Below are 72,089 nucleotides of genomic sequence, written 5' to 3'. Positions count from 1 at the left end.
TAGATACTACTTGATAATTCATGGGCTACATCTCGTAGCGGTGAGTCTACGCCGAATGAAGCATTCGCCTCCACTAGTATCGGTCCTGGGCCAATCGCTTCCAGAAACCCTCAACGTTTAGAGTACTTAGGTCCTCCTCAACTGCACAAAGCCAGCGTGTGCGCGGTTTACCATGAAGCCGACGGCCCCTACCTGGTTCTCTGCTGAATATGGTTTTAGCTTGTCGTTCCTTCGGCATACGAGCTACGTGCTCAGCCCACCGCAGCCTGCCGTGTTTTATTCGCTTCCCTAGGATACTTTTAGGATTCACTAGGATACTTTTATAAAATTGTTTAAGCAATCACTTGTATTTTCTCCAGAATATTGGATTCTCCAAGAAGTTCCTCCAGTATTCTTGTAGGTTACCTTGTACTATGCTGCTTGTTTATCTTTTATAATTTGATAGGGGTCGTCCATAAATGACGTAGGATTTTTTAGGAATTTAACCTAGGTCCTAGTTCATCAATTCATCCAAGAGTTGCTTTGCAGATTCACCAAGATTTTACTTTTGAAAGATAGGAGTTTCTCCGTTTCTTCAAAATATCCTACGGAAATTTTTCCAAGACTGCTCTGAAAACTTTCCAAGGTTTTTTTTCTGATATTTCTCCAGGCGTTCTTTCTGGGATTCCTTTAACAGTTTTTTTTCTAGAATTTTATCAGAAGTTCTATCTTGGATTCCTTAATCATTTTCTTATGATATTTTTTGACTTTGTTTTGGTATTTATGCGCAGTAGAACTACTGGAACTTTCAGAGATTTTCCAATACGATTCTATCTTTCATCTTTGTAATTTCCTCATGATTACTAGATGAACCAGCCTTGGGCTGAAAATTTCGTTAATAAAAATAATATTGCAATAATAATTCTCCCCGATTTCTTACTGCGTTTTCTGGGAATCTCCCAGAAGTTTAGTGCAGTAATCTTACAGGAATTCTTATCTAAAATCCCCCAGAAGTTTCTTCAGAGATGATGTTCTGTATTGAAATCCTCCAGAAGTTCCTTGTGGAAATCCTTGAGAAATTCATTCTAGGAATCCTGTATAAATTCTTTCAGGAAACCAACCAATTGTTCCTCGAGGGATACTTTTATAATTAATGGGATTTCTGCAGGAATCTTTTGTTTCTTCTTGGAATCCTTCAGGAGCTGCTGGAGAAATCGTTTCCAAGATCCTACATAGACTCCTCCTTCTTTGAGAAACAAATTTCTGAAAGATTCAACTCCTAATTCACCTAAAGGAGCTTCTGAATTATTTCCTGACGATTACTCAGAAGAAATCCATTAAGGAATCTGGAGGAATACAAGAATCGCTAGTAGGAATTTCTGAAGAAAATAAAAATTGAATTTTTGGAACAAACGAAAGATGAAATCTCGGAAATCGTAGGAAAAAAATAGCGACCAGGAGAGAAGAATTCAGCACATCGCATAATTTGAAAAAAAAAACGTGTACAAAATCACGTTAAATTTATTTCACTTAAAACAGTCTTGTAAAAAAGATTGTAGTGTAAAAAATCAAGCAAGGACAGGTGAAGAAAGCCCTGAACTGAAGTTTTCGAGGAACACTTAAAGTGGCAGGCCAAGTTCCAGTTCCAGAAGAAGAATAATAATAATAAGAAGAAGAAAGGAGAAGAAGGATCTTCAGAAGAAAGTGTTGATTGGTTTAATTTTTCTCATTTTCAAATAAGAAGTAAAATTATGGTTGAGAGAAAGCATGAATTATCATTATTTATAGCTGATTTTGAAATGTGTTGAAAGCTACTGGGAGTATACGTCTTTTATGTCATCATTGGTAGTTGTTTCAATTTCATTCATCGATGCATTGCCTCAAGATTAATGTTAAGCTTTTAACAACTCGTGTACGAGGGAACAAATTCTACAAACAAATTAGTGTTGACAAAAACGGAATGAAATGTTGACGAAATCGGATAGTGACAAAAACGGATAGTGATTAAAACGGATAGTGACAAAAACGGAACATACCTGTATTTATTTTATGTGAAAAATAGGGTATTTTAGCAGTTTTTTGAGTAAGGTAAATTATCAGTGTACTGTAAAATCACTAATTTTGCATAAACATGTTCACTCCAGCTGTACGCTGTAGCTGTAGCTGTAGAGTCGAAAAAACCATATGTCATCGCTTTAAATTCTGTTTTATTGATCAATGTGCGCAAAAAATGCGCTCTCAAAAATAAACTAGGAAGTGCCTTTTGCTTAATAACTTTGGGTAGACGTATCTATTTTATATTTTGTTTAAATGGACGATGATCTTGAAACCTGTCCGGTTCCATCAAAGTTTTGGAATCGGTTGAAAAACGGCCGAGAAATGCCTTGTCAAAGTTGGACTTCCGACTTTTTTTGGACCCTTGGTAGTTCGCGGGAGTTTTTACCCCCTCGGTAGTTTAAGTGTTAAGGTAGTTCTTGGAGATCCCCAAACAGACATTGAACTGACCACTTCTAAGCACATAGCTGAATAACGCTTTGCAAGCATCAACTTCATTCAAACATACAAGTTATAAGTACTCAACGTCCATGGGAACTGGAAGCGATTGACCCATGACCTAGTCCAGTGGAAAAGGATGCTTCGACGTATCCAAAAAGGTACCGTCAGTGTACCAGTAGCCGCTCATGACCCAATAGCCGCTCACTGTTGCAAAAATTAAGTTTACACGCATAAATACACTTTTTTCGGTGCTGATATTCTTGGACAATATAAATTAGACTAGAGCAAAGCCATTTTATGCAATATTTACCGGATAACATAAATTTTAAAAACAAAACAATGAAATTTTTTGAGCGGCTATTGGGCCCAAAAAAGCTGTAGCTAATTTCATGTGTTCCAATAACCGCTCACGCAAAAAAAATACGTCAAAATCGTAAAATCTGCCGATTTTAGTACACAGTGTGTTTAATCCCTATTATACACTCCTACGGAACAGGAAAAAAATTGTAAAAACATAGAGTTGCAAAAATAATGCACTTTTCCGCAAAAGTCAATTTAAAAGATGGCATAAATTTGTTCGTGAGCGGAATTAGGACCACTTTGGTCTCACACCAAATGTAATAAAATCATACTTTTATGAAAAGTTTCACATAAGTCTTGATTTGTATCTGATTACACTTAGATTGAACTAACATTAAATGGAAAAACATTACAAATTGGCTTAACAGTCATTCAACAGATGATGTTTTTCTGCGAAACTGGCCTTAGATGAGCGGAATCTGGTACCCTGATGGTATCTTATGGAAAACTCATAAGATATGTGAATTATTCTCCGCTATAATGATATGCCATTCAAGTTGTGCCACTTCTGATCAACGACTTGCTAAAGTATCATACAAAGTGTAACCATACAAAATTTGATTTATCGAGTTTGTTCACCCTTCCCCTCTTCAAAAGAAAGGCAAACAAGAATGACCTCCAAAAAATGACAGACTCACTCTCCGAAAGATCCACCCCAGCAGCAGCAGCAGGATGTCTTATTTGATTAGGTACGCACTAATTCGGCTCGTCTCGGAAGGATGAACGATGACAATCTGGGGCGAGCAAAGTGACTCTGCACTCGTGCCAGTCAGCCAAAAGATCTCGTCTCGTTGAGTCTTCCTAGAAGGGGTAGGTATTTGTACCGCACCAACGCAATACAACCATGGAGACACACTTCGCTCGCACAGCTGAGGCAACACAGCCAGCGCGCTTCGGTCGTCAGGATGATGGAAATGCTCACTTCCCGTTCCTGCATCGCATTGCTGGCTGGGATGGTGGAAATTTTCTTCGCAGTAAATGATTAATAACAAATCGTTCACCGTCGTCGTATGCCAGCCAGATCTGCTTGCCTTGCTTTCGTGGAAATATTTCGTCTCGAGATCGCTCGTGGCAGTAGCAGCTCAATGGGATCCAAGATTCGGCGAATCGATTTCCGTTCGCCATCGCCGTTTGTTTGTCGAGAAATTGTTTGCCTTTGGGGGGGGTGCAAAGAACTCCCATAGCAAATTGATTCGTCCGATGTCACGGCCGCACGATTGTGTAAACATTTTTTTTCCAGGGTTACCATAATTCAAATGGGTGGGCTTCCCGAGCAGAAGAAAATAACATGAGAAGATTAAATTTTGACGTTAAAATTGATTGGCTGAATGGTCATATTTGTTAATTTGTTGGGAATAAGAGCGAAACAAACAAATAAATAACTGGCTTTTCACTGGAAAATAATTCAACCATATAGTCATCCACCCGCAATGCATACGGCCGCAGGACACCTGAACAAATGAAAATATATTCCCGCACAAAAAAAAGCACGTGGGTTACCAATCGATCAACATTCCAGCGCAAACCAACATGGCTCTTCAGATTTGAACAATTGAAAAATCAAAGTATGGCTTCGTCATATCTTCACCTGAAATATTTAAGGGTAAATTTGAACTTCCCTTGTTCTTCTTTCTTGCACAAGCAACAATAATGATATCATTGATAATAACTCATCAATGGATGATTTCTCAAATCTATAAGCAAACTAGTGTTTGTATGGTTAGTTGATGCACCGCGAGTGATTGTATTATCGGCTACAATGATCCACTTCATAACATCCTTGCACCCGTGAACCTTGATGATAACTTGCATCCTCTCTGGAGCCACCATGTCGAACACTTTCGGGTTCACTGCCCTTCATGATATCCAGTGGTTTTCCGAATACTCCTGATGTTGTGCGTATATGGACTTGACATACTTGCCCATCTGTCCCGAAGAAAAAGTTTTCTACACGTCCGCAAACCACGCCAGATCACCAACTTTCAGGTCCCGCGTTTCCCCAAACCTCCTCGCTGCAGAATTGGTCCGAATGACATAATCTTCAAGCCGTTAGAGTTGCCCAACAGAAAGCGATTAGGCATGAGCAACCCTTGATCTGCCGACTTAAGAGGGATGTAGGTGAGAGGCCTGGAATTGATGACGAACTCGGCTTCCACCAGAGCGTTCCGGGGGATCCCTTGGTCGTCTAGATGTGGCCGCACTTTGAAGGTTATATGCTGGTATACCTCGATTTAGTGGACCCTCGATTATATAGACCCTCGATTATGTACTTCGATTTTATGTACATTTTACCTCGATTTTATGTACATTTTTTTTTAATGATAAAATTTATAATATTCAATCAGTTTAATACTTGCAGTTTGTATCATGATGACTTATAATGCAGGGGTTTTTAGCCCTTTTGACTCGTGGAGCACTTTATATCAATAAATTATTTTGTGGAGCACCCATATTAGACCCATATGACAAAATGTATGATAAATTATTTCTAGTGCTGTCATGGTAGAATCAGAGCTAGTTAGTTAAGATTCCCCGATTCCAGCGTCCCTACACGTGTACATTTCCAAAGATGAATTCCTGGAGGAATCTCTGAAGGAACCGCTTGAGCAATTCCTGAAGGAACTGCTGGAACAACTTCTGAAAAATCCATGGAAGAGCTTTTGAAGAAATCCCTGCTGAAATTTCTGAAGTAATTCCAGTAATATTCAAGAAGTCTCTAAAGTATCGCTGAAGAAATTTCAGAAGGAATTTAAAAAAATCTGAAGAAAATTCTAAATAAATTTCTGAATGAATTTCTGAAGAAACGAATATTTTTAGAATCCATGGATGGGTTTTTTGAGGATGTTCCGGAAGAAATAACTGGAAACTCCCGGTGGAATACCTAACAAAACCTCTTCAGATATTGTTGAAAAAAAAAATCCTGAAGAAATCCCCAAACAAAAACCCTAAACATTTTTTAATGAATTCCTTGATAAATCCATAGAGAAATTCTTAGAGGTATGTATGCTTGGAGGGAATCCTGGAAGAGTTTCTGAGAAAATACATAGAGGAATACTCGGCGGAATTTCTGATGAAATCTCTGTGCCAATTTTTACAGGAATCTCTGCAATAATGTCTTTCAGCCTTTCCATAGCAATTCTCTGTAGAAGTCTACAAAATCTGTAGGAAATTTTCTTTGAGGGTTTCCAAAGACTTTCTTAAGAAATCCTTGGAGCAATTTCTGGAAGAGAAATGTTTTGAAGGAATACCAAAAGGAATGTGAATAAATTTTGGGAATTTCCTTAATAATCTCTTGTAGAGAATTCCTAAAGCAATCCTTGGAGACAGTTCTTTAGAAAGTTTCTAAGGAAATTTTGAAAGAGTTTTGAGCTTCTGATTCTCAATGTATTCGTGAATCATATTCTAAAATAAAATTATGGAATATTTTAAAGAAACTTCATGAAAGGTTTTCTAGATGTATGCTTTAAAAAAAATCGGGAAGAATCTCTATTAAAGAAATCCGAATAAATTCGTAGATAAATTTCTGGAATAATCTATGCAAAATTTTTTGAACCCATTTTTGGAAGCTTTCCATGCAAGACTTTCTTAAGGTGTTCTTGGTGACATTTCTAAATGGCATTCTAAAGTTTAGAGGAATCTCTAGATGATTTTGTGAAAAAAATCTGACTGAATTTCGTGAGGATTCCCTGGATGATTTTTTGAAGTAAATCTGCGAGCAGTTTCCAAAGAAGTACCTGACAGAATTTCTTTAAAAATCTCTGGAAGATTTTATCAGGAGCTCGTGAAAGATTTTTTAAACGAATCCTAGGATTGATTTCAGCAAGGGTCCATGGAAGATTTATCGAAAAATCTGTAGAAGTTCGTTCAAAGTCATTTTTGGAGAAATTTGTAAAGAAATCCATGGAGGAAAATCTGGAAATATTTTTGAAGAAATTATTGGTCGAATTTATAATAAAAACCATGGGAGATTATCTGAAAGAACCCCTGGAAAAAATGTGAAGGAACTCCCAGAGTAGTTTCTATAGGAATGCCTGGAGAAAATTCCCGAATGGTTCTCACATTTTTTTAGGAAACCCTGGCGAAATTCCTAGAGAAATCCCAGGAAGTGTTTTTTTGACAGAAATTTAGATTTAAAAAAAACTTTGGAGCAATTTCTAAAGCCAACCCCGGGGAAAGTTTTGGAATTAATCTTTTGGGGATCGTTCGAGAGAATGCTTAACCCTCTAATACCCAAATTTTTGATTTTGATCTAAATATCATTTTTCGACATCTAAAATCGATTTAAACATGTTTTGGAAGATGATTCTTTTTAATTCTCGATTTTGTGAATTTCAGTTTTTGATTTTTCTAATTTTTATTTTTGAACATCCCCACAGTTTTATATTTTTCCTGGAAGCCTATTTGGGGTACGGATTTTTTGAGATGAAAACATTTTGAGATTTTATGATTATTGTTGAAATATTTTTATTTTTATTTTTTTTTCATAGAAAATTTTATTTTCCGTGTAATTTTAAGGAAAATAACTTTAGAGTGTATTCGATCCCCTTAAACTATAAAACTAGGATAGAATGATTTGGGAAAAATTTAAAATGTTAATTGTAGCGATTCAATACAAAATAAACAATGACTTCTAAAAGGTGACTAAAACATCAATTTTTCAATGATTTTTAAAAAATACGTTTTAAAATACACCAAAAACCATTTTGAGATATACAAAACAGTCCTAAATATCAGCCAAAAATATAAAAATATTGATTTTCCACGAAACAAAAAATACAAAAATGCTCAAACTATACCCCGTCTAAAGGCGGGGTTGGGTATTAGAGGGTTAAAGGAATTTCCGTAAGATTTTTCGAAAAAAAAACTGAAAAAGTCTCAAAAAAGGTAAAGGAAGAATTTCTACAAAACATCATATACATCTCTTTCTGAAAATTCTGGAGAAATCCATAGAAATTGGAAGTTACTGTGGGAATATTTGGTGAAATCCTTGGAGAAATTTCTGAATAAGTGTTCAAAGATATTTCTGAAGGAATCTCTGAACGCATTTTTGTAAGAATCCCTATAGAGATTCCTCTATAGCGGAATTTCTACTCATATTCATGGATATTTTTTTGGAAAAAAGTGGAAGAATTTTAGAAGTAAATCATAAAAGATGCTTTGAATGATTTTTTTGTGAAATTTCTAAAATAGAAGGAATTTCCAAACAAATCTATGAAGAACGTATTCATGAAAGATCTTTTGAAAGAATCCGTAAAGGATTTTTTGGCGGAATACTTGGACAAGTTTCCGCAAAAAAAAAAAATAGAATAGAAGAATTTCTGATTTTTTTTTTAGATTTTCTAATGAAAGCTCCAAAAGATTCTCGTACGAATGCCTAGAGCAACTTATGAATAAATAACTAAAGGAGTGTCTGAAACAATCCCTGTGTGAATTTCTCAAACAATCTCTGAAATGATTTGTGAAAATTCATGGAGGAATTAGTGAAGCAAATCTTGCCAAATTTCGTTGAATAATTCTTTGTGACTCTTCTGGAGGAACACATGGAAGATTTTCTGAAATATTCTGTAACATGATTTAATGTGGAAAGTTTTATTCGGAGACCGTCGTATAAAAGTTGAACATTCTGGGTTCACTTAATTTAATTTAACACCCCAGAATTGCAACAAAAGGCGACCGAGCAGATAGCGGCACAAACCTACACTACTCGTACAGAAAGATCGGTCGGTAAATACAGCACAACCAGTAATCACGCTCTATCAGGTGCTTGTCATTGTCACGAATCTCTAAATTTCAGAAGGAACCCTTTGAGGAAGTTCAGATAAAGAAACTTTTTCAATTGTTTTGGGACATTTATGCAAGTAACGTTATTGTGTATGTCCATTGCTAAAAATATTGGCTTTTGAATCAACCATACATTGTTTTGCAGACAAAAGATTTCGATCGTAACAAAAAAGCGAGATAGTGGTTTATTCGATATTTAGCGAGAATTACTAATAAATGCCAAAAACTCCGAGCCTTTTATCGAAAACTCAATTATCATGCATTTTTTTTTTATGTTCTGGTACATTTTGCTATAAAATTTACATAAAAATAAAATAAAAAATTTTGCTTTGATTTTATGTAAAATTCGATTTTATAGACATTTCAAAAATTGAAATGTCCACTAAATCGATGTATACCTGTATTTCTTCAGGAAAGCAGTAAGCTTGGGCTACTTTCCACAAGGGTTCTTGTGCACGCTTCAACTAAGTTTAATTGAAATCGTCTAGCTGTAGAGCTTTTCTCTGTTTATGATGAAAATTGTTTACATTTATTTCTAATTTTGGGATGGATACAGTCTTCAGGGGAGCCACTTTAACATCACTTTTCGGTAGTATACAACGCATCAGTATGTTGTTTCGCTAGCGTCAACGAATTCGTGAACCTCTAATCTATTGTCATTGCTGGAAAAAAGCGATGGAGAAGTGAGCCCAGCTGATCTAAACAACTTCGCTGCAACGGTGCCCCTCAACCTGTCCCAGAGGCCCAAGTTCTTGGATGAAGAAGAAAGAGACCAGACCGATTGAACAGACTCATAACGATAAGTATTTCTCGCTTTTTCGGGTAAGCAGTTGTGGTTGGGAATCTATTGGAGGGTTAACAGTGAACCTAAAGGCATTCAACATGGTGACTCCAGAGAGGATCCGGGATTTCATCATGGTTCACGAGTTGGGAGATGTTACGCTATGGATCCCCACAGCGATATCATAGTGGGTGTCCGGACATTTGGCCGAATGTCGTTTGTCATTTGGCCGAACACCATTTGGACGAATGCCATCTGACCGAATGGGACGTTGGACCGAATGCCGTTTGGTCGAATTATAATCAAAAGAACTCAGAAGAACTTTTTGACATTCCGGCTGCCAATCATCAGAAATATTTCTTTCTTTTAATCATAGGCTATTCTTTCTAGTTTCATCATTCAGGGATTACAGGGGGTGTCCAAAATGTTTGGGATAGGCAACTTTTTTTCTCTCACAAAAAAATCAACATGCTGTAACTTTTCGTACAGTGCATCAAAAAATCTCAAATTTTGACTGTTTATCAACCTGTTATATGTGCATCATTGGTACAAATTTGGGCTCGATTGAATAGTTTTTCGCGAAGTTAGAACCGTTCGGGTAAAACACTATTTTTTAGACAACTCATTTGTAAGCTGTCATATCTCGGAAACCAGTGAATCGAATTGAACAATTTGTTTAATGTTTATCGACAATATATTGATACTTAATACAACGTTACAAAATGTAATATTTTCTCACGGCGAATTAAGTTATAATGGGTTGAAATTTTTACCCAAATAGAGGAAATTAAGTGAAATTTACAATACCACACAAAAATTACTAAATGTGTTCTTCCTTCAATCTAAATAGGCCCTAATATATCTGATTAAAGATAATTTGAGAACAGAAGTGAAAATCTTTGGACATCAACACCAAAATTTTTTGACATTGACGTAAAAAAATTCCTTTTTTTTTGAGAAAATCCAAAAAGAGTCAATCCATGATAACTTTTTTCAACGTTCAAAAAGTATCTATGTTTTAATAGTTTGTGAAGCATTTGTATATTGTTAGTGTACGTTTAAAATTTCATTCAATTCGGTTCACTGGTTTCCGAGATATGACTCGAGATAAAAACTCGAACGGTTCTAACTTTGCGAAAAAATAATCAATCGAGCCCAAATATGTACCAATGATGCACATATAGTAGGTTGACAAACAGTCACAATTTGAGTTTTTTTTGATGGACTCTATGAAAAGTTATAGCATGTTGAACTTTTTTGTGAGAGAAAAAAAAGTGGCCTATCCCAAACATTTTGTCCATCCCCTGTAGTTGGCGCTGGAACTGCCAATAATTTATTAGAGATTTTTTCTTCTTTGAATCATATCACAGCTAGTCGCGTTCGGTAATTATTACCGAAATCTCAACTGCTGAGCGTTCGGTAATGGTTTTTTACCGAAATTCTGTAAAAACTATCAAATTTCGGTAAAATGTTATCGCTTATCTGTCAAATTTTAACGAAGTTCGGTAAACGTCACCGATTTTTTCCGGTAAAAAACTTAACGGTTGAGATTTCGGTAAAGTAGGGTATATGTACCATTCCTTGGCCTAATTTGCAAGCAGCCTTGATAATTTTGAACATAACTCATGAATTAATAGCACTAGAAATAATATGTTGACCCTATTACACACTCTAGGCAATGCATGTTCCACCAATTGAGAGTAAACTAACGTAAATATTCAAGAAATAACTTAATTATGTTGAAAAGATTCGATGCGATGGTATGCAACGTCGGTCTATGGTACAAAAATTGGCCTATTAGTGGATACAACGTTGGCCTATTGCTTTCCATGCATTAGAACCACTAATTATCTGATTTTTTCAATATTTCTGCTGAAGTATTATCTCTGTTTGTTCACCAATCTTACTTTTCAATTACATTTTCGGAGCCAAATTTTCAAAAAACTATAAATGAAGTACTTAAACTAAACTTCTTTCTTAATTTAGTAACTAAAACAATGCAACCCTATTATTGTGTTATATTTTTACAGTCACCGCACATAAAATCTTTCTTCCTGTTCGTTCTTTCTGGTTCTTACGCACGCAATGTTGTTGACGTCTTTTTATCGGTGTTTTTGACGTCACTTTACTGATGGGCCAAGACTTGGGTACATAGTGAAAAAAAAATGTCCTCAATATTCGGCCCACATTCAATCTTTAAAATAGTTATTATTCTTTAAAAACAAATACACAAGTTCAAAATAGCATCTTTGACCGTCGCATCAAATGTTCAGTTATTGAAAGGTCAGTTCGAAATGTTTCAGAATCATGCCATTTATGTGCATGTGTATAGACTACCCACTAAGCCGAAGAATCATGGCGTCTACTAAAACTAAACAAAGTGACATTTTCATTCAATTTTAATGTTCCAAAGTGCTAAAATTGAAACGAAATGTTACAGTTGTTTGGCGCATAGCTTTCCCAATATAAAGTTATGCGTGTTTGATTGAGTTTTTGGTTTACGTTGAGATAGGCCGAACGAGGGGACTATGCCAACGAAGCATCCCGATACCCTATTACCGAAGTGGATGATTTTTTCTAAGTGTGTAGACTGTTCGTTCGAGTTATACTGATGTGGAGAACAGTGACTTGATCACTTAAGTTCATTATTCCTTATTCCTTATTCATTATTTTCGTCATATTTCAAAAAAAAAAACTAATATTGCTTACATTTGATTACATTTTTGGAGTATTGTGTTATTTCTTGCTGTGTATGTATCGCTCTTGTAAACAACAGATGCGCGGGTGATTAGTGTTTAGTATTGTGTTATTTCTTGCTGTGTATGCATCGTTCCTGTATGGGGTGAATATCGCAGCATAATCGATCGCGTTCATTATTGTTTCGCGTTCGAAATATAAAACAATAGATGCGCGGGTGTTTAGTATTGTGTCGTACCGTGTTGTGAATGCATATGGTTTGATATATTAATGTGTCCTTTGTTGCGTTCAGTTTATTCCTGCGTGGAATGGGCTTAAAGTTTCTGCTCCCTGATGGGGTGGAGACGCGCGACAGGATTTTTTTTATTAGATATGTTTTCGTATAGAAAAGTGGACGATTGTGCGCGAAAGTTAGTGTTTATTGATCCATTGTCAAATCACATCACCAACCATACTGCCCATATTCGCATAGTCGATGTAACCACCACTGGCAATGCCATCATACAAAAGCTAATATCTAACGCGTGTACATATTTGTGACCAGTTTTATTCAATAGATCACAACATCTAACCCTTAGTTAGATGTCAACGTGGTAATAATCTTGAAATTTATATTTATTCATTGTTGAAATTCCAAAAGCATGTTGAAAAGTACAGTGGCGCTTACATCGACTATGCGAATATGGGCAGCATAGGTGACTCCCAGATTGACAATGTATCCTACCCTAGTAACAAAAACTCCTTCCTGAGACAAACGTGGGGATGCAGCGATTCGCGGTCTTTATAACAACGTTTGTCTCACTAACATTCCCTCCCATCCTCGATGACCGCAAGGACGTGGCCAGCGCTGTTATTGACCTTACTAAAGTTGAGAGCTCTCGAACGATGTACATTGAGAATAGTAGGCTAGTCCCAAGCTCTATTCATTGGTTCCTTGTGCAATTTCGATTGCTCTGGTCAATCACGGAGTAGCAACTACGAATTGTACGGTCATGTATGCTCATGCTCATTTGATTACATTTTTGTTCTTAGAAACTATGTTATTTGATGTTGTTCATGAATAATATAAAAATTATAAAATGATATGACGGCAAAATTTGCGAATATTTTATATTTGGTGTTTTCTGTACCTCTATCTAGATATGTAAGTAGGCAGAAACGCAAACGGAGAATTTTAGATATTTAAATGTTACAGAAAAAATACAAATTGAAGCTTACGATTTTTTGTACCGGTGAGATATTTTGTCCCGAAAATAATACCATACAACTTCAGGCTGCCTTCTTTCGGGTACAATTTCCGGTACCGGACCATACCTATGATGATAAACAAATCGCGCTTCAAGGCCCACGCTGCTTCTGAAGTGTTGGTTGCATGAAGATAAATCTTGGGAACGAGTACCCAACCAACAGGCTAGGCAACACTATACATAGTTTTATTCAAAACTCATTACAGACAAAGTTGGTCCATTTGTCTTGACACTAATAGAAATTGGTGGCATCTGCCACTGCCCACCTATTGTGCTGTTTCTGTGAGTTTAATTAGACCTTTGTTCGCACTATTCTTCGCAAAGTTTTCCGGTTGTGGCAATGGCACACACAATTCATTTCCATTATCTAGTCTCCTCAATAGGGATTCGATTATCCCATGCCAGATTCAGTTTGTTGGAAATTTCAGTTTCTTGCACAGAACGAAACTAACGAAACTGAACGGCTGACTCAAACATCGGATAAGAGAGGATCCGTTGAGTTTTATATGCAAACAAACATGGAACGGAAACCGTTCGTGTGGAAATGCTACTACATATTCCCAAACACGGCCGACACGTACCATCTGCTGGCGGTGAGTCCGTTACTTATTATGTGTCTCATCTTGGTCCCAGTTTTGTCACAATCAAGATTTATTGAGTCTCGTGCGGCAGCAGGAGACTTCCTGTTTGCATCGGCGGCCCCGTTTCGGGCTGTGCTCACAGTTCACTGCTGAGCCCAAGCTTGCTGGCTGCCACAGCATCCAATGGAATATTCTGGTTGATTTGGGAATTGAGGCAGACACAAACAAGCCGAACATCATCGTTCGAATCTTGAAAATAAAGCGGTCGATTGGAGGAAGTTCTTCAAATTGCACCTTCAAAGTGAAATAGGGTAAAGTATTCATTTTTTGATTTCTAGCTTTATTTCCTTAAAACTGAATAAAATCACGCATACCTTGAAGTGTAAATATTGTAATTTTCAGGTGAAAAATTGATGCAATTACCAATAGTAATCCTTATTTGATATTTACCGCGACAATCTTTTTGTATCCGGAACTTGGACTGCTTCTCTTCAAGCTAGGATTCCAGTACACAGGGTTAAAAAGAAACCAATGCTCAACATCTTGTTTGACTCGATCGAATTTCCATTAGTGTCAAACAGATGTTGTTTCTTGAGTTCATTCCTTGTCAAATATTTGACCCTGAGGCCTCAACTTAGTGTTCTTTGAGCACTTCCACAGTTATTAACTGCATTGCCTGCCATTGCATGAATTTGTATGTTGTGAAGGCAAGCACTGTATTATTGTTCTATCAAAAAGAAGGATTTCTCTAGTAATGAATTTAAAGTTTATTCGTCAATTTCTTTGAGAATTTCAAGGAAAAAAATATTTAGAAACTTTTTCGCAAATTCCTACCGAATTCGTCCGTCAATGTTTTTGGGAATTTCATTGCTTCGGATATTGCTTCGGAGGTTTCTTTGAAAATTCCTCCAGCGAAAATATAAGAATTTCTTAAGTCGTTTAATTGAATTTTATTCCAGCAATATCTATTATTTGTTTTTTTTTTCTTTTACATACATTTACATTTATTTGTTCAACATCATTAAGACAAGACATAATCAACAATAGTACGCCACAATACTCGGTTTGTGGCTGCCGCTCTCCATCCTCGGTCGCGCCCAATGCTCGCCAAGTCAAGCTCCACCTGGTCCGCCCATCGTGCTCTCTGCGCTCCACGCCTTCTTGTGCCAACCGGATCCGTTGCAAACACCAGCTTTGCAGGGTTGTTGTCCGGCATTCTTGCAACATGCCCTGCCCAACGTATCCTTCCGGCTTTGGCCACCTTCTGGATGCTGGGTTCGCCGTAAAGTGCAGCGAGCTCGTGGTTCATCCTTCTCCGCCACACACCGTTCTCCTACACACCGCCGAAGATCGTTCTTAGCACGCGTCGCTCGAAAACTCCAAGTGCTTGCAGATCCTCCTCGAGCATGGTCCATGTCTCGTGCCCGTAGAGGATCACCGGTCTTATCAGCGTTTTGTACATGGTGCATTTGGTGCGTGGGTGAATCTTTTTCGACCGCAGTTTCTTCTGGAGCCCGTAGTAGGCCCGACTTCCGCTGATGATGCGCCTCCGAATTTCTCGGCTCACGTTGTTGTCAGCCGTCAGTAAGGATCCGAGGTAGACGAATTCCTCCACCACCTCGAAAGTATCCCCGTCTATCGTAACATTACTACCCAGACGGATCCGGTCGTTTTCGGTTCCGCCTGCCAGCATGTACTTTGTTTTTGAGGCATTCACCACCAGTCCGACCTTTGCTGCTTCGCGTTTCAGGCGGGTGTACAGTTCTGCCACCGTTCCAAATGTTCTAGCGATAATGTTCATGTCGTCCGCAAAGCACACAAATTGACCGGATTTTGTGAAAATCGTTCCCCGGCTGTTGAGCCCGGCTCGTCGCATCACACCTTCCAGCGCGATGTTGAAGAGTAGACATGAGAGTCCATCACCTTGTCGCAGTCCCCAGCGAGATATGAATGAACTGGATAGTTCACCCGAAACCCTTACGCAGTTTTGCACACCGTCCATCGTTGCTTTAATCAGTCTAGTCAGCTTCCCAGGAAAGCCGTTTTCGTCCATGATTCTCCATAGCTCTGCGCGGTCGATACTATCGTATGCCGCTTTGAAGTCGATGAACAGGTGGTGCGTTGGGACCTGGTATTCACGGCATTTCTGGAGGATTTGCCGTACGGTAAATATCTGGTCCGTTGTCGACCGGCCGTCGATGAAGCCGGCTTGATAACTTCCCACGAACTCATTTGTTTTAGGTGACAGACGACGGAAGATGATCTGGGATAGCACTTTGTAGGCAGCATTCAAAATAGTGATCGCCCTGAAGTTCTCACATTCCAAATGGTCGCCTTTCTTGTGAATGGGGCAGATTACTCCTTCCTTCCACTCCTCCGGTAGCTGTTCGGTTTCCCAGATCCTGACTATCAGCCGATGCAGACAGGTGGCCAACTTTTCTGGGCCCATCTTGATGAGTTCAGCTGCGATACCATCCTTACCAGCTGCTTTGTTGGTTTTGAGCTGGTGAATGGCATCCTTAACTTCCCTCAGTGTGGGAGTTGGTTCATTTCCGTCCTCCGCTGCACTGGCGTCGTCGTTCCTTCCGTTGCCGTGGGCTCCCGTGCCTACGTTCTCCACGCCGTTCAGGTGCTGATCGAAGTGCTGCTTCCACCTTTCGATCACCTCACGTCCGTCCGTCAAGAGGCCTCCGTTTTTATCCCTGCATATTTCGGCTCGCGGCACGAAGCCGTTGCGGGATGCGTTGAGCTTCTGATAGAACTTCCGTGTTTCTTGGGAACGGCACAGCAGTTCCATTTCTTCACACCCCGCTTCTTCCAGGCGGCGCTTTTTCTCCCGAAAGAGGCGGGTCTGCTGTTTCCGCTTCTGTTTGTAACGTTCCACGTTCTGTCGAGTCCCTTGCTGCAGCATTACCGCCCTCGCTGCGTTCTTCTCCTCCAAAACCGTTCTGCACTCTTCGTCGAACCATTCGTTACGTCGATTCCGTTCCACGTACCCGATGGTGCTCTCGGCTGCGTCGTTGATGGCTGCTTTCACTGTACTCCAGCAGTCCTCTAGAGGGGCCTCATCGAGCTCGCCCTCGTCTGGCAACGCGGCTTCGAGATTCTGCGCGTATGCTGAGGTGACATCCGGTTGCTTCAGTCGCTCTAGGTTGTACCGTGGCGGTCGCCGGTACCGTACATTGTTGATGACGGAGAGTTTTGGGCGCAGTTTGACCATCACCAGATAGTGGTCGGAGTCGATGTTGGCGCCACGATAGGTCCTGACGTCGATAATGTCGGAGAAGTGCCGTCCGTCAATCAGAACGTGGTCGATTTGAGATTCCGTCTGCTGTGGTGATCTCCAGGTGTAACGATAAGGGAGGCTGTGTTGGAAAAAGGTGCTACGTATGGCCATATTTTTGGAGGCGGCGAAATCAATGAGTCGTAGGCCGTTTTCGTTCGTCTGCTGGTGGGTGCTGAACTTACCAATCGTCGGTCTGAATTCCTCCTCCTGGCCTACCTGAGCGTTCAAATCTCCTATGATGATCTTGACGTCGTGGCTTGGGCAGCGATCGTACTCGCGTTCGAGCTGCGCGTAAAATGCGTCCTTGTCATCATCAGTACTTCCGGAGTGTGGGCTGTGCACGTTTATTATGCTGAAGTTGAAGAATCGGCCTTTAATCCTCAACCTGCACATTCTTTCGTCGATCGGCCACCAACCGATCACGCGCCTCTGCATATCACCCATCACGATGAAAGCTGTTCCCAGCTCGCGTGTGTTGCCGCAGCTCTGGTAAATGGTATGATTACCTCTAAGCGTTCGCACCATGGATCCTGTCCAACACACCTCCTGCAGCGCTACGATGCCGAACCCGCGGTCCTTCAGTAGATCGGCGAGTATGCGGGTGCTCCCAATGAAGTTGAGAGATTGGCAGTTCCACGTACCGAGTTTCCAATCGCAAGTCCTTTTTGTTCGCTAGGGTCGTTGCCGTTGGTCTCGGTTCGTATTATTCTGTTGCTGATTTTCCGCTACAATGTTTTTTACGGCTGGCTCGTAGGGCCTGACACCAACCCCCTACTTTCCGGAGGACCATAGTGCACAGTTGAGCTTAGAGTCCTTCCCTGGCACTCGGACGTAGATCAGCCGCCCCTAACATGGGGATCAGACGCTGTTGTGAGCCGCTCCTCCTGGAGAACAGACGCTCAGGTTTGCCGAAGCAAACCCCCCCTTCCCTGTCAGCCTACGACCAAAGTTCCCACCGGGGTTGGTTACCCGATCTTCCCTAAGGTTGCTCATAGTTTCCGGCCGGTACCGCGTGGAGGTAGGGATAGGAGTTGCTGGTCAGAGGCTAGTGGATCACAATGGGATCTGAATTGCGCAGCATACCCAGCCTTTACCGTGCCTTTTTTTTCTTTTATTGAGCTCAAAAAAAAGAAAGTTTCTCTTCACAAATTAAAAATAAATCAATTTTGAAAATTTCAATGGAAATTTCTTTAAATTTATTTTCAGTAATATCATTGTTTATTTATGTGTCAATCGCTATCGAAATTTCTATTGCAACACCTTGACGAATTTCTTTGGCAGTTTTATTATCTTCGAATGAGTGTAATCAGTTACGTACCTTTTAAATCCGCCCTATGTTGCTTATCGTTTGACAGATACGCGAATTTTAACTACCCCTTGTAATCTTCCTCAGTGTCAGTTATTCAGAGTGGATGGATAACTGACACTGAGGAAGATTACAAGTCAGTAACAAATTTTGAAACCGACGTATAATCAATGGTGTAGCATTGATTATACGTCGTTTTCAAAATTTGTTACTGAAGTGGTAGTCGAAATACGCATATCTGTCAAAGGATAAGCAACATAGGGCGGAATTAAAAGGTACGAATTACACTGATTACACTCGCTCGAAGAGGGTATTCTGCTTCGAACCCTCTAGAAAAGTCGGTACAAGAATTTTATTTATATTTATTCCTCCGAAACTGCTTTGACAATTTAATTTGGGATTCTTTCGGAAATTTCTCTGGATTTTTTTTTTTCAAAAATTTGTTTGTAAATTATTTTAATAACTCTAATATAGTTTATACAGCTAGTCCTTCGGGAATGCCTTTGGCTTTTTTTTTAATCCAACGGTAATTCCTTTCATACTTTTTTCGAAAGTTTCAGAGTCGACTTCTACGATGATTAGAAGTTCTATTCGCCATCTGTGTCGCAATTTCACAGACAATCATGTTAAGAATTCCTTCCAAAATTCTTTCGCAGTTGCTTTGTGAAATTGCTCAATCATGTCCTTTTTTTCTCATAATCAATTTTAAGTCAAATCTCACTACATAAGCTATAAATGCTATTTTTTTTATTCGATGCATTGATTCCAAAGATATAAAAGTTTAAAATTGGCTATCCGATAATTGTGCCCTAGCTTGCCCAAATTTGGACCATTAATAGACAACTAGTTGATCGACCAACAGTGAAAATGTAAGGATTCTGATGCACTTCACGAAAAGTTACAGCCAGTTGAATATTTTCCGATAAGTGTAAATTTTACTGGGATTGAATCGACTGTATGGTACAATTAACTATTTTTGGCTACGCAGTCATAAAATGAACAAACGACGTTATTTATTTGCCCAACGTTTCGACACGGGGTTTGTGTCTTCCTCAGGGGGTAAATTTTTGTGTCGTTATTTGTCCTATGTTTCGTCTAAATATAACTGTCGGATCACGCTGTTTTTGGTACATGACTTGGAAATTTCTGATTTTTCTCGCACAACTTGTACTGGCAATGGCTAGATTGAATGAAAAACATCGTTTTTTCATAGCAATTCTCATACAAACTTTGAAGGGCTTGTACAGTCTCAATTTTCAACCAAATGAGCTCAAATTTGGGGAGAAGGCATAGAATCTAGTTACGAATCGAAAAAGCGGTGTGGAGCCAAAACGATTTTTTGAACAACGCTAATAGGCAGAGCTGGAAAATATCAGATCTCAAAGTTGACTGCGTGGTTACCTTCAATATCATTGAAGGTCGATCAATATCAAGCCGATAATTACAAGCTAGGATATAACTTTTTCACAATCTCTGATCTATTTGCGGTCTTCGACAAAGTTTTTAAAGGCACAACCAAAATTTCGCGCAGTAATTTTAAACGCAAAAGGGAATACTAATCAGGATTATTGATGCCATTACATATTAATTTTCTCATACAACGTTGACCCATCCTACAAAAATATGTACTGAAATGTCTCATGAATCTGAAATAGTGTGATTATATAAGATCGCTTTAGATTTGTGAAGATTTTGTTCTCTTACACATATTTAACGTTTGCATTGATTTCACATTCGTAATTCCTGCGAAGTACCCAACGCTGGCTCTGCAACATTACCGGTAGTTTCAAACATGGCCTGATCCTATTTTCTTGCTAACCGCTCATCAAGTTTTCAAAAAAGCCGCTGTTTGATGTGTGGGTTTGATTCACTTTTACATTCGACTACTTCTGGTGGGACACCCGGAACCGGTAACCCTACCGGTAGTAACGTATGTGGCCTATTTTCTTACTAACCGTTCATCAGGCTATCGAAAAAGCCACAATCTGATGGGTTTGTTTCAATTTAACATTTGACCACTTCTGGCAGGACACCCAGAACCTCCCGGACAATTCCAATTGTCCCAAATATGGTCTGACACTAGTTTCTTACAAACTGTTCATTAGGGTTCCTAATAAGCAATGGATGGAGTTGTTTAGCGAATAAAATGTTTCCGTTTTCTATAGCCTAATGGAAAGAGCTTATTACCCTTCTTACACCCATATGAAGGCATAAATATCGCTCGAAAAACCGACTTTCGATCCGAGGCCCGCTTGGCCGAGTCTCATTATACCTATCAACTCAACTCGATCATCTGAGCAAATGTCTGTATGTGTATATGTGTGTACGTATGTTACAAAAAAAAGTTGTCATATTAAATATCTCAGTCGTCAGTCAACCGATTTAGGTTCTCTTAGTACCACATAAAAGCTACAATGTCCTTGTAAGAGGCCCTATTTTTTTTTTTTTTTTTTATTTGACATTTGGTCTCTGAGATATCATTCGAAGAATAGGTATTTCAATAAATTCCTTTTTTATTTTTATTATTATATTTGCTTTTTTATCTTACATGAGCTTTTGGTTAGTCTGAAGGAAATATTTTTTTTTAATAAATAATGCTTCCTTTTACACCATAACCGTGAATACCAAGTACGTGTATTGTACTAGTACAATAGAGCTAATTTATTCGACTGATTGAGAGATATTACAAAGTGTATCTCGATGTTTTTTTTTGTTATCCATTTGTTAATCGATTCAAGATCTTTTGGCAGTTAACAAAAGATACAATATTCCAGAATATTTAAGCTATGTTTAAGCATTCCATACAAGATACTAGGAGGTGGTCCATTATGCTATTTTGGAAATCAATCCACTAGATACCAAATACACAATATTTTCTAGAATGACCAAAAGGCACAATCACACAAAATATGTCAAATACGAATAATACAACAATAGTTTTAACAAGTGTAAGAAGAGTTCTGTTCACCATAGGTGGGTTAAATTGGGGTTTTAACAGAGTATGTTGATTTTATTGCGTTCCAATGTCTTTATTTTGATGGCCAAATAAACAAAACAGTTTTAATTTCCGTGGATAGAATGATAGTTCAATCGATATAATGACAGATCGTCCCGTACATTTTTTTTCCTATACAAAATTGAAATTAATTTTTACAATAGTTCCCGACCAACAAAAATGTTGGCATTTTGGATTACGATTAATTTTCAGGTGGAGATTCCGATTTAATCTGGATATCCTTAATGAACCAAATTGATGTGTCGCAAGCATGGGTTTGGTTCATTTTCATTTGACCAACTCTGGCGAGACACCCGGAACCGGTTCTTGAACACTATCACTATCTTCAATGTGATCTAACGCTATTTTATTGCAATCTGTTCATCAGGTTATCGAAAACGATTTGATGTGCCGCCTTCAAGGGTTCGGTTCATTTCTATATTAGGCTTCTTCCGGCGGGACACCCTGGACTGGATCCGGAACACTACCGCACCGGTTCACATATGGTCTGAGACTATTTTCCTGCTTATCATTCATCAAGTTCTCGAAAAGACGCTCTTTGATGTGTTGCATTCATGAATTTGGTTTACTTTTATATTACGTTACTTCCGATGGGACACCCGGAATCGGTTCCGTAACACTACCAGTTCGTATATGGTCTGGGACTATTTTCCTGCTTACGGTTCAACCGGATATTGTAAAAGCCGCTATTCAATGTGTCGCATTCAAGGGGTTGGTTCATTTTTATATTTGGCCGCTACCGGCGGAACACCCGGAATCGGTTCCGGGTCACTACCGGTTCAGATATGATCTGGGCCTATTCTCCTGGTTATCGTTCATCAGGTTTTTGAAAATGCCGCTTTTTGATGTGTCATTTATTTATTTAGAACATTTATTTATTTATTTATTTATTTATAAAGATTTTGAAGTCAACAGGTTAAAACACCCCAATGACAAAACTTAAGTTAAAACAAAATAAAACAAACAATAATTTCACATTAAACAGAGAGTACACGCAAAAAATTATCTCTAATCATTACTCTACTTAGATGGAAATCGAAGCTAGAAAAACAATTAACAAATACACGACACATGCTTCTAATGGGTTCGTTCATCCCGTAGTTTGTTCTGGATCTATCAATCCGCAGAAAATCGTTCGAACGTAGAGGGCGCCTCCTGATATTCACGTTCATGTGTGATAGTTTGTAGCATTTTAATACTTAACCCCTGCCTGGGGTACCAACCGAAACACCTAAATCACAGACAAACAGACGTAACACCTGCAAAATTTCCATCGATCACGCTTTTAACGATCATTTTAAATTTTCATAGTTGTGGCTTTCACAACCAGAGGCGCACGCATCGTTTTTCTATGCGTTTGACGTTTCACACTAACGCCTTCTGTTGACGATATTGCACAACACAGTAATTCGTGCAACTTGTCCACCAGGTGATGGTAGTGTGAACTGGGCGATGGATTTCCATGAAAATCGTTCAAGGTGTTACGTCTGTTTGTCTGTGCCTAAATGGTCATAACTCCGGAACGGCTGGACCGATCCTAACCATTTCCAATAGGAAACAATAGGACCAGATTCCCCGTCGAATAAACCGTCGATCATTGAAATCGGTTAAGATTTACTACCAAGAAGTGATGTGAGTTTTTTGTACACACATACATACATACATACATACATACAGGGGATAGACAAAATGATCGGGACGGGCAAAATTTTTACTTTTCAAAAAATGTTCAACTAGCTGTAACTTTTCTAAAAGTGCATCAAATATTCTCAAATTTTCACAGAAAGACGATCAACTGATTACGTCGGACGTCGGGAAAAGGTCGGGCTATCCTGCACGAAGTTATAAAGACTCTTGAAAAAGGCATAATTATTTGATAGCCAATTTTGAGCTGTAATATCTCCGGATTCAATGAACCGAATGCAATGAAATTTCGACAACTTATGACTAACATAATGAACTCTGAAAAACGTTTGACTAAACTTGAAATTTTTACTGAGAGAAAAAGTTGTAGCGATTTCATTTATTTCAAGATGTTTTAGTTAATTGATCTATTTTTAATATGGATCCCATTACTTTGTCAACTTATTGGCGACTGTGTTGTTACTTTCCTTCAAAACACATTTATGTAAAAGTCAATAAGAGGGAAATAAAATGAACTATAATTTGCATCTTGAATTTTGAAACGATGTTGAAGTTTTGAATAATTTGGAATTTTATTAGAAAAATAATCTAAACGTTATAATTTTCTTCCGTGTTAACAATTTTAAGTTAAGTCAAAGGGTTTTGATAGCTGCGTTCTATTAGTTATAAATGGTTAAAATTTCATTGCATTTGGTTCATTGAATCCGGAGATATAAAAACTCAAAGTTGGTTATCGGATAATTATACCTTTTTCAAGAATCTTTATAACTTCGTGGAGAATAGCCCAACCTTTTCTAAGTTTTGACCACCGATACACAACTAGTTAATGAACTTACAGTAAAATGAGAATATTTGATGCACTTTTGGATAATGAAGTGAAGTGAAAATTTTGCCTGTCCCATAATTTTATCTATCCCCTGTACATACATACATATATACACACAGACATCAACTTGTTTCGTCTAGCTGAGTAGACTGGTATATGTGACTCGAAATTCGAGAAATATAGTTAGAACTATTTGACCATCCTGGGCTACCTGGAAAACTTTGAGGCTGTAAGTCAGCCTTCTTTTTACAGGAAAAAAATTGAAGAATAAGGTTTTTGGAAAATTTAAATTATATTACATCTAACACAGATCAGCGATGCAAATTACTCTCAGTGTATTTTCTTTTTCTATAAGTCCTTCAAATATCCTCAAACATCTTCGCAGGCATCTCTTCAGCTCCAACAAACCGTTTTCGAGTTAAATTTTTTTGAAGAAGAAAATTGGGTATTTTTCATACACCCTTTTCAAAAGTTAGGTGAGGAATTACGATTATGTTGATGGAAAAGTCAATGATTCACGAAACCCTGCGCATGAACAAAACCTCATTCAAATTGAAAAAAATCGATTCAAAATGGCATTTTTTCGTTTTTTGGGCTGAAAATGTTGTATACTTATGCAAATATACATCCGAAATAAATACAAACGTTTTGAAAAACGAAATGCAATATAATTTTACTTGTAAGTCCAAACAAAGCATTACCTTCATGCCTCCATGAAAAGTTGTCTCGGTTATGTACCAACAAAGCTCAATGATTGATACGCTCCCCCAACCGAAACATCCCCCATTCCCAGCCGGCTAATTCACATCTTTTTTCCACATCATCCATCGTGCCTCACTCACCCAAATTGAGCATAAATTTGCGCCCGTGTCAGTCTGTTCTCCATCCGGCAGGGGGGGCAAGTGACTGCTGCTTCTATGAGTTTTTTGCACAGGTGTCATTTGCCATCATTATCACCATTAGGTACCATATCTGACCTTGTTTCTTATACTCAGCAGCCAGCAAGAATCAATTTGCTGTTATGCCATCCCCATGGTTGCTATACCGTTCGTTCTTCACCAAATGGCAGAACATCGTCCTGTAATGGGGCGTACACCATGTAATTTGTTAAGTGCTACACTTCTCCGCCCAGCTTTTCTCGTGGGGATCATACCTACAGTACTACTACACGACCTCATCGAATATGGCTTATTTATTGACCTGTCAAACACGGTTGGGGCAATCTGCTCCTGAAGTTATTTTAAGGTCGCGAAGGTCAGGTGAAGTACCTGACTCTTCAATTTGTCTGTCGTAATCCTTTGGAAAAAATGTTCAATAGAAATTTATCAACTTTGTCTTTTTTTGGGTTATAATAAGGTACTGTAGGTAATTGAAAAAAAATGCTTTTGAATGAAAATGCAAAGTCACTCTATCTCTATGTACAAACTTAACCCATGGCACGCCCATGTGACTAGAAATATTCGAATTGCTTTCACAAAAGAAATAGAACTGTTTATGTGTTCTAATACTTATGATACACATATAAGAAGCTAAAACAGCATGCTGAAAGTGACAGATTCGATTCCCAGTCGGCCCGGAAACTTTTCATGAAGGAAATTCACTTGACTTCGCTGGGCATAAAGTATATCCGTGCCTGCCATGGTATACACATGTAAAATGGGCTTCGGCAAAGGAAATCCTGGATTAAAACCTGATGCTTTTAGAAGACTGCTGCGAAGCAAGCTTCGTCCCAGCTGGAACGTCAAGCCTAAAAGAAAAATAAACAGGGAGGTAATAATGAAAGTGGAAGAAAACTAAATCAAAAGATGGTCACACAATTTTATTCTAGGCACTCGCTTTGCAGTACCAGCATCACCTTCGTCTATCCAAGGCTGGTCTGAAAATCCACGACGAAATCGACACACATAAAGTCAATTTACCAGCCTCCCCGTCCCTAAACTCATCTGGTCGGAAATTGGGTTATACATTTTGGGAATTAATGCCCAGTCCTAGAGAATCGGCAACTCAGCCATATGGCTACACACATATGTGTGGTCACAGAAAGCTCAATGTCATCCACACTGGTACACTGAAAAAGCCTGTAAATCAGGATTGGGAACAGATGTTTTACCATGGCGGTGCTCGACTCAATTCTGAGCACCGAGTGCAATTCGCACCGGCTATGCATATTTTTGCCTGACTCGGGCAGCGATGAATCTGAATAAAATATAAGGTTTCCATATGTGAAACCCTCCACTATTAATTCGATTCGAAGGGAATGAAATCTGAGTACACACGAGCAAATGAGCAGATGAAATTCAAAAAGATCCAGTACGAAATCGACTGAACATTTCCTGTATTGCGAGGTGTGCTGATACCTGTCTTGATACTTTTTGACTACAAATTACTTTAATCAAGCGCCGAGCATCTTAAGTCCGAAGGCGTATTCTGTGCCTTCTTACGACAAGTTTTTCTGTATAGGAGGGAGAGGGTCTACCGCTTTGTTACGTTCCATACAAAAACCCAAAAATCCCCATACAAAAGTTGTTACGTGGAGGAAGAAGAGGGTCTAAAATTGATTTTTTGCGTTGCGTAATATGCGAATGAACCCCTTACATTCATGAATTTTAACTTAGAGCTAATTAAATTTAAGTTTGTTAATAATTGAAATGTTGACACCGTGAACCGATTCCCCCTTAAACGTCCCTGAGACCCCTAACATGGCAATGGTAGGCAAAGAAAGCCCTTCAAATAATAACTGTTAAAATGCTCAAAGAACACTAAGTTCAAGAGAGACAGGCCAAGTTCTAGTTGGAGCATCGAGCCAGATAGAAGAAGAACTTCTAACACGGCCCTGAGATCGCCTGAAACTTCTGAGACCCCCTGAAGCGCCCTAGAGACCCCCTTTCTGGAATCCCCTGAGTCCCTCTGAATTGACCCTGAGACCTCCTGATACCCCCTGAGACCCACTGAAACGCCTCTGAGACCTCCTCCGGTACCCCCTGAAACGACCCTGTGATACCCTAAAACCCTCCTGAGACCCCCTTGAACGCCCCTGAAGTGGCCATGAGATCCCTGCCGCCTCAGTTCCTCAATCCTCTATGCGGCTTCGCCGCATGGCTCAACCGGTACTTTTACTTTGCTCATTATTTCGTATTTATTGCTCAATTTTCAATTGCTTTTTTGATGTTTTTCAATTAGAATTTTTTAAATTATTTATGGAAAAATCAGATTTATTTATGGAAAATTTAAACTTTTTTGTTGGAAAAAATATAGTTTTTTATTGCAATTGTTGATTTATTTGTGGAAATTCTGACATTTTTTATTGCTCGAAAATCAATTATTTATGGGAAGTTTAGAATTATTTATGCACTTTTTTATTTGTTTATGGAAATTTTATAGTTTATTGTTGCTCCCACCCCTACTTTTTTATTGGCAATTTCTGATTGTGTTATGGAAAATGATCACTTTTTTATGAGTCGTTTATATTTTAGCCGAACTTGAATGTGAGTTACATTTATATGTATTCATTTAGCCTTCGTCAAGAATATCAAACAGTGTTTTATATTCAGGGATGTTCTAGGTGTTCCAAACTGTCCTATAGTGAAGTCCTTCAAATCTACAAGAATAATTTTATGTATTTTCTCCACAAATAATAGCGTTGCATAACCTACTGGGGTCCGTGAAGCTCTTGACATCTACAATGTCATTTATAGACACTATAGGAATGTTCCAGGTCAGCCAAACTACCTACATGCAGGCGTAAACTCGGATGCTGTTGCATGTCGTTGCCGGTGCGCATGGAAATGTATGGAGAAAACGTGGCTAAATTTACAAAACGGTAGATTACTTTTGAAAGAAGAAAAAGACATCTCTAATTTTTTGATATGTTATGTATAAATGTCTCAGCTTTCAATTGATGCAAAAATTTTAAAAATCGGTGGTTGCCCTCATGGTGAAAAAAATATTTTGGTATAAAAATCCAAGATGGCGGCCAAAATCAATATGGCCGACCCAACTTTTTATTATTGTAAATAGCAGCTCTATCTTTCCTCTTTTCAATAACAATTCGTTTTGAGGTGGTTTCTGGAGAAACTTTCGAGTTATAACGGTTTAAATGAGCCACCATTTGACCAAAATCGAGGGGTCTGCAAAAATTGTTGTGGCTCCAACTAACGGGGGGTCCATCAATTTGAGTAACGTAATGCATTTTTCTTACTTTTTTGGCGAGGGCTTCCAGAAAATCGGCACCTTAAACATTTTTAAAGACAAGGTGTAAATAGTGGGCCGGTCTCAGCGAGAATTACCCACCTATTATATTTTTTGGGGGTTTTGTCACATTCGCCCGAAAACCATTCGCCCGAATTCCAAATGCCCGAATGACAAACGCCCGAATGTAACAAACGTCCAAAAGTCATTCGCCCGAAAAGACCATTCGCCCAAAAAAAACATTCGCCCGTAATATCATTCGCCCGAAAAGTCCATTCGCCCGGAAGACAAATCGCCCGAAAACCATGATAATCTTGAAAACACTTTTCTGAAATCAATTTAGGCGTCGTCCACGCGTATGGCTGAACGCCGTTATCAACTAAAAATAACTGCAACCATTTTCGTCAGAGTGTTTTGCATTCTTTGAACACAGTCTGATGTAAGACTTATACTGTTACAGATATTTTCGGCAATATAGATGTGGGAACATTGATTAAAATTGTCCCTTCTTTTGTTAATAGGCTTTTCTTTCTAGTTTTACCGCAAAGGAAATTGAATTCAATTTGATGTCATTATTTGTCAGAAATTTTCCCTTCTTTCAATCATGAGCTGTTCTTTTAAGTTGTTCTGTTATGGGGAACCTTGACGTTATATAACTTTACAACTTCTGGTTTCCAAACATGGTTTCAAAAGAATAGCTTGTTCAAATAAGAATGGTGAATTCTCACGATTTTTCTGTTTTTTCTGCATCCGTTAGCTCACACGTTTTATTTTTATCAATTATTGTTCGTTTAACGAAACGTAGTTATTCCGAATAGATCAGTTGTGAACACTATTGCCTGTTGACTACTCTGTACTGAAGTTTTGTATTTACCCTTTTGATCAACAATGCTACAACAATTAATGTCCTATTATGTAATATTTTCACGAGCAATTAGGCCTTCTTCAAAACATAGACCATTCTTTCGAACTAAGCTAATATGAGTATTATTGGCGCTAGTCCAGCTGTTCTTGCGGTTACTAAATACACCATGCGTATGTCCTTAAACTTTTATCATGGCAAACCAAAAGAAATTGCATAGAATTGTTCTGGCGGATGACTTTCGGGCGAATGGTCTTTTCGGGCGAATGGTCTATTTGGGCAAATGGAATTCGGGCGTTTGTCATTCGGGCGAATGGTTTTCGGGCGAATGTGCATGTAAATTTAAAGCGAATATGCTTTAAAATCTGTAAACAAGCCGTCTGACCAGCAGCGGGCTGCTCGGCTGACGTTAAATGTTGGTGATTTACATTTTTCTGCCGCAAATTTCAGTTGATCTTCAATTTACGTGCTGTTTAACTTTCATTTTGTTTTGCTGTGTAGGCAAAATGAAGCGAAACATTGAGATTTCATTATTGATATTATTACTTCACTTTATATGTAGGTGCTTGAAAAACAACAATAATGTTTCGCTTCACTTTACCTCTAACTTTTTTAACAGGCGTCGGATTACTTTGTGGTCTCCGACACAATCGTTTGGCATTCAGTCACTTACAAGAATATCATAGGTTTTATAAATTGAACGCTTACAGCACTACCTAGCGACAAAAATCGAAAACTTAATACATTTAGCCAAGTTTTCCCATACAAACTTCATACTCGTTGAGCGCCCTCTTAGACTTCTTCGATTTCGTTCCAATTTTGAACTTAGCTTCTGGGAGTCCAAAACAGCTGATTAAGAAGATAAGACTTGTTTTGCATGTGGGCCAGCATAATCTCAAATAACTATTTTGACATTTTGTTTTGGGCACTCACCGTAGGCCTTATCAAGGCTCTTATACAAAGTCACTGTCACTCATTCAAGTCACTGGGCTTATAATTCATAGATACAACCTTATAAGACATAGTTTCAATGGAACCACTTTTAAGCGCATCAAGTAACGCAAATTAATATGACAGCCAGGTAAACATATTTTTAAATATTGAAACGGCCAACATATATTTTTTTTTCTTTTTTTTAGACTTTTAGCTCAGGGATTGTCTCTTAACCTACATTTTTGATTATGTCCATTTCGTTGCGTGTATGGCTGGAAAAGTTATGAGAGGGATGTTTTCAAATTATACAGAAAAGCTATATGTAGTTATGACCATTGCAATTATTTCCCGCCATTCCGATCTGTTGCATTATCCATTTGAAAGAAAATCGTTGTAATCCTACATAAACATCAAGCAATATTAAACCATTTGGAAACAACAACTTTTATGATACCGTAAAGTCCTACAATATCTATCCAACGTTATCATACCCTATACTGCCGTTAATGGACCAATTGTCCCATGTTATATGGAAATCGCATATAACATGGGACAACTATGCGTAGAACGGCAGTATATGACCAAATTCAATTATGTATTTCAATCAATCTACCTAAGCCTGAAAAGAAATACTAAACTAATTTTTTCCCTTCACCTCTCCAATACCCCAACAGATCAAAGACATCACCCGGGCCATCAAGAAGGCAGTCGTCGCCGGCTCGCTGGATGAAGTGCGCTCGAAAGCAGCGGAAAAATTCAACCGACCGGAACTGCCCAACATTCATCTGGACTCGGACGGGACCGAGGTGGACGACGAAGACTACTTCCAAACGCTGGAACCCAACGCCGAACTGATAGTCGTCTTCCCCGGTGAACAGTGGATTGATGTAAGTTGCGGTGCTGATGGGAAACTTTATCACATACGGTGCTCTTTTTTATTGGGAAACCGTTGACGACGATTGATTGATTCCATAGAGGCGCGTTATGGAACTTTCCAGATCAGCAAAGTACAATGTTTGCTCAAAGTTGAGCAACGTCTAAAACTTTATCTTCGCCCGAAGATGTCAGCGATATCGACGCGATGCCGTCATCGGAGCGATCAAACCGTTGCCTGAAGCATGCTGCATATGTTACGTTACAAGAATGTTAAGTTTTATCGTCTACAAACGTCTCGTCTTTCTTCGGTAGTGATGGGGTGGCCTCAAGTTTCAAGTCATGCGGGCCACATACAAGGCAAGGCATGTAGCGTGCTCAGCACGTTGTTTGTTATAATCCTAATTTTACTTTATACCGAGGCGTAAAACTTTGCTCTTTTGCCTCCCGGCTCCACCCCGTCGTCAGGTGTCACATCACATGGTAGGAATATGAAGCATGTGAAATTTTAGTAACAGTTCAGGGTGGAGTTATGCGAAAAAATATTGCTGTGTCGGCAGTGGATGTTTACATCAACTTGTTCAAGCTATGTTTTATGCTCCCTTTGGTGTCTTAAGTCTTACATCAAAAACTTTATCGAAAGGTGCAGTCAACGAACAGTGATTGAATTATTGAAGAGAAATAAGTGCCATTTTTTGGGCGATAGTAAATATGCACTGAACTTAAGGAAACTCAGCATCACAAAGTCGTTTTTACTTTAGAGGAATGCAGATTTTGCTGAAAGATAACACTGCTAGTGGCTGAGAACGCGAAAAGCACTATCGTACAGTGGTTTAAATTTGAAAATACCTGGCAAAAGTTTTCTAATCATAGTAGCCTCATACAAATATTAGCCCTATTTAGTGGCTCTAATCCTGGTTTAGGTTTATTTGTGTCATATTCGCTATTTGTGGTTTTGAGCAAAGAAAATTACTTTTTTATGCATTTTAGTAAAGCTATGATCATAAAGCTTGAAAAATAAGCTGTCATAAAAGTTCCCTATCCTTGCACGTGCTGTAATGTAATTTGTTAAGTTTATCAAAACTTGTCCCCTCTCACTACCGATATAACAATTACAATACCACCTACACAGCCTTGAGCGCCAAGAGGGTGCTTCCTGGAAGTCGTTGCGCTTTGGGAGTTCTACCCCAATGAAAGCACCCAACCCCAAAATCTCATTACGCTGGCTGTCTTCCCTTTCTTAATCAGCACGGCAGCAGTGGTACCATCCAGCACGAGCAGTCAGTCAGTGACCTCCTCGTGGTGTCGTAACAGAGCGATGTTGTACTGTAAAGCTTCCCCAACGCCCTCGTTAATATCCAAAACCTTATATACTCAAGTAAACGAACAAAATCTCCTCATTTTCCGTTCCGGATTTGCCACTTTGATGTTGAGTTCAAACGTCTTTACCCCTTGTTAAGCGAGTTACTTTTCAGCGAAAAAATATCATCGCAAAACTTATTTCGGATTTGATGCATGGTGTTTCTATCATTCAAGAATGAACAGTTGAATGTTCGTGACCATATAGATTCTGCTTATAAAGCTCATTCAACCTAGAATAGGGAGTGGAACCACTTGGCCACTTTTCATCCTTTTCTATTATCTACCAAATAGGATATTGGGACATGTGGTACTACCGCGGCAAAACAAAGTCCTAAGCCCTATTCATTGGTTCCTTGTGCAATTTCGATTGCTCTGGTCAATAACGGAGTAGCAACTACGAATTGTGCGGTCATCTATGCTCATGCTCATGCTCATGCTCCATCGGCGGTTACGGTCATCACTTCTATTCGCACCACGCTGTGGGGCGAGGGTTCGATTCCCGCTCCGGGCGATGGAACTTTTCGTGAGAATGATTTCTCCTCCATTTCCACTGGTGCAGGAGGTCTAAGGTGCGTTTTGGGGGATTTGATTTGGACTTCTAGGTATCTCAAGAGTATTTCACGGGGATCTCAGGGAGATTGCAGGGGTCCTAGGGGTGCTACAAGGGGTCTCAGGGGGTTCCAAGGAAGTTCAGGGTACTCCACTGGAACTAGTGAAAACTTTTACGCCAAAACCTGAAGAAGATTTATCGTTAGATGTCCCAACTTTAGATTTACCAGAGGATCCAGAGAAAGCAATTGAAACCGTTGAGACAGAACATACTTTGACGGCAGCGGAACGCTGACAATTGCAGGAAGCCATGAAACAATTAAGTTGTACCAGTACTGGGAATATAGGCAGGACTACCAACAATCAATACGAAACTGGCGAATTTCTTGTGACGCCAGTCGTTCCCCCAGTAAATTCGCCCAATACTGGTGATTCTGACGCCACGCCTTCAATGTCAGTTTGCTCCGCCAATTTTCATCGAAGCAAGACTGAGTCCGCCAATCTAGTGACCATGACAACGAGAAATAAAAAGGTTGTTTATTTACACATTACGTTCCGGAGAAATGGTTGGTACTAATGCTGCACACTTTGTCATTCGCGATGGCCCACACGGAGTAGGGCGCGGGCGGGGTTGACCCTGCCCGCCTTCCGAGGACAAAGGGAGTGGCGAGGACCACTCGGGAAACTGGCTAAGCATGCTATCGTGATGGACTCTCCAGAGCGAGTCATCGATGTTCGTTGCTGCTAGGCTACGGCAGCTAACCTTGAGGGTGCGATATGCACTAGCCCCTCTCTGAAGCAATACCTTCTTGGTGGTTCCGGAGAGACGTAGGGTTTGGCGACCATACACGCTCAAATAGGTCAGCTCAAAAATGTGTAAGGATCACTCATTTGTGCATATTTTCCAGACCACACTAAATTTGTGCAAAGTGACCTTACACATTTTTGTGTTGATGCCTGAGAATCAAAACAGTCTGTGTAACTGTCACACATCGAAGCGTTTGCATACTGATTTGAAGAATGTGTGAAGGTTACACATTCTGAAAACGCTTCCCTTGCTTTAAAAATATATGAAAGCAATATTAAAATTGATTTTAGAGCTCACTGTGGAGCTCGAGAATACCGTAAATTATCGCTTCCTTGCGGGCTTCCTGTCTAGTATATTAAACCGGATGAGGACCAAACGCCAAAGTTTGAAAGTTCGCTCCTGATCTTGTGTGTACTAGGCAGGAGACCCGGTATCCAAGACTAGAAGGAAGTGATAATCCAGCAACACAGATAACATAACGACATAATTTTGAGCTTATTTATTGGTAATCAATCTACCAATAATGATTTACACGATTAAGCACAAAATAATTGTGCTTTTACTGCTGAGCGGCCAAAAAACAGCTCACCAACGCTCGTCAATAGTAGTCACAATGGCAGTTAACTCTGCTTTGTAAACAAAAATCCCCTCTTCAAGCGTTTGTCAACCGCAGACGGCTTGCACAAAAATGAGTAAGGTCCCATCAACTCATAGGATGAGCTTGCCTTACACATTTTTTTCACACATTCTGCCATCTTTGCAAGCGATGAAGGAAAGTGCGTGAGGATTACACATCCAGTGTGCAAAATTATTTAAGCGTGTAGGAATGTGTTTTAGTGGGTCGAGGAGAGTAGTCCTGGCTTCTACTGGCGTTGTAGAAGACGGCCTTAACCCCACACTATCCTAACCTTCCTGTTAGGGTGTCTGATGAGCAGATTTATCCCCCTATGGTTTAGAAGGAAAAAAAACACGGCTGCTCCTGCACTACCGTGTGGCCGGAGTCTCCTCGCCGGGCCAGCTCGGCATCGGTTGGTTTGATCCCGTACTCGGCCAGTGGGAACCAGCGGGCCTAACTGGGTGGGATTCATGCATAAGGCGTCTTTCTTTATTGATGAAATCGACAAGACCCAGGATGGTGACGTGGGAATGGTCACCTTCATTCATTTATTTAGTATTACATCAAATTCAAGATAAAACTGAATCAACAATATTTCTCCATAATACGCGGTTCGTGGCTGCCGCTCTCCATCCTCGGTCGCGCCCGATGCTCGCCTGATCACGCTCCACCTGGTCCGCCCATCGTGCTCTCTGCGCTCCACGCCTTCTTGTGCCAACCGGATCAGTTGCGAACACCAGCTTTGCAGGGTTGTTGTCCGGCATTCTTGCAACATGCCCTGCCCACCGTATCCTTCCGGCTTTGACCACCTTCTGGATGCTGGGTTCGCCGAAAAGTGCAGCGAGCTCGTGGTTCATTCTTCTCCGCCACACACCGTTCTCCTGCACACCGCCGAAGATCGTCCTTAGCACGCGTCGCTCGAAAACTCCGAGTGCTTGCAGGTCCTCCTCGAGCATGGTCCATGTCTCGTGCCCGTAGAGGATTACCGGTCTTATTAGCGTTTTGTACATGGTGCATTTGGTGCGTGGGTGAATCTTTTTCGACCGCAGCTTCTTCTGGAGCCCGTAGTAGGCCCGTCTTCCGCTGATGATGCGCCTTCGAATTTCACGGCTCACGTTGTTGTCAGCCGTCAGTAAGGATCCGAGGTAGACGAATTCCTCCACCACCTCGAAAGTATCCCCGTCTATCGTAACATTACTACCCAGACGGATCCGGTCGTTTTCGGTCGTCCGACCTTTGCTGCTTCGCGTTTCAGGCGGTTGTACAGCTCTTCCACCGTTCCAAATGATCTAGCGATAATGTCCATGTCGTCCGCAAAGCACACAAATTGATCGGATTTTGTGAAAATCGTTCCCCGGCTGTTGAGCCCGGCTCGTCGCATCACACCTTCCAGAGCAATGTTGAAGAGTAGGCATGAGGGTCCGTCACCTTGTCGCAGTCCCTGGCGAGATTCGAATGAACTGGATAGTTCACCCGAAACCCTCACGCAGTTTTGCACACCGTCCATCGTTGCTTTAATCAGTCTAGTCAGCTTCCCAGAAAAGCCGTTTTCGTCCATGATTCTCCATAGCTCTATGCGGTCGATACTGTCGTATGCCGCTTTAAAGTCGATGAACAGGTGATGCGTTGGGACTTGGTATTCACGGCATTTCTGGAGGATTTGCCGTACGGTAAAGATCTGGTCCGTTGTCGACCGGCCGTCGATGAAGCCGGCTTGATAACTTCACACGAACTCATTCGTTTAAGGTTGCAGACGACGGAAAATGATCTGGGATAGCACTTTGTAGGCAGCTGTTCGGTTTCCCAGATCCTGACTATAAGCCGATGTATACAGGTGGCCAACTTTTCTGGGCCCATCTTGATGAGTTCAGCTGCGATACCATCCTTACCAGCTGCGTTGTTGGTTTTGAACTGGTGAATGGCATCCTTAACTTCCCTCATCTTGGGAGTTGGTTCATTTCCGTCCTCCGCTGCACTGGCGTCATCGTTTCCTCCGTTGCCGTGGGCTCCCGTGCCTACGTTCTCCACGTCGTTCAGGTGCTGATCGAAGTGCTGCTTCCACCTTTCGATCACCTCACGTCCGTCAGTCAAGAGGCTGCCGTCTTCATCCCTGCATATTTCTTCTCGTGGCACGAAGCCGTTGCGGGATGCGTTGGGCTTCTGATAGAACTTCCGTGTTTCTTGGGAACGGCACAGCAGCTCCATTTCTTGACACTCCGCTTCTTCCACTCCGCTTGCTTTTTCTCCCGAAAGAGGCGGGTCTGATGTTTCCGCTTCTGTTTGTAACGTTCCACGTTCTGTCGAGTCCCTTGCTGCAGCATTACCGCCCTCGCTGCATTCTTCTCCCCCAAAACCGTTCTGCCCTCTTTGTCGAACCATTCGTTCCGTCGATTCCGTTCCACGTACCCGATGGTGCTCTCGGCTGCGTCGTTGATGGCTGCTTTCACTATACTCCAGCTGTCCTCTGTTGTACCTCATCGAGCTCGCCCTTGTCTGGCAACGCGGCCTGAGCTGCTATGATAGAGCAGTAAGCAGTACGGCTTGTTTAAATGCCTATTGGTTACCTGGGAAGCATTCATATTTTACACTACAAGCGTAACCGGTGTTCGTGCAGGTCTATGGAGATCTTTAATAGAACGCGAAAAGTTGTGGAGGTCCGCAAAAATTCTCAATGGATATTTGAAACGGCCTATGATGGGTTGCCAATGTACGTAAGGTCAACTAAGATTTACAAAGATCTACGAAGGTTCGTGAAATTTCTAGTAGATCTGCAAAGATCTGGGAATAATGCAGTAAGTAGACTAGGCACATTCTGTAAAGGTCTACAGAGGTCTTTGAGGACCCGCAAAACAGACTCACTAAAACATCTTTTATGCAGATTATATTATGCACCTTTTTATGCCCTGCATAAAAAGAGGGAGGACTATTTAGAACCAATATTGTGCATACGAAAATGAAATAATGATAAATAATGACGGTAGCAATGGCAAAGCAACAAGGGGCGATTATAAGGCATATCAAAGGGCATCTCATGGGGTACCAGGAAGTGTCTACGGCGTTTACGAGAGTCTCAGGAGGATTTCAGGAGACCCAGGGGCGCTTCATGGGGTCTAAGGGGCTCCAAGGAAGTTTCAGAGTATCAGAACATTTCAGAGGCGTTCCAGAAATTTTCAGGAGGCACCAGCCCAAGTAACATTTTGATGACTACCGTCATAACCGTCTAAGAACCGCTGCTAGTCTACTTGACTTAGAAATGTTAGAGGCGTTTCAAGGGAGTCCCAGGGAGTTTCAGTAATCAATATGCATCGAGTGCTTGGCACGGTGCCGACATCAGCAAAACAAACTGCTTGGTGGCTAGGTATGTCGAGTGCGAAAATAAGTCTCGGCTTCATAAAAATAATTCGCTCTCACTTGTAGTTAGTGGGCATAAACACGAGTGTGTTGTGGATTGGCATCTAAGCCGAAAGAGAGATGGGCTTGTGAGATAGGAGGGTTCACGGAGTGGCATCGTAATCAGTTTGGCTTTCTATTCCCTTGTTCTGTGGCTTATTTGATTAAAGCGCTGTCTAGCGAAAACGGAGTCGTGGGTTCGAATCCCACCAGAACGCGATTTTTTCCACAAATTTCATCTCTCCATTTGTCAACGATGGCACGATGTTCCGCCTTCTAATTACAAGTTTTTCCAGTAAGTACCGGGAGGTCTGTGCAAATGATCTCGGGGGTTCTTAAAGGGTGTTTAAAAGGGTCTCAAGAGCGTATCTCAGGAGCGCTTTAGGGGGTTTCTGGGGTGTTCCAGGTGCGCTTCAGGGGATCTCAGGGGCGTTCTAGAAGATCTCAAAGATCGTTTTTTTTATTCGGGAATTTTAACTAATGATAATTCTTCACACTGATCTCAAGGATATTTTATAGAATTTCAGGGGCGTTTCAAAATATCTCATGGGGTTTCAGGGAGTATCAAATGTCGTTTCAAGAGTGCCCTAGGAGGGGTTCTGGTATTACCGTGAGGTCTCAGCGGCATTTAACGGGGTCTCAGGGGCGTTCCTTCAGAAAAAAAAAACCTTGAAGCCCCTTGGAACGTCCCTGAAATTACGTGAAACGCCTCTGAAACCCATTGAAACGCCCTTGACATCCCCGTACAGTTGGGTCACCTATAAGATGCTGCAACTCACTTTTCGCCCACTGCAATTTCGTAGCTGCCTTGCATCCAATACAATTGATTGTTTGCCTGCAGTAAGGCTATATTATAGGCTAGTCACATACTGAAAATGAACTAAATTGGTTGAAAGACAACCTAGGATTTACGGTGGGCGTAAAGTGGGTGGCAGCGTCTTATAGGAGACCCGACTGTAATTATTTGAAATGCCCCGGAAACTCATTGAAACACTCTTAGAAGGTTCTTGAAACCCCTCTGAAACAACTTTGAAAATTTTTTGAAGCGCTCCTGAAATGCCTCAAAACGCCTTTTGAGGTTCCCCGTAATCAATTTGATATGCCCTTGAAACCCATTGGAAATACTTTAAAAGGCACAGAAGACCCCTGAAACGCAACTGAAAACCCCTTGAAGTGCCCCTGAAGTGCAATCAATCCCTTGTAACGGTTATTAAAGGCTTCTGAGATCTCCTGAATTGCCTCAAAAGCCCATTGAAGCGCCTCTGAAAGCCCTATAATCCCATTTAAACGCTAACGAAACTTGTCGTATCGCCCTTAAAAGTCTCTTGAAATTTGCTAAAACAACCCCTTGAAACGCCCCAGAAGTCCCATGGAATCCCCTTATTTTAGACTCTCTGGAAACTTCCTGAAAAACCCCTTGTTGAAAGCTATCATTTGATACATACTTACCTTACCGATCAGGCTAAGGCCTGGGTGACCTCTGCTGTATGTACATAGTAGCCGTCTCCATTCCACTCGGTCCATGGCTGTTTGTCTCCAGTTCCGCACTCTGCGTAGGGTCCGCAGATCGTCCTCCACTTGGTCGACCCACCTAGCTCGCTGCGCTCCACGTCTTCTTGTACCGGTCGGATGACTCTCGAGAACCATTTTAGTCGGGTTGCTATCCGACATCCTGATAACGTGACCCGTCCACCGAAGCCTCCCGATTTTTGCGGTGTGGACGATGATTGGTTCTCTCAGCAGCTGAAGCAGCTCGTGGTTCATTCGCCTTCTCCAAGCCCCGTCTTCCATCTGCACTCCGCCGTAGATTGTACGCAACACCTTCCGTTCGAAAACTCCAAGGGCGCGTTAGTCCTCTGCACGTAGACATAGAGGACTACCGGTCTAATCAGCGTTTTGTAGATAGTTAACTTCGTGTGACGGCGAACTTTGTTCGATCGTAGAGTTCTGCGGAGTACAAAGTAAGCTCGATTTCCTGCCACAATGCGTCTCTGAAGTTCTCTGCTGGTGTCATTGTCGGCGGTCACCAATGAGCCCAAGCACACAAATTCTTCAACCGCCTCGATTTCATCGCCGTCGATAGAAATTCGGGATTGCGGGCGCGATGACTCCTCCCTGGAGCCCTTTGCCATAATGTACTTTGTCTTCGACACATTAATGACTAATCCGATTCGCCTGGCTTCATTCTTTAGTCGGATGTACGTTTCCGCCATTGTCTCAAATTTACGAGCTACAATATCAATATCATCAGCGAAACAAACCAGCTGAACCAGGGGGAGTGACACTAGCTTTGCCAAAAAACCTCAAAACAAGCTGAAAAAGTCCAAAAAAAAGTCGCTAAACCCCGTAAAAGTTTTGCGGGTTTTACCGGATTTTTTCGACTCTTTTCGGCTTTTTTTTTGCGTTTTTTCAGCTTTGCAAAACTAGTATCGCTCCCCTCGAGCTGAACGGACTTCTTAAAAATCGTTCCACTCGTGTTTATCCCCGCTCTCCTAATTACACCCTCTAAAACAATGTTGAACCGCAAGCACGAAAGACCATCACCTTGCCGTAACCCTCTGCGAGATTCGAAGTGTCCCTGATTCTCGAACTACGCACATCACTCGATCCATCGTCACCTAGATCAATCGTATCAGTTCCGGGAATCCGTATTCGTGCATAATCTGCCATAGCTGTTCTCGATCGATTGTATCATACGCCGATTTGAAATCGATGAACAAGTGATGTGTGGGCACGTTGTATTCGCGGCATTTCTGCAACACCTGGCGGATGGCGAACATCTGGTCCGTTGTAGCGCGTTCACCCATAAATCCAGCCTGATATTGCCCCACGAACTCTCTTGCAATCGGTGATAGACGGCGGCATAAAATTTGAGAGAGAATCTTGTAGGCAGAGCTCAGTAGTGTGATCGTGCGATAGTTCTCGATAGATTACGTTGTTTTTTTTGTTCTCAAAATCTGAAGGGCTGTCTTATAAAAAATCTGATTACAAGTTTGATGACTAACCTTATTTCCAGCAGTTTCTTGTTTTTATTTTTCTTGTTGTTCCGGTATTCAATTTTGTAAGGTGACTACATGTCTTCTTGTTGTTTTGGTTCTTTACCATCCTTCAAAACTAGTCTAGTCTAGTCTAGTCTACACATACACAGCCATTCATTGAAAGAATCCTGGAAAATGATGAAATCGACTACTTCCATCATTTTTCTTGTCATTATTATTGATTGTAGTACATCGAAGATGCATTACAAGCATTAAAGCGGCCAGGCCTACTGTGCAGCGTTGGGTTCTTTACCATCCTTCAAAACTAGATAAATAGTTGAATTTGGTGTTTGCTTGTATTTAAACACACTTTGGATATCACTTGTACTGAGCCGTCCAAAAAGGCACGTCCAGTATTTACGATATTCTGAACAAAAACTATAGGGTTATTTAAGTTTTACAATTCAACATTCACCAAATGCACAGTTTGTTAGTTTGTTTGTCCATGATTTCAAATTAAGACATGTAGGTATTCTCAATACTTATGTTACATCTGTTATGAGGTTACTACAATTTAATATGTGTTTCTGGAGCCGAGCTTGCATATAAAGTAGCTCTCATTTTCATAAAAGTTCCGTCTCAATCCGCCACGAAACAAATTTGTAAAGCGGATCTCCCTTTTCTTATTTTCACCATTGAATATCTGATTCTGCCTACAAAACCGATGAAGGGGAGGGGAAATATATTTTACCCCGAGCACCACTAACCGGTAATTTCCCGTTGATGGCCTCTCAACTATACAACGGTATCATCATTACCGTACTTTTGACCGCATCTCCGCTGCAGACTTTCTCGCAGGCACAAAAGGGAAGGTGGTAAAAGTTTGCGAAAAAAAAATCTCACTTTTCTGTTCGGCAATTTGAATGGTTTCCTGCTGACGGTGACTGTGACGATTGGTTGTGTAAGGTTGAGTTTTTTTTAACTGATACCGTTTTTTACCGAAGGGCTTTGAAAGGCGTTAAAAAACTTTTCATGAAATAAAAATACTATAAACGAAAGTCAGATGAAATCATCGGAAGACCTGCCATGTGCACGTGTTGGGCACCTAAAGGATTGATATCACTGTGTGTCAACGAATCTCTATATATTTAAATAATAATAAAATCAATTGAAAACAATTTTGAATTTAATTTTCTAATCAAATTGTTCATCCCGTTTCTGCTTTCTCCCCCGCGTAGCCAACCCACTACGTGACGATAACGACCCACAAGGAAACCGGCGACACAACGGACAGCCCCGAGGTGGAACGGATACACCTGAAGAAGCTCGTCGCCCAGATGAAGTCCAACCTGTGCAACGTGTCGGTCCTGAGCGAACCGGACCTGGAGCTGCTGTCCAACATGGACCCCAACTCGGTGGCGGACATCACCGGGCGGGACTTTATCGAGCAGCTCAAGGAAGCATCAGGCAGGTTAGGGGGCCAGGAGACCGGATGTGGTTCTGGTTTCTAGAAACCCCCCATCATCTAGATGCGTCTCTCTGAAGCAGATTATTTTCCGTTTTATTTGTGGAAACTTTTGTTTTCGTTGGATTTGTGTTTGTGGTTTTGTGTTTCGTTTTTCTGGTAGAAGGAATTTGGTGCTTCATAGTTTTGTCGTTTCATGCGTTTAGTTAATCATTAGTGGGATGAATTTGTTCTTTATTTTTAGCAGCTTTGCACTTATTGGTTGTAGAGTATTGGAAAAGTATGTTGTGAATGAATTTACGAATGTTTCAAATGGTTTAAGTTAATGGACATCACTATGTTTTTGCTCATACAGGGTGACTGCTAATTAGTACCACAACAGAATAGAGTTGAAAGTAGACTTCATTTGCAGTCTTAAATTGCATTCCTTAACAATTTATGCAACAATTTTATTTTTCTGTTTCTGGTCAATGTTTAAATTTATTGAAAAAAATAGTAACCCATCCTGTTACACATTTTTAGCTACAGAGGACGTCTACTTTCACCTTTTTTCTTGTAGTTTGAACATCTTTCGAACCCTCAGATTCACTGCAAACTGAACAAGTAAAGTGAATAGACAAAATGATCGGGCCAGGCCAAATTTTCACTTTTCGAAAAATGATCAACTACCTGTTCGTTTTCGAAAAGTGCATCAAAAATTCTTCACTGTCAGTTGATGTTTAGTAAATTGGTCTATTTTTAATATGCATCCATATGACGAAGCCACACCCTGAAGTTTGTAGAGCACAAATCTGAAGAACCGAATCGATCAATATTTCAGCGCAAACCGATATTTGGTTCATCAGTTTTGTGTTCTAGAAAATTTGGAGTATGGCTTCGTCATATCTTCACCAAATATTGCCGGATATTTTGTTACTTCCTTTCAAAATATATTTAAATATATTAAAGCCAATAAGAGGGAATTTAACAAAACTATAATTAACACCTGGAATTTTGAAGCGAAGTTGAAATTCAAAATTTCATTGCATTGAGTTCATTAAATCCGTAGATATAACAGTTCAAAGATCGGATAATAATGCCTTTTACTAGAATCTTTCTAACTTCATATAGAATAGTCCTATGTTTCCCAAATTGGACCATCAATAGACAACAAGATGATCAACTTACAAGAAAAAATTGAATTTTTTATACACTTTTCAAAAAGTTACAGCTATTTGACCATTTTTTTTTTGAAAAGTGGACATTTTGCCTGTCCCGATCATGTTGTCTGTTCCCTGTACATTTCGTCTCCATTAAACATCACGCGATCACTTACTGTTTTTGAAGACATTTTTTGAAGACATAGATCGTTTCAACTCTTCCTTATGAACAGTTCCGGATTTAGGGGGGCAGGTCCCCGGGCCCCCACATTTTAGGGGTCCCCACAAAATTTTATTACACGAAAAAGATGTGAAGCAAGAAAAATGAAGTACTGCAAGATACTTCTCTCGATTTGGTTTTTCTCATAAAAACTTCTCATTACTTGAATCACTAGTTAAAATGGAGTCTAATTTTAATTTTAACTAGTGATTCAAGTGAAAAGTTCCAAAGAGTTAGTGAAGTTCACATTATTGTCTACTTGCAAGATGTATGTGACATATTGTGATTCTTTTGAGAAAGACTGCAACTATTCGTCCAGCTATTTATTTAAATTTTTGTTCAAAACTGATTAACATATATTTTTATGTGAATTTGAATGTGAAAATAACTTACCGGAAATCCTGTAAAAAATCTTCGACTGAATTGAGCATGAGCATGAGCATCGGTGACCATACACTTCGTAGTTGCTACTTTGTGATTGACCAGAGCTAGCGGAATTGCAAGGAGAACCAATAGATAAAACTTGGGATTAGCACAACATCCTCAATGTACACGTTCCGAGAACTCAAACTTTAATGGCTCAATAACGGAGCCGGCCACGTCCTTACGGTCAACAGGGGAAGGAAAGGAATGTTAGTTCGCCAACTGTTGCTACTAGAGGTTGTATATACTACTGTGCCTTCCTCAGTTGTAGTGGGAAGGAGTTTTTGTTAGTTGGAGGGGATTGTCAGAATTCACTTTGGTAAGCAATGCAATCTATGCAACAGTGAGCATACATAAATACAGATAAATAAATATACACATAATTGTGAAACCTCTAAGCTTGGAAGAATGGTGAGACCTTGAAACGATATTTTTCGTTTATTGCGTCACCTCGCAATTAGGAGGACTGGTGAGCCAATGAACAATATTGTTTGCTTTTGATACCGTGGACTCGAAATAATTAGACAAAATTCTGTGCCGACACCAACAGTGACGGACCGCACAAACTAAACTGGTTTCTATCAAAATTTAAAGTAATTTTGTTACATTATTTCCCAAATGTCGATGGATTAACACTAAATTATATTAGGTACAATGAGTTATGGAAACACATTTAAAACTTAATGTGATATAATTGAGTTATAGTATTTTAAAAACACCAAGGATGTTGAACGTGATCATATCACAATGAGTTATAAATATCATGATTTGTTAGGATTACGTTATATTTTTGTTACGATTTTCTAGTCGGGTAGGCTTCGTCGCCAATAAACACGTATAGCTTTTTTGATCTCGAACCAGATTTACGAGGAAAGATGCATTTAACGCCTTCAAATGAGTGTTTAGGCAAATATGGTCTTCTACAAAGTTGTCTCTAATAATAAGGCCCTCTTTTCAATATACATGAAAATTAGGGTGGTCCATATTTTCAAAGAAATTGGTAACCAAACTTTTTTATTTGCAAGATAACTGTATACATTCTTCGGAATAGTTGTAGATCTATCAATTTTGAGCAAGTTTGCTGAAGACACTTTTTATGTAGCTTTAAAATTGACCGATCTAAAGGCATTTTTCTGAATAGGCTTAGGGTGGTTCAAGATAAACCGGTTTTCTGGCGTTAACTTTTTCAGTTTTGATTTTTCATCAAAGTCGCCCATGAAACACTTGTAGAGCATTTGAAGACGCGTCGTTTCGTGCACTGAGATGATCGTTATCTCTTTTGGTTCAAAAGTTATAGGCATTTTTCTTATAAAATCACAGTTTTATAAAAAGGAGTATTGACGGGTTGGGGCAAACATAAAAAAATATATTTTGCCCGCATTCAAAAGAAGAAATGTTGTTATAGGGGTAGGCGGGGCAATATGGACACCCTAAGGTTTTTGCCAACTTTACCTGGCAATATGTCAAAAAAGTTTAGTTTTTTGATACATGTATCCTTTTAAAGTCTATTTAGCATCTATTGCATAAGATGCTCACGAAGAAAAATGATTTATCCACTTCAAAAAATGTTATGAAAAATGTTAGTTTTTCATGACCGTCTTCAAGCATCATAACTTTTCAACGTTTTTTTTTCAACGTTTAAAAAGTACCTATGTTTTGATGAATTTTCAAGTATTATAATATTGTTGATAATCGCTCAGAATTTCATTCAATTCGGTTCACTGGTCTCCGAGATATGAGAGTTCAAAAATTGATAGTCTTAAAAATAATGTTTTACCAGAACGGTTATAACTTTGCGAAAGATTAACCAATCGAGCTCAAATTTATACCACTGATGCACATATAAGAGGTTGACAAATAGTCCAAATTTGAGAATTATTGATGCAATCTATGAAAAGTTATAGCATGTTGAACTTTTTTGTGAAAGAAAAAAGTTGCCTATCCCAAACATTTGGCCATCCCCTGTACATATTGGAAAAACGACAATAAAGTTTATCCTCACTTTACCTAGGGTATAACTTTTTTCACAGATGTTGGATCACTTTGCGGTCTTCGACAAAGTTGTTTGGCATATAGTCACCTACAATAATACCATAGGGTTTGATTATTGAACGCTTACAGCGCCACCTAGCGGCAAAATTCGAAAACTTAAAATTTCTGCATACATTTGGCCAAGTTTTCCCATACAAACTTCAAGCGTTTTGAGCGCCCCCTTAGGCTTAATTGATTTTGCTCAAATTTTGAACGTAGTTTCTGGGAGTCCAAAACAACTGATTAAGGAGGTAAGACTTGGCATTTTCAAAATTTTTGTTCTTCATATAAGTGTGGGCCCCCTTAATACTGAGCCATAATATTTTTAAAACTGTCATGTTCACAAGCGCCTCCTAGTGGCAGAATTGCGAAACAAGTGTCCCATTTTATGTAAGTCTATGTCATACTGGTCAACTTTGCCGAAGACACCATCTTTCTAAGTTATCAGGATTCTGAGCTAGGAGATTTCTAAAATGTTCATGTTCACTAGCGCCACCTAGTGGCACAATTTCGAAATAAGTATCTGGTTTTATGTAAGTCTGTCATACTGATCAACTATGCCGAAGACACCATATTTCTAAGTCATCAGGATACTGAGCCATGTTATTTTTAAAACTGTCATGTTCACAAGCGCTGCCTAGTGGCAGAATTGCGAAACTAGTGTCCCATTTTATGTAAATCTACGTCATAATGATCAACTTTGCCAAAGACAGCATCTTACTAAGTTATCGGGATTCTGAGCTATGAGATTTCTAAAATTTTCAAGTCACTAGCACCGCTTAGTGGCAGAATTTCGAGACAAGTGACTCCTTTTATGTAAGTCTCTGCCATACTGATCAACTTTACCGAAGTTATCGGGATTCTGAGATATAAGGTCTTCAAAATTTACATGCTCACTAGCGCATCCCAGTGGAGAAATTCCGATCTTCACTACTCATCATCTGTAAGTAATGGGCGTACCCAACAACTTTTCCGAAGACACCATCCTTCCAAATTATCGAGATCATGAGCTGTCGCATATCGCAACGTTATCTTGACTACCTAATATGATTCCTGTAGTACAATTTAGCATCAAACTGTTGATGGCGCCTCTAGCCGTCAAGTTATCAATTAATCATATGAATCAAAGTTCTAAATTGTAGATCTTTTGAAGCCCTAAAATTTTGACCAAGAAAGTATTGCGCTATCTCATAACAACAGATAATTGACCACATCCCCAAAAAGCCGAAATCCCAAAAGCTCTTAGTCTCCTAAACGTTCACCCCTGTCTAGTAAGTCCGTTTATTAGAAATTCCTTTAGTAAGAAACTCGACTGTACTTGCACAGCAAAAAAAAATTGTGATATCACATCACTTTCGCTGCACATCAGTCGCGTCGTAAAAGTAATGTACAAATTACATCCTTTCCACACAGCAAATTAGCCGCCGTAGCTTGAAAGTGAGTCTAGCAATCGCTAGAACCGGAACGATCGATGATTCATATATCAGTAAAATATTGGCATGAATTCGTACACTGATCCGCTGATTGTGAGGCATATCTCTTGCCTCTCAGCTATTTCACCGAGTTAGAAGGAAAATGAGAAATATGATACTGTTTCTAAGTATCCGCTGAAATAGGTTTGTTGACACTTTCCGGTACCAACCAGGAATGTACATAATGAGTATGATAATTGATTGAAAACGATGTGTCCGAGTGAGAGTACGTTCGAAAATGGATACATCGTCAGAAATTACGCGCCTGGAAATTACAAAATTATTTGCTGTGTGGTTCGTCACTATGGATAGTCCGTGGTCCAGCCAACAACTTTGTCGCAGACACCACCAATAGAAATCATCACGTCATTAAGATACACACATATACGTTTGTACTTTTGCATCCAGTTTGTATGCACACAAGCGCCGCCTATCGGTTGAATTCCTACTTACTTGGTATGTCACTAGATAGTCCGTGACCCAGCCAACAAGTTTGTCGAAGACGCCACCATCACGTTATTGAGATACCCACATATACGTTTATACTTTTGTATGCACGCTAGCGCCGCCCAGCGATAGATTTGCCAATGATTTAGTTCATCACTGGACAGCTCTTGACCATGCTAACAACTTTACCAAGTTTTTTTTATAAAATTATATCACAAGAATATTTACAATCCAAACTATCTCATTTTTATAAGGTACTTGCTTCTCCAGCGGCGGGTGGTAATGCCGCAGATTGCTGTTCCCACCCTTTTCCACACAGCGATTAAGTGGCCGCGGAGAGGAAGTCCCGGTAGCGGTGCTGTCGTGGCGTCGGTCTACTGGGTTGGATCCGAGCCCGCGGTTGGAAAGGGGTCCCCGGCAAGGGTCGGGGCAGGTGGAGACCCTGCTGTCAGCAACCTTCTGGTGCAGCTGATAGGGCCTGAAGGGTAGTGATACCCTTGCCTTCAGCAGGTCAGATCGGGTTGCATGTGGGCATCAGTTCTTGATGTCTGCAAAGCAGTTGGGCGCGGGCGGGGTTGACCTTACCCGCCTTCCGAGGACAAAGGGAGTGGCGAGGACCACTCGGGAAACTGGCTAAGCGCCAGCATGTTACCGTGATGGACTCTCCAGAGCGAGTCATCGATGTTCGTTGCTGCTAGGCTACGCAGCTAACCTTGAGGGTGCGATGTGCACTAGCCCCTCTCTGAAGCAATACCTTCTTGGTGGTTCCGGAGAGACGTAGGGTTTGGCGACCATAGGAATGGTTTAATGGGTACGAGGAGAGAGTAGTCCTGGCTTTTACTTTTGTTGTAGAAGACGGCCTCAGACCTACACTACCCTAACCTTCTGTTAGGGTGTCTGTTGAGCAGATTATCCCCCTATGGTTTAGAAAGAAACAAAAACCTTTTCCACACGCAAAACGTGCAGTGATGCCAGTTAAAGAAGTTAGAAATCATGCGAATAAAATGTCCATTGTTTCAAAATTTAATAACGCCCTTATCTGAAGTACAACCAAAGAGTTGTCTTCTAACAAAATATTCACTAATATATGCCCTAAATTTTCAGGTAGGGGGGAGCGGATTTTTAGAGTTGCTTTAAGGTGCCTTTTTCTTAAAAAGTTTGAAAAGTGTGCTTTCCTCATACATGAAAATTAAAGTTTCCATATAAAACCTCAAGTCGATTGCGGACTAGATTACCGATTTTTTTATTTTGCAGGGCTTTATTTGGTCCATTTGCAACCATTAGTGACTATTCGGGATTGTGTATTCGAAATTTTGCCAAAATTGATACGGCCTAATATACATGGCATCATTGTTTACGAAATGAAAGTGTCAAATAAAACAAAACTTTCTTTGATCGTCGAAAATCCCTCTCTCATTTCTTGCTACGCCACTATACCGAAATAGCTCGGTTTCGTTTATTCAATTCATATTTTTTTCTAAAAATTTTGTTTGACAATTCTTAAAGGGGGTCACCACCTTAAAAAGGTTGGGAACCCCTGGTCTACCACGTCTGCGTCCTGTGTACCGTTCGAGAGCTCATCGAATGGCTACTTCAACCTTTCAATCACCTCACGTCCGTCCTAATCCCGGCACGTTTAAGTTCGCGGAATGAAATCCTGAAGGATACGTTGAGCTTCTAGTAGAACTTTAAGGTGAAACAACAAGAAATCCCATTGCAAACTTAAGAGGCACAAATCTGATTAACGAAGCATCGAATCAAGCCGCATTTGTTTATCCTGGCTTTGCTCATTAGCAAAAAGAGGCAGGTTTTCCAAATCGAACGATTTTTTTTTTAATTTGTGCTTTTGAAAACGTGAGTAGGGGTCCAAGTCGCCCATTGTGGCAACCATATTTCTCGCGCTTAGTATCATACGGGCGTATCTACAATGATCGATTTCTCTTCATCGATTTTCTCTTTGGTTAATAACGGCAAATCAAATTTCCCCCGAGAGCAACTGACACTGACCCTCTTCTGAGCCCCATGGCTCAAACGGACCCGGATACCTGGACATCGGCGAACTGCTACTCATAATGGACCCCCAATCGGACTGGAAAGGAACAACGGCCATCCATCATCATCCTTGTGCTCATCATTCTACTAGGTATAAAGTAGAAAAAGTGAAAGCAGCAGAAAGGCAAACCAGTTCGATAAAGTAGAATAGAATCTAGGTGCTGTACAAAATGTATGTGCAGCTGTCAATTGAAATTGCTCACGTAGTGCCCCAGTGGACAATAGAGCTGTAAATTAGGTTAAGTGATTAAGAATAAAAAAAATAACGGCAAATCATGTTCGGTTGTTTTTGTTGTTTTGGATGTTAGTCCTAGTCGTCCTTCATCGAAACACACCCCGAGATAATCAGAATATTGGCCGTATTTCCCGGGATAATCCGAAGAGAAAATCGATGAAGAGAAATCGATCATTGTAGATACGCCTGTATGATACTAAACGCGAGATTTGTATTCTCTGATGTTTCTCATTAAGAATGTCCCGTAGTTCCATTTCCTCAAACTCCGCTTCTTCCAGGAGGTGTTTTTTTTTATCCGAAGGAAACGGGTCTACTGGTATCATTCCACGTTCTGCCGGGTTCCTTGCTGCAGCATTACCGTCCGCACTGCGTTCTTCTCCTCCAAAATCGCTCTGCACTCCTCGTCGAACCATTCGTTCCGTCGATTCTATTCCACGTACCCGATGGTGCTCCCGGCTGCGTCGTTAATGGCTGGCGTTTACTGTAGCCCAACAGTCCTCTGGAGTCCTCTGGAGGACATCGAGCTCGTCCTCGTCTGGCTCGATTCGTTGCTGGTTTTTCATTGCAATGGTTTTACGGCGGTCTCACAGGCCGAACACTAACCCTCTAGCTTTTCGGAGGACCATAGTAGTGCACAGTTGAGCTTAGAGTCCGTTGATCAGCCGCCTCTAACATGGATAACAGATACTGTTATAAACCACATGAACAAGAGCAGATGCTCAGGCTAACAGAAGCTATACCCATATGTGTAAGTGATGTTTAATCAGCCTTGTTGTAGCTTTTTGGTGCATTTTTCACATTTACATTAGTAATTGATAAGGTATTGTTTTAATCAACGAATCATAACATTACCCCAATCAAATTACGACATTAACCATGAATCATAATTACCCATCGCCTCATGAACTGAATCATTTGTAATATTCAATGTGAATAAGGACTGTTCATTTTATAAAGAGGACACCTTATTTGTGTGATATCTATTTTATTTTTCAATAAAATCATTATCAGTTTTTTGCATAAATTTCCATAGGTATTCTACAGTGTAGGAAAAATATAACATTATACAAATTGTCCTTAGTTATGGAACTGAAGCGGTGTTTGTTAAAGCTCAATAAATCCCAATTTCTCAAATTTTTACACCACTTTCCACATACATAACTATAAATTTTTCATGAACTTTTCAATGTGTTGGGATCTAATACCATTCTCCTAAAGGTAGAGCGTAATAGTTGGTCAGTAATAATGCACCAAGCATTACACAACTTGATATAGTGAGTTGCCTTGTTATCAATGAAAATGATAAAAAATACTTATTTAAGTCCAGTGATGCAATAACACTATGGATTCAGTTAAAAATTTGTCAAGTACAGAAGAGAATCGCATTCTAAATGATACTGAAGAAAAATATGCTTTAAAGTACGTTCTTCATCATAAATTTAATCCTTCATGATGGCCATAGTGAAAAATTGCATACTTTTTGCTCCATAAATGCAAGTTTTCGATTCTAGAGAAGCTTATTATTGTTTATTTTCAGCAAGGCTTGACCCTATGTGATTATATACCTTATTTGAACATAACTACATGTTAAGTTTTATTTTCGCCATCATTGTTAAGTTGTATTTGCAAAAGGTTACATCGTTATTTAGAAGAACCAGCAAAGAATGAAGCTGTTTTACCTCCGGTAACTTCCATGAAGCACAGGAACCGAGCCAACAATGCTATCAAGAAGCGGTTTTCTGCATCTGAAATTGCATTATTAGTACTTTCGACTAGATCCATTGGAAACATTCAAAATTTTATATTTACATACATTTTTGTTCAACAAATAAATTTTGTTCTGAAAATCGAGTCCAACTTGTAACTTTAATATCTCAACAACTAATACTCCGATTAGGTTTATATTTTGCCAGAATATGTATCACTCATACTGCTGCAGTATGGCAAACACTTTTATGAAATTTAAAACGATACACCGATGTTTTACAGTAATTTTGTTTTTATCTTTAGTTTTTGGGAATCGAAAAATTGACCACTCCTAACACTTTTCCGCATTTCTATGAAGTTCAATAATTTTAACCCAATTTAATTATGGTTATTATCTGCTAATGTAATGTACTGAACAACTAACAAAGGCTGCTCAAATTTGAACTACGCGTTTTCTTTTTACAGCCTTGCAAAGTTGTCCTCTTTATAAAATGAACAGTCCTTAATATACGTTCCATAAAACGTACCCACCTCGAGCGACATAAAAAGTAAATTTAGTTTTGACATCCGGTAGATATTGAAATAACAAAAACTAACTTGTATGTTTCCTGTACCCGGTAGATCGAACTTTTATTGCATTGCTTATAACGTAGAAGCGCTTGAAAACTAAAAAGTTTTCCCCATGCCATAAAGCAACTGTCAATACCATCATGCATAGTAAACTAACATCCTAACGAATTCATCCAAATTCGAACTTTTTCTCCACCCCCTCTCTTTGTCTTTTTTCTCCTTCCTCCCACGAAAAAAATAAATACACCATACAGAATCCTGCATGAAAAGCGACAGGCTCTTGACGCAATTGAGCTGCTAAAGTTGATCGCCAAGCAGAAGGCCACCATCCCGAGCATCGTGCACAACATCCCGGGTGGCGAGCCACAGGACGACGAAGATGGTGACGATGACAATTACGTGGAGGGTTGCAGCAGCATGATGATGGGCGGTGGCGGCTATCCGCTGCCCCCGGACGATGTCGATGGTAGTAGCAGTAACCAGCAGAGGAGAAGCAGCAGCAGTAGCATCAGCAGTGGTAAGCAAATCACCCTCGAACTGGATCCCCGAACGCTAGCCACCATCCACCATCAGTACCAGCAGAACCCGCATAGTATGGGAGATAGTAGTGCTTCCGGAACCGTGGTGGTTAGTTCCGCGGCCTCAACGGACCTTGCGAATGCTTCCCTGGACGGCAGCAGCAGCAGTGGTGCCAACCGTGGCGATACGTCGAACATTTGATATATGGTTTACCAGATCAACTTTTGCCACAAGTAAGTTTCGATTCAAGTTTGCTCAATTGTTTTTAGCCCAAAATCACAGAACAAATCAAACACACAGTTGTACAAATTATTGTTGTTGGGGAGCGGTTGTTGCCCACGAAACACGAGCTCCAAAATTTTGCTGCCAGTTTGGCGAAAAAACTCTATGATGTTGATCGCGCAGTAAATCAAAAGAAATGGGAGTGTATTAGTACGAACAAGATACAGTAGAACAAATGTAAATTGGACGATACAAGGAAAAAGAAGAGAATGAAGAAAAACAACTTGAAAACTGTAAAACAAAAACTCTGCCCATACGGATTGCCTTAATTTAGTTGATTAAATATGCGATTAGGATCACGTAACGACGTATATACGAATATCAGTTTGTAGAACGTGACACAACTCGGATGCAGTTCATTTTTTTTTTCTTAAGAGCGGTTGAATAGTTTAAATTGAAATCATTTAATGCCTTTATTGAGTATTTGATTCCATTTTTAATGTTTTTTTTTTTCATTGCAAAACTTTGAAAACATGGGTTGCTGACCGACATCCTGATAATGTGACCCGCCCACCGTAGCTTCCCCATTCTCGCGGTGTGAACGATGGTTTGACTCTCAAATATATTACAAGAAATGTATTAACTGTTCATTTGATTGGGAAATTTTGATTTAATGCAGACTAACACTTGGTATCTTATAGTTGGGTTTTATATTATCCAAGCTGATCCATAAGATCAGCATAATCAGAGATGCATGACCACATTTGCTTAGACGGGGTGTTACGCAAGAAAGCAGAGCTGTAGCCTATGAAACCGTAGAAGTTAACAGTAGCTATCTGCTAAGTACCCGGTTGCGATATGGTGACAAAACTTTTAAATTCTTATGTGTAGCTATTACATATTGAAATTTCGGGCTCGTCGTCTCAAACTTAAGAGGCGTCTAAGTTTCTACGCAATAATAAACGGGATAATGGAGACGCATGATCATCCATATGTCGAATGTACAGTCGCAATGCCTTTCCTTGTAGGATTTCTCCTAATTGGGGATGGTGCACGGAGAAACGAGAGTACCTAAAGGGAAGTTCAATCAACCCGGCTTCGAGATTGCGTGCGGAAAGCCAATTTTGAGATCGTGATGTCCGTTTGCTCGCTTGCGGGTACCTACAGCTACAGTTGTTTTTACTCAACCGCTACTTACTCAATAATGGCTTCCCGCACCAAACTGTCAAAGTTGGATTCTTTTGCTCTTCGCTCTCTGATAACAATGAAGAGAGAGCGAATGAAAGGGTATGCAAAAAAAGAACTAAAAAGTTAGTTTAAAAGCTCCTTAATTTAAGTTCTCTTGGCGTATTCCAAGAAAACACCAAACTTTCTTTTGAAAAGTTCTACAGGTATGCTCCGTTTTTGTCATACTCAATTGTTATCACGTTCCGTGATAACAAACGCTACTCCGATTTTATCACGTTTCTGCATTCACCGATTTTATCAACATACCGCGAGTGTAAAAACAAGAAAACATATTCCGTTTGTACATACTAAAACTCAATTTTTGACCAAAATTATTTCCTGGAATACCTTCTGGGATGCCTACAGAAATTGCATCTGAGGATTCAGGAATTCTATCTGGCGTTACTCCAGAAATGTCATCTTTGATTCTTTAAGGAATTCCTTCTGGGAATTAACCTTGGATGCCTTCTGTGTATTCCTCCAGATTCCTTTATGAGTCTTCCAGGAAGACTCTTCCTCGACGAAATAGTTCATAAACTTGGGATCGATGAATGTAGCGGGTTTCGGCCGGTACTTGGCCGACAGGACCAGCGGGCGTTGATCTGAATAAACAAACAATCATACGCAAGAAAATCCATACACTGGAACAACCTTCCGGTTACATTATACACGGTACCACCCACTTCGCCATCCAGGAATCATTCAGGAGCTTCTTCCCAGATGTAACTTCTGGAGAATTTCTAGAATACAATCCTGTGTGGTTTCCAGAAGGAACTCTTGGAGGACACGCAGTAAGAAATCATGGTGAAATTGACGATTATAGAGTAAGTAGAGCAAAATCTCTTGGAAGTATACAAGATTAAAGTTTCAACAGGAACTCCTGCTCGCATACTAAAGAGAACTCCTGGAGGAATCCCAAGAAGGATTTCCGGAAAATTCCAGAAGGAACTCTTTTTTTCACTTTTTTTTTTAATTGTTTGATGATGATAAATGAATCTTAGATGATGATGATGAATCTTAGAAGCAACTCCTAATGAAATCTTGGAAAAACTTTTGGAGGAATACCAGAATCCCAGAAAAATGCCTCAGAAAAAAATCTAGAGTTCATCCAGGCACGATACTCCATGAGGAGGGATTTCTGAAAAAAAAATCTTGAATGAATTCCCGTACGAAATTCAGAGGAAAGTCTTGAACAAACTCGATCAACGGACATCACATAGAATACCCAGTGGCTCAGTGGAGAATTTTCCGATTTACGAAAAGTTTTCCCCGACTGGAGCGGGAATCGAACCCACACTCCGAGGCTTACGAGACACCTAAACGACTGACGCCGCTAACCGCTCGGCCACACTAAGCGCTCCCTTTTGTGGAGTCTCGTAGCCGTGCGATTAGGGTCACCAAGCTTATAATCGCACCATGCTATGGGGTGAGGGTTCGATTCCCGCTTCGGGCGTTGAAACTTTTCGTGAGAATAGTTTCTTCCCCGTTTCCACTGGTGCATGTTCCGTTGTCCGTTGTCTAATGTTAAGTTTAAAACAGTCTGTACAGCCGAAAGCTGAAGACGTTGTCCGTGTCTTTTTTTTTTTTTTTGGAGGAATCCCTCGAGGAAACCTAAAAGAAGCTCTGAAGGAGAGATATTGCTTGAGGTGTCCTAAAAGTATTCTAAAAAAGCTATTAAAGGAAACCATGAAGGAATTTCAAATGATAGTGATGGAGGAATCCCTTTCAGAAGAGAAAGCATGGCCTTTTTTTGTTAAAATATCGAAATCGCGTCTGTCTAACGCAGACACTAGTTCAAAGTGATAATCAATAGTTCCGGGCCATTTAGACGAATTCCACATGCCCGAATTTCATTTGATCGAATGCTATTTGCCCAAAAGTGTAATTTGACCGAACGCCGATTGGCCGAATGAATGATGAACTCAAGTGATCATGACACTCGTGAGAACAGCCTATGATTTACGGAAATCTCTGATAGCAGTTTCAGTGCACAACAGTGGGAACACTCACTTGCAAAGAGTTACACTCACTTGCTATTTTCTCAGCTCAAAAGCGTGCAATCAAGAAACGATGTATGGACGACTTTTGCATTGTGGTTTTGTCTAAAACTTTGCCGAACAGAGTAGGGGTCGCACACGCATACCGAAGTCGTGAGGGAGCTGCGAAGGCAACTCTCCACGAGGTGAATGTAAATTACAATTCTGTCACGACTTTGGTATGCGTGTGCGACCCCTACTCTGTTCGGCAAAGTTTTAGATAAAACCACAATGCAAAAACCGTCCATACATCGTTTCTTGATTACACGCTTCTGAGCTGAGAAAATGGCAAGTGAGTGTACATCTTTAAAAGTGAGTGTTCCCAACCCTGAGTGCCAAGCTAACTAATCACTGAATGGTAAAACTTAAAAAAGCCTAATATTGAAAGAAGCATATATTTCTGAAGATCATATTTGCAACTACAATGTCAATTGGCTGGACTGGGCACCATACTTGATAACTAGTCCTACTCAGCAACATAACTGAAGTCACGCTCCGCCAGACTGATCCCGACCCCCTGACGAACTTTGTCGAAGATAAAACTTTACGATTAGCTTTGAATCTCGAGATAGAGCAGTTCACAACTTATCTTGACAACAAGCTTCACCTGGCTTCCAACAAGTTGATGTAAAGTTGTTCATGACGGATTTTGTCAAAGATGTCAAAGATGACACTTTCCTACCTGCTTCGAATCCCACGATACGACAATTCAAAACTTCATTCGATTACTAAGTGCCAACTAAAGGAAAATTGATAACTAATATGAGTATTGCCAGATTGCTTTTGATTGATTGATTGATTTGTCTTTATTAAAGAGACTTTCAGCCCTTGGCTGGTTCGTCTCTTTTGCTTTTGACTTAATGAAGAACTTTGTCGAAAACGGAACTGGATTTTTATACCAAAACATTTTTTTCTCCATGAGGGCAATTACCGATTTTCAAAATTATTGCATCAATTGAAAGCTGAGACATTTATACATAACATATAAAAAAATTAGAGATGTCTTTTTCTTCTTTCAAAAGTTATCTGCCGTTTTGTAAATCCTGCCACTTATACGCACTGGGCCCGGTGCCGGCTGTTTACATAAATGCAGCGTTATTTCGCAGTGTTCACGAACACGAATTTAAATTCTGAGTCCACTAATGGAAAGCTGAAGGTTTAAGCTTTTCAAAATACTATGAAAGTTATGAAAACAATGCCCGCATCGTTGAGAAACAGTCAAAAACGGAAACGAACCTCCGATTTGGCCAAATTTTGCGGCACATGCCTTTGTGTAAACTCGGATGCTGTTGCATGTCGTTGCCGGTGCGCATGGAAATGTATGGAGAAAACGTGGCTTAATTTACAAAACTGCAGATAACTTTTGATAGGAAAAAAAGACATCTCCAATTTTTTGATATGTTATGTATAAATGCCTCAGCTTTCAATTGATGCAAAAATTTTGAATTTTGGCTGCCCTCATGGTGAAAAAAAAATGTTTTGGTATAAAAATCCAAGATGGCGGCCAAAATCAATATGGCCAACCCAACTTTTTATTATTGTGAATAGTAGCTCTATCTTTCCTCTTTTCAACAACAATTCGTTTTAAGGTGGTTTTCTGAGAAACTTTCGAGTTATAACGGTTTAAATGAGCCACCATTTGACCAAAATCGAGGGGTCTGCAAAAATTGTTGTGGCTCTAACTAACGGGGGGTCCATCAATTTGGGTAACCAAATGCATTTTTATGACTTTTTAGCGAGGGCTTTCAGAAAATCGGCACCTTAAACATTTTTGAAGACAAGGTGTAAATAGTGGGCCGGTCTCAGCGAGAATTACCCAAATAGAGAAGCTCAAGACTTTACTTGACAACTCGCGCTACCTAGCGGCTAATTAGTGAATCACCAGATTGTTCTTGTCTTTTTGGAACTCCATCAGTAGTTTATAAAGGAAATTCTTCGGAAATTCCGTTAGAAATCTGTGTGAAAATTTCCTACGGCATTTTTTCAGGAATTTCTCCGGCAATATGTTTAGGAAATTCTCCGGCATTTTTCCCGATTTTCCGCTTCAAACTATTTACGGAATTTCCCCGAGAGTTTCTTCAAGAATTACTTAAATCACTTTACTAAGAAAAAAAAACAGAACTCACAAATTCAGAACAATTTTTCATCAGCAGATGCAATAATTTCTCTGGTACTTATGTTCTGAATCTCTCCGACACCTTTTTATGAAGCTCCTTACTTCTCTGGATTTCGTTTTAGTTTGTCTGATTTTTTACAGATTCCACTGGAAATTTCTTCTTCCAGAATTCCTCCAGGCATTTCTTTGGCAATTTCTATAGAAACTGATTTTTAGTAATTATTCAAAATTTTCTTCATGATTTTTTTTTTTAATTCCTCATACATTTTTCGTGTTTAACTCTGGCAATTTATTGGTGAATTCCTTTGGGAATCCATTTGACTTTTATCCATCTTATTTAAATATTCTTTAGATTTTTTTGTTAACTTATTTAGATATTCCTTCAGCACTTCAGAGATTTTTGCGACCATTCCTTCAGAAATTCACTGGAAATTTGTTTGATAGTTTTCTTTGCCAACTTCTTCAGAATTTAGAGGCATTTTCGTATGTTTGGCCATTTTGTTCTCTTCGTCGTGAAGGATTTTTGAAACCTGATGAACTCAAAGTTCCTCGAATATTTCCCAATTGGGCAATTGGGCTGCCAGAGACCCCTCCTGACAAAGAGAACAAACCTGCCGATAGTACCCAAAGTCACCCTATATCGATAATTTCTTCCGAAGTTTCTCCGGTAGTTTTTCCAAGATTTTCTCCGGATTTTTTCTCAATTATTTTGTTTTTTTTTTTTTTCAAAAATATATCCGGAAATTCCTAATGGAATTTCTACGGAAATTTATTAAGCAATTTTACTGGCTTTTTTTAGAAATTCCCTTAGGACTCCCACGAGAGAATCATTAAGGAACTCTCGATTTCAATGGCAGCAGATACAATCTTAAGAAAATGTTCCGATAACATCTTTCAAAAATTCCTCTGATAGGAATCTTTTCGGTAATTCTATTGAAGATATATCTCTCATAGTTTCTTGAAAATTTAAAGTAATTTAACGAAAAATATTTGTTTGAACAAATTGTTGTAGGAATTGAATTACCAAAGAATCGTAAATGAATTACAAAGAGGGACCATTGCCAGTGATATTTGTAAATAAATTGCGGAATAAATTTCTTAAGAGAAACCCGGAAAAGTTACTGTAGGAAACTTTAAAACATGCCAGGAAATACCCGCAGGTGAAATTCGTTCACATAAAGTAGTTGGTAGGAAAATGTCTAAAAATTATAGAGAATTGTCTTAAAATTCCGGATGAAATTCTAAAGAAAAACAGAACAATTCCTAAGAAATGGCCGAACGAATGTATTAGAGATTATTGAAAAATTTCTTAAATAAATGTCTTGAGAAATGCCTGGAGGAAAGTGCGAAGGAACTCTCTAGAGGATTACCGAAAGCATACCTCTTAACGAACTGCTGAAGAAACTCCTCGAAATTCCTAAGGAATTCCAGAACAAACATGAGGAAATCGTTGACAAAGTTTTAAATGAAATCAATAAAAAAAAAACAAAAAATACCAAAGAATTCCTAAATAAATTAGAGAAGAATATTTAAACAAAAAATCCGGAGAAATTTCTAAAGAAATTTTCAAAAGTAATGGTCGCAATAATCTCTTAAAGAATTGTCGGACGAAATGTAAAAAAACATGAAAAGAAAAACGAAATTTTCTCAAGAATTTCTTGGAATATCGGATGAATTAAATGAGACATTAAAAAACTCCAGAAGAGCTCCTAAGAGAATTGCCGGGGAATTATTAAAGAAACTTCCGGAGGAAAGACTTAAAACCCCGTCGCTGGTGTTTCTGAGAAAGTTACCTGAGGGAACTTTCGGAGAGACAAGATGTTTTTCGAATAATTTTCTTAAGAAATTTGTGGGAAAATCCCTGAAAATAAACTCATAAATAAAACTAAGTTTCAATTTCTAAAGAAATTACATATGAAATTCCTGAAAAATTAGCGTAAAAATTATCAAAAAAGTGTGAGGGGAATTTCAGCAACAATACTTAAAACATTTTTGAAGAAATTGCAGGTGGAAGGAAAATGTCCTTCGAATACTTAAAGTAAATTCCGCAGGAATTGTTTAGGAAACTTTCGAAAGAATTTCTGCAGAAGTTTCTTGAAGAGTTTTTAGATTTTTTTTAAGGAAATAGTTGAAGGAAATCATGAAAATAATTCATCAATATTTCTTAGGAGGTTTTCCATAGGAATTTCCAAAAAATAATCCTGAATTAATTGGATATATCTCTTTAGAATAATATAGGGGACATACTGGAGAAATTCCTGAAGGAAATTCAAAGAAATTTATCATTTCTGGAAAAAAAATCCTTAAGATTTTTTTATAATTATAGCTGCATATCAATCGCATCGTGAAAGTTGTGCAAATTTACATCCATCCCATGTTGCATTTTTTTCTTTAATTCTTTAAATAACAGAAACTTGAAATAGTAGTTTACGCAACAAGGTGCAGAATAAAGATTTTTACAGCACGAGTCGTACATTTATCCAACGAGGCTTGCCGAGTTGGATAATCACGACGAGCGCTGTAAAAATCTAGTTCTGCACTGAGTTGCGTACAACGTTTTTTGCATTTTCATAAATAATCACTTGATGATAGTTTTTAACAAAACTTTTTCATCAAACTGCACACTGATGTTCATAGCCATGTTTAAGGAAGGCTGATCATAGTAGGTTATACTGTGCAGTTGTCACAATTTTTCAAATTTGCGTCCAGAAAGCATATAGAAGTTGATCAAAACTGAAAACAGTGTTGTAATGGTTCATTACGGAACGCAAATCAGTGATGTAATGAATCATTACCGCACTGTTAATTTAGTGTGAGAAAGTGGGACTTTTCCTGGCAGATTTGCGTGTAAGGTTAAACAGCCTATTACGATGAGAAATTGCAAAAAAGTTTTAACTTGCGATAATATATATTTTTCCTCATTAACATCGAAAAAATCCACATTACCATCCTTAAAGAATTGTTGAATATACCTATTTATTTAGAATTGAGCAGGGGACATACTGGAGAAATTCCTGAAGGAAATTCAAAGAAATTTATCATTTCTGGAAAAAAAAATCCTTAAGATTTTTTTTATAATTATAGCTGCATATCAATCGCATCGTGAAAGTTTTGCAAATTTACATCCATCCCATGTTGCATTTTTTTCTTTAATTCTTTAAATAACAGAAACTTGAAAAAGTTTAAACTTGCGATAATATATATTTTTCCTCATTAACATTGAAACATTGCATTAACAGTACGAGTGCTTGCATTCCACCCCTACTCAACCGCAAAAAAAAATACAATTATTATGAGCTGCTTCCGAGTAATTTCTAGAGGACAATTATAAGTATTCGTACACACATATATTTCGAGTCAGCATTTGATTGATGTTTCTTAGCAATGTTTTTGATACACAACAACAAAAGCGTATAACGGATTTCGGTAGACTGACTTAAATTCAATTTATAAACACGAAGAATATCTAACACGAGCAGCATTTTTGGTAGTGATTTATTGAAGTATGAAACGAATTTTAAACCAACGTATTTTAAGTGTTAAACTTCGACGTCACAAGAGGTTAGCATGCACATCAGGAAGCGTTCCGAGGTTCCACCCGTAGATCCCCTCCTAAAGCAAACATAGATTCTGATGCCCCTCCACTAAATAATACTGAACAAAAACCTTATGCCTACCCCCATTTGAAATTTTTGTAGTAATATACCCTCTTCCACGAAGTCACACTGATGTCATGACAAACGAACTAATCTTAATCATAAAATCAATTTTATAGTAATTCAAAATAAGTAACTACAATTACCTTACACAATCACTTAAAATGCATTACACAGGAAATTAGACAACAGTTACATACACATACGCTAAACTCAAATCCCATACTAGAATAACAAATTCGTCACACAACATCCAAACCAAACACACCTTCCACACATACACACACACCCCGCGTTTCGGTGTAGAGTGCAAGAATTTATTATCCAAGCAACAATAACGTACACATTTTAATGAAAAACCCCGAAAATAACCACTTTATCGAAAGCAGTAATATAGAACAGTAAAGCATGTGCTAATGGAATGAAACGAGTAGATCGTGCCAAAAAAAAAGAAAAACAATTACTCTTATTACAACCAAACAAAATTGCTTATCACCGACTGGAAACTCGACGAGGAAAGGGCAAAATTAATGAATACGGAAATCAATCGGTAGGATAGAAAGGAAATCAAATTACGATTCACGGCGGACAACTAATCATGATGATTGAAAGAAGACTACGCGCAGGCAAAAAGTCAAGGCGAAGCAACTAAAGGTAACATTAATCCTTAGAACAAGAAGTAGGTTAATCAAAGTGAACAAGAAGTTGATTTTTAACAGCACTGATAACACACACATAAGGCATTACATTACTGAATAACATTCATTGAGCAAAACAAACAAGAAAAAACAACATATTATTAGGTGAACGAAACGGAAATAAGAACTGCATGTAAAGATACGGTGTTTTTCGATGAGCGTTTATGACGATGAAAGGGGAGAAGACAGGCTGCACAGAACAGTGTCGTGGTCATTTATGAAATAAAACTAAACGAAAATCAGTTGAATAAGTGTACCGTTGATGTGCGTAGAATTCTTCGAAATGAGCCTAGATTCAACTACTTACTTACATTCAGTCCTGAGCACCCACGGTCGTGGTGCAGAGGGCCGAATTGAAAGATCTGCATCCTGGGCGATTGCCCGCCATCATCGCCTTGACCTGTGGTCAGGTCAAATTTCTGTCGACTTCTTTTATTTCCTTGTTGAGGCTGCACCGCCATGAACCTCTGGGTTTGCCTCTGCTGCGATGTCCTGCTGGGTTCCAATCTAAGGCCAGTAGTACACAGGGTCAAATATTTGACAAGGAAAGAACTCAAGAAACAACATCAGTTTGACACTAATGAAAATTCGATCGAGTCAAACAAGATGTTTGAGCATTGGTTTCTTTTTGGACAAATATTTGACCCTGTGTACTAGCAGCTTAACGCTTGCTTGTACATTTCGTTTCCGCCCCTGCGTAGAGTGTGGCCGATGGAAATAAAAAGTGAAAAATGGCGCGTGTTTGGGGCAGCTGCGATGGGGATCTCGGTCGCGTTCAAGGCTGGAAATCTAGTGATCATGATCAGATTAGCAACAGCGATAACATTTTGTCGTCAAGCATCATAACAAACTACGGTCCGAGAAGAATGATTCGCTCGGCATGTGCGAGCGCGATGCGATCGCTATCATGAAGTCGAAATGATAAATTCGCGATTTCATTCACTTTTTGAGCATTCTTACTTCTTTTACTTAAAGATATGCTTATGAATGTATTATTTCTAATAATGAATGCGGTTTACGGGTGCATAAGTTGCCTTAATGGTTATGAATAAAATTTATCACGACTTGTAACATGATCCGATAACGGGTCATCACGCGATAAAGCGTGCATCAGATGCTTTGATAGCACGGTGATACGAGCACGGTGTGAGGCGTCGGCATCATGCTACTGCAAGAACAAGGCTATCTTGGATTATTCGTATCCTGTATCATTTATCGCTTGAAGTGATTTTCTTCCATCTTTGGTCGCGTTGCATTGTTCGAAGGAAAAAGTGAAAAATGCCGTGTGTATAGGGCTGCTGCGATGGGGATCTCGGTCGCGTTGCATTGCTTGAAATAAAAAGGGAAAAATGACGCGTGTTTGGGGCAGTTGTGATGGGAATCTCGGTCGCGTTGCATTGTTCGGCGAAAAATTGAAAAATGACACGTGTTTGGGGCAGTCTTGATCGGGTGGCATTGTTCGGCGAAAAAACGAAAAGTGAAGCGTGTTTTTAGCAGGTGCACTATAGGCCGTCCCTATTTTTGCAAAAGTTGGAAATGTTAAAAGTTCAATATTGCAAAACGATTGTTTTAGCTAAAAAACCATCATGCCAAAATTTGAAGTCCGTATCTCAAAGCTAAGTGGTCCCCCACTCAGTTCTCGAAAGTTGTATGGGGTAAAAAAAACATTAAATTTTTTCGACGAAAAAATACCCTATTCTTTTAGAACCGGTGATTTTAGAACCCTAAAGGGCCAAAAATGTGCTCAGAATTGAGTTTCCGAGTTATTGACGAAAAACTACCTAAAAATGGACATTTTGACCATTTTTTGAGATTTTTGAGCAAAACTGCCATGTTTTGTCCGATAACTCAAAAACGAAAAGAGGGTTCTGAGTTCATTTTTGGTCCTTTAGGGTCCTAAAATCTCCGGTTCTTGTAGAATAGGGTCTTGCGGGTTTTCGTCAAAAAAATTTAATGATTTTTTTTGACCCCATACAATTTTTGAGAACTTTAGGTACCGTGGGGGACCACTTAGCCTTGAGATACGGACTTTAAATTTTGGCATGATGTTTTGTAGCTAAAACAATCGTTTTTCAATATTGAACTTTTAATATTTCCAACTTTTGCAAAAAAATAGGGACGATCTAGTGCATACTGTCCTTCCTCGTGAAGTGATAAAAATGGATGCACACTTAGTAGCCAACAGTATTGCAGGAGTCAAGGAGTGGTTGCGGTCATCCGACGACATGGAACTGGGTGAGATCCAGCGTTGGGCAATTTTAAATCGATGTTCGCAACATCGATGTTTTTGTTCCGATTAATCGATTTTTTGAATCGATATTGAAGCCGTACGAAATCGACCGAATCAATTTTTCCTTCGATTAAAAAATATTAAATTTCTTTGTTTTTTCCAAAATGCACTAGAATTTTACCATTTATAAAAATTTACATAAAATCGAGGTAAAATGTACATAAAATCGAAGTACATAAAATCGGAGGTCTATTTAATCTAGGGTCCACTAAATCAAGGTTTCTTAAACAATCCCTCCCAGGAGTCTAAGTGTAGCTTTCTCAAGATTCTGGAGAAATCCTTCTTGTGGTCGAGAAAGTCCCTTTCAGGGTTGTAGCACATCTTTCTCAGGATTCTTTTCTTAGTCAGTCCATCTCTGGATTCCGAACATTTTTTTTTTTTTGGGAATTCCTCTCAGGATTCTAGATTAATTTCTCTTAACAATGTGGAAAATCCCCTCTTATGATCCTTCTCAGGGTTCTGGGGCAATCTCTTTCAGGATTCTAATGGGATGTCTTTCAATACTGCAGGAGTATTTCGCTCAGGATTCTAGAATAATCCCTCTCTGGATTCAGGAAGAATCCCTCTTAGGATTCTGGAATTATCTGCCAGGGAGTTCTGGGAATATCCGTCTAGGCATTCTTGGAGAATCCCGAGGAAAAACTTCTCTTAGGATTCTGAGGTAATCCATCACAGGATTTAGATAGTATATATCTCGGGAAACTTCGGAAATCCCTCAAGATTCTGAAAGAATTCCTGCTGAATTTTGAGAGAATCCATCTCAGAAAACTGGAGTAATCTCTCCCAGGATTCCAGGGAAATCCTTAATAGAATTCAGGGAGAATTCCTATTGGAAGAGTCTTTCTCTCTTTTCTGGGATCACATCTCTCAGGATGCTGGTGTGATAATTTTCAGCATTTTGAAGGGATCTCTCGCAGAATTTTAGAGGAATCCTCAGAACTATGGAAGAGTCCCTTTAAAAATTATGGAGGAATATTTCTCAGCAGTATTATATGGGAATATCTATAAGAATTCTAGCGAATCTCTGGATTCTAAGAAAACTCATTTCAGGATTTTGGGGTCTTTTTCAGCATTCTCAAGAACTTCTGTCAGACTTCTCTGAGAATCATATTCATTCTCAGAATTGTGGCGAAATTCCACTCAGAATTTTGGGGGAACATCTCTAAGGATTCTGGCGGAATCATATACAGGAGTCTAGTGGTAGCCAGGATTCTGCGTGAGATCCTTTAAAGATTCTGGGGGAATATCACTAAATATTCTGCGGGTACTCTTCCCATGATTCTCTGAAAATTGGGATTTCTGGGGTGATTCCCGTCAGGATTCTAGGGAATTTGTCTCATGATCGGAGAAATCCTTGGGATTCTGGGGTTTTATTTTAGAAGATTCTAGAACCCTTTCTTTCAGAATGATTAATTATTGAAGAATCTCTCACGAAATTCTGGGCAGAATTCTCTAGAGGAAGTTGGATTTTGTGATTCCTCTTGGGGTTCGGAAGAAATCCTTCTCAGCATTCTACGAGAATTCCAGTAGAATTCTGTTTTCTGTATTCTGGAGCAGTTGCTCCCAGAAATTCCTTTCAGGATTCTGGGAGAATTCCTCTTGGTAATCAGGGAAAATCCCTGACAAGATTATAGGACGATTCTCTTGAGGTTCAGTGGTAACAATTTAAGGCATTCTAGAGGAATTACTCTCAAAATTCTAGGACAACCCCTTTCAGGAATCTGCGGTAATTTTTCAGGGATCTGTTGTAAGTTCTTTGTTTTATGTGGGAATACCTCTGAGAATTCCAGAGAATCCTTCTCAGGATGCTGGTTTTCGTAATCCCTTCCAGGGAGAATCCTTATCAGATTTTCGGAAAAAATCCCTCTTAGGTTTCTAGATATATTTAGGTTTTCTAGATATATATTTATCTCAAGAATCTGGAAGAACCCCTCTTATGATCCCTCTCAGGATTCTGGGGGAATCACTCGTAGAATTCAGGGGAATACCTTTCGGGATTCTGGCAGAATTATTCTTAGCATTCTAAAGGATTCTACCCAGAATTTTAGGAGAATTCTAGAAGAATACTTAAAATAATTCTGCAGGAATTCGGGGGGAATCCTATCTTCAGTATATCTCAGATTTCTTTGCAATCCCACCCAGTATTTTCAGTAAACCTTTCTAGTAATTCTGGATTTTAGAGTAATCCTTCTTAGGCTTCTAAGCTACCCTTTTCATGATTCTGGGTCAAAGTTTCTTGGGGATTTCATCTTAAAATTCCGAAAATCTTTTTTATTGTGAGAATCTCTCTCAGTATACTTGATGAATTATTTCAAGAATGTGGAAGAACCGCTCTTGGAATTCCTCTCAGGATTGTGGGAGAATTCATCTTAGGATTCTGGGATAATCCTATTCAGGATTCTGGGATAATCCCTCTAATGATTTTGAAACATTTTGGGAAAATTCAAGGGAAAGCTTCTCTTAGGGTTCTGAGACAATCTATCTTAGGATTCTGGGAGGATTCCTCTCGGGACTCTGAAACAATCCGTCTCATAGGTATGGAGTATTCTCTCTCAGGATTCTAAGAAAATCCTTAATGGAATTCAGAGAGAATTCCTACCAAGATACCGGAAGAGTCTTGCTTTCTTCTCAAGGTAATCATTTTCAGCATTCTGAAGAAATCTTTCTCTTATAATTCTATAGGAACTCTTTTCAGAATTCTGGAGATTCTGGGGGAATTTCTCTCAGCAGTCTGAAGTAATTGATTCGAGTTCTCAGAATTCTGGGGAATTTCAGCTAAATGTCTACGAGGGGAGAGTCCCCATTGGCGTCGTCGTTTCCTCCGATGCCATGGGCTCCCGTGCTTACGTTCTCCACGCCGTTTAGGTGCTGATCAAAGTGCTGCTTCCACCTTTCGATCACCTCACGTCCGTCCGTCAAGAGGCCTTCGTCTTTATCCCTGCATATTTCGGCTCGCGGCACGAAGCCGTTGCGGGATGCGTTGAGCTTTTGACAGAACTTCCGTGTTTCATGGGAACGGCACAGCAGTTCCATTTCTTCGCACTCCGCTTCTTCCAGGCGGCGCTATTCCTCCCGAAAGAGGCGGGTCTGCTGTTTCCGCTTCTGTTTGTAACGTTCCACGTTCTGTCGGGTTCCTTGCTGCAGCATTACCACCCTCGCTGCGTTCTTTTCCTTCAAAACCGTTCTGCACTCTTCGTCGAACCATTCCACATTGGGCAAAATCAAGCCCAAAGGTGGAAAAAATTAATAACTTCCTTAATACAAGACACTATGTGCCCATCAATGGCTTATTCGAAAGCAAATTTTCTCAAGAATTGGTTGGTGGATGATTCATGTACGGGCAACTTCTCTTAAGCGAGTTATAGAGCCCGTTTTACCCCAGTTCCCCCTAAAATTTGTGAATTTCTGTTATTTTACGGCACATGTTATGATTTTAATGATTATTTCGCTGGGATACCATCGCCCCACTCCCATTGAGTAACGTTACATACAAAAAGTTATTAAAATGTTGGAATTTTAGGGTGTTGTGGGGTCAATCAGGCAATGGTATATTTTCAAGGTAGAAATTCATTTTTTATTTTTATTTATGATTTTTTACGTGACAATAACTAAATAAATGATTGAATACACATGGTTTATTCCTAAAGAAACCATTTTTGGCGAGCTTGATCTCAAATTATTGGTTATATTTAAGTTTTTCCGCATACAAATATGAGTAGTTCCCATTCTTATACCACCGATTCCAAACATTTCCAAACGATGAGGTATTGCTTATATACTCCAAAAATATCCTAAATGTTGTTTGCGCATAGCCCCATAGACGGGAGGTGACGGCAGCATATAGTTTTAGAGCTTAGTTTACCCAAACTCCCCTATAAACTTATTTTTTATTGTTTTCAAATTAAAACAACTTTAACTTGAAACTTCTATGCATGATATGAGGTCATATTGATGAGGAGCTAACCAGTAATATCTCTGCATCCAGAGATGCAGGTACAATGGGGTTAAATGAGAAAAAAACATTCAAAAAACTTGAATGACCATATAAGTTGACAAATAGCTTGTTTGGCAGATAATTTGTATACGAATGATTCGTGTACTTACGACATTGCTTCAGCGGGTGTGAAGCCTGTTTCTCCCCAATTTCCCTAAGAGCATAATCGAATTGTTCCATTGCAGTTAATATAATATATCATTCATATTATAACATTCTGATTCCAATGAGTAAACATGAAAGATATTATAAATATGACGTTTGGGGGATACTAGGGCAAAATATGATGCTGCTTATTTCTCGAAATTTTGGTATTGAAGATGAAAAAAATTATAATCAATACGTGAAATAATATTTAAAATCCATGTCGCACACTTCCATTATTCACCATTCCAAGCATTTCATGATGAAGAGCTGTAGCGTGAATTTGAGAATATCCAAACTGCTGCTTGCCGATAGATTTTATGGGGTTTGTAGTAACACATTGTTGTTAAAAGTCTCCTAAATGCATTAGTTGTACGTACTGTGCAAAATCGGACACCCTGTCCAAAAAGTCTTGCATCCAACATTACATACACTCAATTCTTTCTTTGCACGGGTTGTTTTTCGACATAACTCAATCAATTTTCAATCAATCCACATTAAAATTGACGATCAGTACTATCCGTATACGAAAAATCAAGTCAATATGTTGATACACACATCAATTCTGAGGAAATGCTGTCGTTCATTTGACATTATGTCAAGGGAATTTCCCCAAGTAACACACTTGTCATAGAAGAGTCACGGCGGCGCAGGTTTTTGTTGTGCAGAAGCCACTGTGACTTACTTCTTGCAAGTAAGTGTTTATTTGTTAGAAGTAAGTCACAGTGACTTCTGCGCAACAAAAACCTGCGCCGCCGTAACTCTTCTGTGACAAGTGTGTTTCTTGGGTCAATAATGTCAAACCCCGGACCGACAAAAAATCGAACCCAACACACTCATCATGGTTTTGCTGAATACTCGCGCGTTTAGCGTTTCGGCTATATGTGTTCTACCTGTGCATCAATCAGTCATTAATGAACTCGTATGGATATTATCTTTCAAACAAGTTATTTATCAACTTATATGGTCATTCAAGCTTTTTGATTGTTTTTTTTTATTTAACCCCATTGTACCCTAAATTTCCAAATTTCATAGGATGCAGTAATATTACTGGTTAGCTCCTCATCAATATTAATTCATATCATGCATAGAAGTTTCAAGTTAAAGTTGTTTTAATTTAAAAACAATAAAAAATAAGTTTATAGGGGAGTTTGGGTAAACTAAGGTCTAAAACTATATGCTGCCGTCACCTCCCGTCTATGGGGCTATGCGCAAACAACATTTAGGATATTTTTGGAGTGTATAAGCAATGGCTCATCGTTTGGAAATGTTTGGAATCGGTGGTATAAGGATGGGAACTACTCATATTTGTATGCGGGAAAACTTAAATATAACCAATAATTCAAGATCAAACTCGTCAAAAATGGTTTCTTTAGGAATAAACCATGTGTATCCGATAATTTATTTAGTTATTGTCACGTAAATATGTAATCATAAAGAAAAATAAAAAATTAATTTCTACCTTGAAAATATACCATTGCCTAATTGACCCCACAACACCCTAAAATTCCAACATTTTTATAACTTTTTGTATGTAACGTTACTCAATGGGAGTGGGGCGATGGTATCCCAGCAAAATAATCATTAAAATCATAATTAGTGCCGTAAAATAAAAGAAATTCTCAAATTTTAAGGGGAACTGGGGTAAAACGGGCTCTATAATTCGCTTAAGAGAAGTTGCCCGTACATGAATCATCCACCAACCAATTCTTGAGAAAATTTGCTTTCGATTAAGCCATTGTTGATCACATATGGTCTTGTATTAAGAAAGTTATTAATTTTTTCCACCTTTGGGCTTGATTTTGCCCAATGTGCATTCGTTCCGTCGATTCCGTTCCACGTACCCGATGGTGCTCTCGGCTGCGTCGTTGATGGCTGCTTTCACTGTACTCCAGCAGTCCTCTAGAGGGGCCTCATCGAGCTCGCCCTCGTCTGGCAACGCGGCCTCGAGATTCTACGCGTATGCTGAGGCGACATCCGGTTGTTTCAGTCGCTCTAGGTTGTACCGTAGCGGTCGCCGGTACCGTATATTGTTGATGATGGAGAGTTTTGGACGCAGTTTGACCATCACCAGATAGTGGTCGGAGTCGATGTTGGCGCCACGATAGCTCCTGACGTCGATAATGTCGAAGTACCGTCCGTCAATCAGAACGTGGTCGATTTGAGATTCCGTCTGCTGTGGTGCTACGTATGGCCATATTTTTGGAGGCGGCGAAATCAATGAGTCATAGGCCGTTTTCGTTCGTCTGCTGGTGGGCGCTGAACTTACCAATCGCCGGTCTGAATTCCTCCTCCATGCCTACCTTAGCGTTTAAATCTCCTATGATGATCTTGACGTCGTGGCTTGGGCAGCGATCGTACTCGCGTTCGAGCTGTGCGTAGAATGCGTCCTTGTCATCATCAGTCCTTCCGGAGTGTGGGCTGTGCACGTTTATTATGCTGAAGTTAAATCGGCCCTTGATCCTCAACCTGCACATTATTTCGTCGATCGGCCACCAACCGATCACGCGCCTCTGCCTGTCGCCCATCACGATGAAAGCTGTTCCCAACTCGCGTGTGTTGCCGCAGCTTTGATAGATGGTATGATTACCTCTAAACGTTCGCACCATGGATCCTGTCCAACACACCTCCTGCAGCGCTACGATGCCGAACCCGCGGTCCTTCAGTAGATCGGTGAGTATGCGGGTGCTCCCAATGAAGTTGAGAGATCGGCAGTTCCACGTACCGAGTTTCCAATCGCAAGTCCTTTTTGTTCGCTGGGTTCGTTGGTTTGAAATTACTAATCTGAGGGTCAAATTAAATACACAACGCCACTAAATTTGTGCAGACTGAGTTTCGTTTCAATTCAACATATTAATGTTTTCAAT

The 72,089-nt window shown here is 39.6% G+C and overlaps 1 protein-coding gene across 1 annotated transcript; it reads left to right on the top strand.

Moving 5' to 3' along the window:
* Positions 1–13,859: 13,859 nt before the first annotated feature.
* On the top strand, positions 13,860–63,036 carry LOC109428949 (uncharacterized). The gene is made up of 4 exons (XM_062858127.1): positions 13,860–13,934; positions 30,628–30,870; positions 41,798–42,030; positions 52,575–63,036. The coding sequence occupies exons 1-4, from the start codon at positions 13,860–13,862 to the stop codon at positions 53,038–53,040; spliced, it is 1,017 nt and encodes a 338-aa protein (XP_062714111.1). The 3' UTR covers positions 53,041–63,036.
* The last annotated feature ends 9,053 nt before the right edge of the window (positions 63,037–72,089 follow it).

Source organism: Aedes albopictus, chromosome 3, assembly GCF_035046485.1.
Source record: "Aedes albopictus strain Foshan chromosome 3, AalbF5, whole genome shotgun sequence".
In the NCBI taxonomy this organism is placed as follows: Eukaryota; Metazoa; Arthropoda; class Insecta; order Diptera; family Culicidae; genus Aedes; species Aedes albopictus.
Note: the sequence above shows the minus strand (reverse complement) of the source record. Positions and strands in the feature narration are given on the sequence as shown.

What these genes read in the sequence shown, in the direction of transcription:
- LOC109428949 (XM_062858127.1), top strand. Translation starts at nt 13,860, where the DNA reads ATGGAACGGAAACCGTTCGTGTGGAAATGCTACTACATATTCCCAAAC. An exon ending in ACACGTACCATCTGCTGGCG is followed by an intron (nt 13,935 to 30,627) that starts GTGAGTCCGTTA and finishes CTAAACTAATTT; the next exon opens with TTTCCCTTCACCTCTCCAAT. An exon ending in CCGGTGAACAGTGGATTGAT is followed by an intron (nt 30,871 to 41,797) that starts GTAAGTTGCGGT and finishes TCCCCCGCGTAG; the next exon opens with CCAACCCACTACGTGACGAT.